We start from the raw sequence: 72089 nt of genomic DNA, 5'->3' as shown, positions 1-72089 counted from the left end.
GCCACAGTATTGCTTTAGCTTGAGCAGGAAAGAAAACAGTTCATCTATAAAAGACATAAATGGTTTAACAGTTGAGAGTATATGCTCTTGATAAAGAGAATTCTGGGATCAAACACCAACTGTCCTGCTGGCCAGTTCTGTAACCTTGGAAATGTTTTTAAAATACATGATGATCACGTATAGAGTTGTGGAAAGGATTAAGTGAGTTAAGATTAGGGCTTAGACTATTAACTGGTATATAGTTTGTTTCTCTATTAATATATGCATGCATGTATGCATGTATATATGTAATTTACATGTATTTTATATATTTATATTCATATATATATGTATAAATTTTCTAGTTGTACTAATAGTAGCAAGAATAGTAAAATATACTGCTATTTGTATAACTATCAGAAAGAGAAAATGCCTAATGTGTGTTCTTCAGGATATATGAAAGTATTTATTTCATATATATACTTCACTATGTTCCAAACTGTGATGGTGTTCTCATGTATACCTCCTTTTTTTAATTTTTATATTTTAATTGAAGTATAATTTACCAACAACCCTGTTATTTGCAGATAGACATCATAGGCATTTAATATTTCTATATATCACAAAATGATCACCGTTATAAGTCCAGTTATCATCTGCCACTGTACAAACTTATTACAATATTGTTGACTGTATTTACCATGCTTTATATTCCTTACATTGCTATGACATTTATTTTGTACCTGGAAGTTTGTTTCTCACCTGTTTTACTCATCCCACTACCCAGACATCTTCCCTCTGGCAAGCACCTGTTTGTTCTCTGTATCTATAAGTCTGTTTCTGTTTTCTGTTTTCTTTTTCTTTTTGGCTTTTTAGGGTTGCACCCGTGGCATATGGAGGTTCCCAGGCTAGGGGTTGAATTGGAGCTGTAGCCACTGACCTATGCCACAGCTATATGAGATCTGAACTGCGACTGTGACCTACACTACAGCTAATGGCAACATTGGATCCTTAACCCACTGAGCAAGTCAGGCACTGAAACTGCAGCCTTGTTGGATTTGTTTCTGCTGCACCATGATGGGAACTCCTGTTTCTGTTTTCTTTTGTTTGTTCATGTTTTATTAGATTTCACAATTAAGCAAGATCACATAGTATTTGTCTTTGTCTGACTTACCCTCTAGATCCATTCATGTTATTGCAAATAGTAGATTTTCATTATTTTTAATGGCCAAATAATATGGCATTGTTTCTATGTGTACCACATCTCCTTTATCCATTTATCTATTAGTGGACAGTAAGATTACTTCCATATCTTTGCTATTGTAAATAATACTGCATAAACAGTGGGGTGCATACCTTTTTGAATTAGTGTTTTTGAGATAATTACCCAAGAATATAATTGCTGGATCATATGGTAGTTCTATTTTTACTTTTTTGATAAACATTCATACTCTTTTCCATAGTGAGTGTACCAATGTACATTTCCACCAGTTAGTACACAAGAGCTCCCTTTTCTCCACATCTTTAGCCAAACTTGTTATTTGTTGTCTTTTTGATAATAGCCATTCTGAGAGTCTGAGCTGATATCTCATTGTGGTTTTGATTTACATTTCCAAGTGATTAATAATGTTGAATATCTTTTTATGTATCTGTTGGCCATCTGTATGTTTTCTTCGGAAAAATATCTACTCAGGTCCTCTGCTCATTTTATTTTCCTTTTCGGCTACACCCACATCGTATGGAAGTCCATGGGCCTGAGATTGAATCTGAGCTGGAGCTGAGACCTACATCGCAGCTATGGAAAACAATGATTCTTAACCCATTGCACCAGGCCAGGGATCGAACTGGTAACTCTACAGAGACAAGCTGGATCATAAACCCATTGTGCCACAGGGGGAGGACCACTCTGCTTTTTTTAAAAATTGGGTTGTTTGGAGGTTTTTTGATGTCGAATTGTATAAACTCTTTTATATTTGTGGATATTAATTACTTATCAGATATATTATTTGCAAGTATTCTCTTCCATTCAATAGATTGCCTTTTGGTTGGTAGTATCCTTCACTAGGCAAAATCCTTTTAGTTTGACGTCCCCCCCTCTTTATTTTTTTTGTCTTTTGAGGGCCACACCCGTGGAATATAGAGGGTCCCAGGCTAGGGGTCTAATCAGAGCTGTTGCCACTGGCCTGTGCTAGAACCACAGCAATGCTGTGACCTACACCTCACCTCATGGCAATGCTGGATCCTTAACCCACTGAGCAAGGCTAGGGATAGAACCCACAACCTCATGGTTCCTAGTTAGATTCATTTCTGCTGAACCACAACAAGAACTCCTGATGTCCCATTTTAAAATTTCTGTTTTCATTTCTTTTTTTCTGAAGAGATAGATCTTAAAATCTATTACTAAGACTTATGCCAAAGAGTATACTGCCTATGTTTCCTTCTAGAAATTTTCTGGTTTCAAGTCTTAAGTTTAGGTGTATTCCGTTTTTAGGGTTTTTTGTTGTTTGTTTTTGTTGTTGTTTTATATGGTAAAGAAAGTTGTCCAGATTGATTCTTTTGCTTGTACCCGTCTAGTTTTCCAAACACCATTTATTTCAGAGGCTGTCTTTCCTGACATGTATATTCTTGCTTATCTGTTGTATATTAATTGAACATGTAAGTGTGGGCATATTTTCTAGACTTTTTATGCTGTTCTGCTGATATATGTGTCTACTTTTGTGCCAGTATCATATAGTTTTGATTACCATTGCTGTCTGGTATAGTTTCTAATCAGGAAGCATGATAACTCCAGCTTTTCTCCAGTTTTCTTTCTCTAGGACCTTTTGGACACTTCAGGACCTTTTATATGTGTTTCCATATACATTTTAGAATTATTTGTTCTAGTCTTGTGAAAAATGCCATTGATACTTTGAGATTGAACTGAATCTGTAGATTACCTTGATTTGTATGGCCACTTGAACAATATTAATTTCTCCAGTCCATGAGCATAGCATATATTTCCATTTGTTTCCATTGTCTTCAATTTATTTTATCAACATCGTGTAGTTGTCTGAGTAAAGGTCTTTTGTAATTTCCTTGGTTAGATTTGTTCCTAGGTATTTTATTGTTTTTGATGCAATTGTAACTGGGACTATTTTCTTAAATTCTCTTTCTGATAATTTGTGTATAGAAACACAACAGATGTCTGTATATGCATTTATTTATTAGATTTAATAGTATTTTTTGGTGGAGTCTTTAGTGTTTTCTACATACAGTGTTTCTTATATCGTGAGAGTTTTACTTCTTCTCATCCAATTTGGATGCCTTTTATTTCTTTTTTTTTATAATTTTTTTTTATTTTCCCACTGTACAGCAAGGGGGTCAGGTTATCCTTACATGTATACATTACAATTACATTTTTTCCCCCACCCTTTCTTCTGTTGCATCATGAGTATCTACACAAAGTTCTCAATGCTATTCAGCAGGATCTCCTTGTAAATCTATTCTAAGTTGTGTCTGATAAGCCCAAGCTCCCCATCCCTCCCACTTTCTCCCCCTCCCATTAGGAAGCCACAAGTCTCTTCTCCAAGTCCATGATTTTCTTCTCTGAGGAGATGTTCATTTGTGCTGGATATTAGATTCCAGTTATAAGTGATATCATATGGTATTTGTGTTTGTCTTTCTGGCTCATTTCAATCAGTATGAGAGTCTCTAGTTCCATCCATGTTGCTGCAAATGGCTCTATGACATTCTTTTTTATGGCTGAGTAGTATTCCATTGTGTATATATACCACATCTTCCGAATCCAATCATCTGTCACCTTTTATTTCTTTTTCTTGTCTGATTGCTGAGACGAGGACTTCCAATATTATTTTAAAGTTAGGTGGCAAGACTGAGGATCTTTGTCTTGTTCCTGGTCATAGAGGAAAAACTTTACTATTTTTACCATTTAGTATCATGTTAACATATTGTTTAATTGTGGTTGCTAAAATTTTGTCGAAGAATTTTTGCATTTATGTTCACTGAGCATACAGGAGTGTATTTTTTTTTTTTTTTTTTTTTTTTTTTGGTGGTGTCTTTGGTTTTGGTAGCAGTGTGTTGCCGGCCTCTAATAATAAGCTTCAAAGTGTTCCCTCCTCTTCAATTTCAGGGAATAATTTGAGAAAGATAGATGTTACCTCTTTAAATATTTGGTAGAATTTCTCTGTGAAGCCATATGGCCCTGGACTTATTTCCTGTGAGTTTTTTGTTGCTGATTCAATTTCATTACCAATAATGAGTCTGTTCATATTTTCTATTCCTTCCTGACTTGATCTTGGAAGATTGCTTGTTTCTAGAAATGTATCCATTTCATGTAGATTTTCAAATTTGTTGGCATGTAACTGTTCACAGTATTCTTATGATTGCTTGTATTTCTGTGCTATAGGTTGTAATTTCTTTTGCACTTCAAATTTTACTTATTTCCTGATGAGTGTGGTTAAAAATTTCTCAATTTTGTTTATCTTTTCAAAGGAACAGTTTTTAGTTTCAGTAATTTTTTTCTATTGTCTTTTTTAGGCTTCACTTTTCTTATTTCTGCCCTGTTTTTTATTGTATCCTTCCTTCTACTCAGTTTGGGTTTGGTTTGTTCTTTTTCTAGTTTCTTTATGTGTATTGGCAAGTTGTTTATTTGAGATTTTAGCAACACAATGTCTTTTGAATTAATAATATACCCCATTTATATTTAAAGTAGGTATTCCTATGTATGTTCTCATTGCCATTTTATTAATTGCTATAGGATTGTTTTTTTAGTTGTCTTTTTTATTTCTCGCTTCTTCTTTTGCTCTCTTGTGATTTGATGACTATCTTTAGTTTTATGTTTTGATTCTCTTCTTTTTTTGTGTGTGTGAGTCTACTCTAGGTTTTGGTTTGTGATTACCACGAGGTTTATATATATTATGTATACATGATATATGTCATTAACTATTATTAATTGTTTTTAGTAGATAATCTCTTAAATTTGAATGTATTCTAATAACCCTACAGTTGTACCTCTTCACCCTTTCACATTTAATATTTTTGACATCATATTTTACAACTTTTGCTTGATATATTCCTTAGCCATTTACTGTGGCTAGAGATAATGATCTACTACCTTTATGCTATGTCTGCCTTTATTAATGAGTACCCTTTTAGTAGAATGTGCTCCCTAAAATGGATTCAGAAAATATGAGATTTTTCAGATGTCTTTTAGGATTGGAGTGTCTGTTATATACAGTCTTCCGGTTCTCCCAAATGTAAACCCACCTGGTTTTTGAAGCCAGATGTCCTGGGGGGACTTCATCTTTTCATGCAGGACCCCCAGCTTAGGGAGCACTATGTGGGACTTGGACCCCACGTTCCTTGAGGAGAAACTTTGCAATTTTGATTATCCTCCTCCTCATGGTCACCTACTTGAGGGTGTGTGTTTGACACTATCACATCGTTACCCTCCTATCCACCTCATAGTTATTTCTTCTTAAGATGCTCAGTTGTGGAAAATCTTTTCTTCTCATCTTGGTGCTATTCTAATCCATAGTTTTTCTGTCAATATTTATAATTTAGGTATGTGCATGGGAGGAGTTGAGCTCAGGGTTCTTCTACTCCACCACCTTGGTCATTCCCCAGCCATACTCAGAAGCTGACATCACCGGTTAAAGGCATTTTATCTTTTCTTCGTTGGTGGTAAGTGTTAGAAATTTCCCTGTAAAATGATGCTTTATTGTTTCCCACTAATTAATATGTTATATTTTTATTTTCATTCTCTCAATAGTTTCTAAGATTGCTTAATTTGTTTATTTAGCTTTTAGGTCCCTTCAGAAGATTATTATTTATTTGTCAAATATTTGGGAATTTTCCAGAGATCTTTCAATTACTGGGTTCTAATGTAATTACATTGAAGTCAGAGAATATACTTTCTGTGACTTGAAATATTTGAAATTTATTGAGACTTTTTACAGCTGCAAATATAGTCTGTTGGTGTTCAGATTGTTGTCATTGATACTTGCTCTGTAAATAGTAGCAATTTCAGTTGTAACTATGGGAGAAGGTAGGCTCAGTGTCTTCCATTTCTGCCATACTGGACACACCTCTCAAGTGTATTTTCTTTAATCTATCAGACAACCTGTAGGGGATCACGTTTTTTTCTCACCCATTTGGTAGGAATGAGGGTCTTTTGCTATATTAAGCAATTAATTGAAAGCTCTACAATCAACATGAGGTTCTAACTCCAAGTCCAGTGTTTCCCAAGTCTCAGTGAAGTTCTATCATTCTAGAGAGTAGGGACAAAAGTCCACAAGCCTCCTAGCAATTGCTGATTTAATTGTTGCTTAATTTCTTTCAATAAAACATTATTAAGAGATTTTTCCCCCCTCATATTTATTAGGCTTTCTACTCTGTGGACATGGAAGTTGGAAATCATACCATCCTGACAGAATTCATCCTAGTGGGCCTCTCTACAGATCCCAAGTGGAGGTTGATTCTGTTTGGAATATTTCTGATGTTCTATTTGCTCACCTTATCAGGGAATATGGCCCTTGTTATCTTAATCTATATTGATTCTTACCTACATACACCTATGTATTTTTTCATCGGCAATCTGTCTTTCCTAGATTTCTGGTACACCTCTGTGTACACCCCCAAAATCCTGGCCATTTGTGTCTCAGAAGATAAGCGCATGTCCCTGGCTGGATGTGGTGCCCAGTTTTTCTTTTCCTGTGCTGTAACCTACACTGAGTGCTATCTCCTAGCAGCCATGGCCTATGACCGCCACATGGCAATTTGCAACCCTTTACTTTATTCAAGTACCATGTCCAGTTCTCTCTGTACTAGACTTGTTGCTGGCTCCTACATAGGAGGGTTCTTGAATGCCATAGCCCATACTACCAACACTTTTCGCCTGAGTTTTTGTGGCAAAAATATCATTGACCACTATTTATGTGATGTTCCACCATTGGTAAAAATGTCTTGTACAGACACCCACATTTATGAAAAGGTCCTCCTAGGTCTGGTGGGTTTCACGGTCCTCTCCAATATTCTTGCCATTCTGATCTCCTATTTCAACATTCTTCTGGCTCTTCTGAGGATCCGTACAGCCTCAGGAAGATGCAAGGCGTTCTCCACCTGTGCTTCACACCTCATCTCAGTGATGCTCTTCTATGGGTCCTTGCTCTTCACATATTCAAGGCCAAGTTCTGCCTATTCCCTGGGGAGAGACAAAGTGGCATCTCTCTTCTACACTGTGGTCAACCCATTGCTCAACCCTCTCATCTATAGTGTGAGAAATAAAGATGTCAAAAAGGCCTTCTGGAAAACAACTCACACCATAAGACTTCAGAAATGAAGGCTATCTTTGTTGCAGAATGCTTTCATTGCATTTTCTGAATTAGTGGCTTATAACCATGTTTGTAACATTGCAACCTTTCAAGTAAACACAGCATATTGTACATAATGAAAACTTGATCAAACCATTTTTATTGTTAATCAATACTTTTTGGGATTAAACTATTTTAAACCTATAATATTGGGTTGTTTGATGTTATACAATATTGTATTTTACTACTTTGCAGTATGAGGTTTTCATAAAACTTATTTGCTTGTTTTTTGGGGAGGTCTTTAAAAGAAAAAGTGGATTTGGATGGCTTTCATGTACATCTTTGTCTCTTGCTGAGCAAACTTGATTAATTGAGAAATAAGATTTAGAATTGTTAAGCTCCTGGAAATCCACTCAAAACTTGACAGCTATTTATTTTTAGTAAGTCATTCTTTCAAACTCCTTCATAAAGCTCTAATTGAGTATATTATTTCTTTGGAAACCTTGTATCTTCTACAGTAATGTAATATTACACAAACTTTTATGTTTTTAGATTATGAAAAAAAAAACTTTTTAAATCTATAGTGAAATATGTGACTTCAGGATTGCATATCACCTTAAAAGAATGATCACTTAATGTAGAATGTAGAGTCTGCCATGCCAGCCCTTGGTCACACACCATTTATTTCTCAGATAGGAAAATATCATCAGGTGGGACAAAGTGACACAATCAAAGCAACAAACAAAAGTCCCATCATATTCATGTTTTACAGCTCCATGTGTAAAACATGGCAGGTTTAATTGATTTTTTTCATAACTTGTGTGTAATGTACAGTTCTTTTTGAAAATTGGATCTGCATGTCATTTATAGTACTTTAATCATTGTAAGGAATGACAAGCTTCATTACTTTTGGAAGAGTATGGATTCATCTATATTCATGACAAAGGTAGTGGACATTTAGCCTCCAGATATTTACTTTTATTGCTTAAAATCTGATGTTGACTCTCAAAAATACTTTCATGACTATAAACATAGTTTATAGAAACTGTAAACTATAAAATTGCAGATAATGTTGTTTCTGAAAACTACAAGTAATTTGTTGTAGAATATCCTTGAATGTCTGTTTTCATTTCCACTTATAGGCATAAATGATAGCTAGAGAAGTGCAAAGAAGAAACTGTGATTCCTATCTGGAGTTGTAATCATCGGACAAGTTATTAAATTACACACTTATCCTGACCTTTTTTTTTTCCAATTTTTGGTATTTGCATCAAGTAGTTTATGTTTTACCTTGAAAAAAGAGAGTAAGTTCAATCAGACTTCCACCCCCAATGTGAATTTGCCTGACAAGCAAAAGGTAATTTCTTGGTAGCATCCACCTCGGGATATTATCCTAAATTTGAGCATGCCCTGGTATTGGCTCAAACTTTCTGATTGATTGCTCTGCTCCCCTCCCCATACACAGTATAGTCACAAAAGTAGCTTTTAAAATATTTTGAAAGTGGTATATGTAGATCTATATTTATGGACTATACCATGAGATCATTAGCTAGTGGGAAATTTTCTTCAACAGTCAATAATTGGATGGAAAAAGAGAGAGGAAAACCAGAAGAAAGTGAGGCACTCTCTTTTTTCTTGTGAAAATAAGTTAATACACATCCCTTGATAAGTATTGCAAGTAAAATAGTTTGGAATGGCATTGAAAATGCACAGTGAATTTTTTTTCATTCTTTATTTCCTTTGTACCATCTAAACACTTATAAATGGTTAATGTTTGAAAACACTCTTTATAACAACACTACAAATTATAGAATATTAGCTACATGTGACAAATAAGTAGCTTGTACCTCATAAATTAGAATTTGTTATTGAACAATTGCAGCTATTGTTGTTACGAGCACTTTTATAAAATGGAGTTAAATAAAAATTGTAGAACCCATAGTTGTAGCCGGTTTACCATTTGTACTAGCTCTGTCATTTCCAATTTGATTTTTCATCTCGGTTTATATTCCAATGTCTCGACGCCCTCTCTTTTTCCATCACAAAATTCTTCACATTCCTCATTTTTCCATTACCATGTAAGAGTTTCTTCCCAATACTTTAATGCTTGTTGATAGGGAAAAAATATAGGGATCTATCTAAGGGAGATAGTGAAGTAAAATTTAATCATTTGGAATTCCAGAAGTGATATATACTGTTCATACTGCCTTAAAACCTTATATAGTTTTTTAAAAACTGTATTACTATTAATTTGAATCTATCTTGTAGAGCATATTATAGCACTTTCACTAAAGCAAAACAGACGAATGTAAGAAACATTATATTTCTCATTGGATTTCATTAAATAGAAAAACAGGTGTTTTAAAATACTTCTCCTCAAGCTTCCCCTGAAGTAGTCTGTTTTCACAGAGCATTGATTTGAGAGAGAGATGTCAATTTATCCTTCAGTTTGCATAATCCTGAAGAGTTTTTTCAGAGCTCCTTTCACGTCTTTATTCCTCAGACTGTAGATCATGGGGTTCAACATAGGGAAGAGCACAGTGTAAAATGTAGACACCATTTTGTCCCTCTCAAGAGAATAGCTGGAACTTGGGCGGGAGTAGATGTAGAGGATGGAGCCATAGTACAAGGTGACAGAGATGAGGTGGGAGGAGCAGGTGGAGAAGGCTTTGAGGCGGCCCTGGGTGGAGCGGATCCTCAAGATGGTAGTGATGATGAAGAGGTAGGAGGACAGGATGAGCATGGCAGGGGTGATGACATTGGAGGCCAGGAGGAAGTAGAGCATGTCCTGGTAGGTGTCTTTCACACCACATGCCAACTTGACCAGGGGTGGGACATCACAGAAAAAGTCGTCAATCATATTGTCGCCACAAAAATTCAACGTGAATGTGTTGCTGGTGAGTATTATTGCATTGACAAAACCTCCAATATAGGAATATGTAACCAGAGAGCAGCATAGTGTCCTTGACATGGCCTGAGCATAAAGCAGGGGGTTGGCAATGACCACATAGCGGTCATAAGCCATGGCAGCCAACAGGTAACATTCACTGTAGGCAAGCCCAGCAGAGAAGAAGAACTGGGCTACACAGCCAGCAAAGGAGATGCTTTTGTCTTCAGAGATGCAGGTCACTAGGATCTTGGGGGTGTAGACTGAGGAATACCAGAGATCCAGAAAAGACAGATTCCCAATGAAAAAATACATGGGTGTGTGTAACCTGGAGTCATTACAGATCAACAACATGAGGGTGGTATTTCCTACCAGGCTCACAGAATAGACACCAACGAAGGCCACAAACAGGACCAACTGCATCACGGGGTCTGTTGTGAAGCCCACCAGGATGAACTCAGTGACAGTGTGATTGCTTCTTTCCATGGTTTAAAGAGACCTCACCTGCCAATATAAGAGCGACATCTTTATTTATCTCAACCAATACCAAAGGGCATTCTCTTTTATAAGACTATGAGATATGGTCAAGGCTATGGTTATTAGAGTAAGAAAGATCTGGGCAGGAAACTTGGGTGATTTGGGCCAGTGATGGATATTTCTTGAGTCTGCATATTTATTTCAACGAAATACATTTAGTAGTAAGAAACCTTAATGCCGTTTGGGGTTTTAGTCATTTACGAAGTAAATTCTTCAGTCCTTGATGTCCAGGCATTGGGATATAGCAGTGAGGCTGACAGAGCTGACCCTTATTCTACAGAGCCTTTATTTAGAAAGGAAACCACATAATAAATAAAGGTATAAGTATAGAGATATTTTGAGTTCATGTTGGCTGATATTAAGAAATGAATATTAGATGAGGGAAAAATTGGGAAAGGAGCTAGTTAAATTTAGACAGAGGAAAAAAAATCCATTTACCATTTTCTAGCTACAAATGGAAAAGTTGTTCAGAGCCCATGAGCTGTGGGTAAGTCCCCACGGTTTGGAAGGTGGTGACATGTGAAAGGTCATAGAATAGGCCACCCTGGCATATGCTACTTTGGCATAAGAATTATTTTGAACTAAAAGCATAAAAAAACCAGCAGAATCCTAAAGGACACTCTGATACCCCCTTTGATTCTTGAAAATAGGAGATAAAATTCTTATGTGAGAGCTGTCTTCTCAAAACCTGGAAAAAGAAATACTTTTTCAATGACAGGAAAATGAGATCAAAATAATTCTACAAAATGAGACCTTGTTAAAACAATTATTTTTCCCTTTTTCATCTCCATTGCAGCATGTATCATTACTGTATTCCTTTTTATTGCCTATTAATATTCCTCTATATACTTGTGCCATTTTTGTTTACCCATTTATTCATCATTCATCAGTTGAAGGGTATTTTGTTTCATCTACTTTTTGGCAATTATGAACAGTACTGCAGTGAACATTCTTTTACAAGTTTTGTGTAGAGATGTGTTTTCATTTGCCCTGTGTAGACACTAGGAGTTGAATTGCTGAGTAATATGGTGAATCCCTATTTAACATTTTGAGGAACTGAAAACTACCACCCATGTCAGCTGTACTATTTTTCAATCCCACTAGCAAGACATGAGAATTCCAGTTTTCTCTTATTCTCCTTAAAACAAATTGTCTATCTTTTTGATTTTATTGATGTTTTTGTGTTAAAAATATCATAATATTGTGTTTTTGGTAGATTTTTAATGACTAATAATGTTAGGTGTCTTTTCATATATTTATTGACTATTTGTTTTCCTTCTTTGGAATAATATTAGATTAGAATGTGAACATTTTTGAAGGCATTAGCCTATGTACCAAAACCATGAACCTAAGAGTTTATTTTTGGATTGTCCATTAGGTCACTGATCTTTACATCTATCCTTATGCCAGTACCTTTCTGTCTTAATTACTGTAGCTTTGTAATAAATCTTGAAATTGGGATATGTGAGTCCTTCAACTTCGTCCTTAATTAATTAATTAATTAATTTTAATTTTTATTTATTTTTTCTTTTTAGAGTGCACCTGTGATGTATACAAGTTCGTGTGCTAAGTGCTGAATCAGAGTTGAAGCTGCAGGCCTATGCCACAGCCACAGCAACACCCTATTGGAGCCCCCATCTGTGACCTGGGCTGTAGCTTGCAGCAACTCCATATCCTTAATCCATTATGTGAGACCAGGAATCAAACCTGCATCCTCATGGACACCATGTTGGGTTCTTAACCCACTGAGCCACAATGGGACTCCCTTTCTTCTTTGTGAAATAATGTTATATTCCTTCTCTTCCTCCTGTACTTCTGCTATTTTTCCAACATTGCTTCTCCCTGTTCAACTTGTATAAAAGCGTTTTGATTTTTCCACTTTAGGTCTTTATTTCCTTATGACGGCTTCCATGCAATGTAAAACATCTATTAAATAAATTTGCATGCTTTTCTCCTGTGAATCTGTTTTATGTCAATTTCTCAGGCTCAGCCAAACACTCTAAGGTAAAATTTTGCCCCTCTTCACAGTTTTCTTCCACAATCACAGAAGAAATTCATCCCTTGGTTATTCTGCAGGAGTTTTCAACATAGGCTTTGGCATATTTACCACAAATTCCAGAGATAAAACCAAATTAAGAATCAGGGTGAAGTGTCAGAGTGAAGACCAACAAATTAAGACATCTGGTTATGTCGAATTAAAAAAGGAAGTAACTGTAGGTCTTTTGCTGTCTAAAAACCTGGGGCTTAGCATTATTTTCTGGTTTTAATAACTAGTCATGAACAGTTCTCAAAAAGACACATCATAATTTGAAGTCATCTATAGTAATAGTTGTGAATTCTATCACATTCAGAAACTTATGCTTTATAACAAATATTTTTAATGTCTCCTTTTTATTCCTAAAGTGAAATTTATAGTTAATACAACATTTTGGTGCTCTGGGACCCCAAATCTGATTTGAAGGGTTTTTTCCAAACATACAACAGGCAATACTCTGGACATCAGCAAGGTGTCCAAGAATTCACCTCAATCCTGATGCTCTCTACCCAAACATAGCGTCAGGTTCCACAGGAAAAGATTCAACCCCACATACAACTTCAGATACCACTTGCAAACCCAGTTTGTTACCTCTACTTCTGACCAACTTGCTTGTCAGAGGTTTCCAGTGTCTCTTCTTGGGTTTGATTAAATTGCCAGAGAAACTCACAAAACTCAGAGAAATGTTTTGCTTACTAGATAACCAGTTCACTATAAAAGGATAGCGCTCAGATACACCTGGATAGAAGAGATGAATGGGGCAAGGCGTGGGGAAAGGGCCCAAAGTTTTCATGCCATGTCCAGGAGTGCCACCCTTCCCACACCTCCTTTTGATCATGAACCCAGAAGCACTCTGAATCCTGTCCTTTTGGGTTTTTATGTAGACTTCATTACATAGGAAAGATTGTTCAAATCCCTGGCCCCTGGCGAGGAATTCAACCCTTTGCTTCTTTCCCCTCCCTGGAGGTCAGAGCCAGTCACAAGACTGGTTTCCTTGACAACCAGCCCCTATCTTTAAGTGATTTCAGAAGTCAACTCATTAACATAACAAAAGACACTTATTTTTTAAGATCACTGTCAACACTTAGATAGTTCCAAGAGTTTTAAGATCTATGAGCCAAGAACTCTGGAAAAAGACAAAATATATAGGAAAAATATATTTGGCCATCCAGATGACCAAAAATATTTTCATTTTAAATCACAATTTTGCAATTACCTACCTCACTAATACGTATGCAAATATATACATATATATATAAAATATATCTTAAATCTAATATAAAGGGGATAAAAGAGAAAGATAGCTTATAGTACCATTATTACATGGTAATAATGATATGATTACTATAAAATACCATGAATTTCAATATGTAAATTCTGGAACACAGTGCAATGTATATACATATACGTAAAATCATTGTGAATGTGTTAGTAACTCGTATACAAAGCATTGCATTTATATTAGTGATGAGATATTTCTGACAAGGTGACTAATTCTTGATAAAGGCCAAAACAAAACAAATGGCAATCATTACTCAATTTTGAATTTGTAGACTAGTAGATACAGAGCACAATCTTGCGAAACATAAATTGTGTATTTTTGTAAAGTGGTAAACACATAATTGTAAAGACCTTTTTTTCAATCATAAATGTCCATCTAGACCTTGGATTTAGAGGGTGGTACATTTTTATTTGGATGGGACTATCCATGGATGCAAAACATTTTCATCATTGTCTACTATGTACTACAGTCAGGAGGGTCCCTGATATTTGTGACTATTAAAAATCCAACTGTTTATTTAAAAAAAATGTTTCCTAAATGATATTATCTGGCATTCCCATCGTGCCTCAGTGGAAATGAATCAGACTGGAGTCCATGAGGACTTAGGTATGATCCCTGGCCTCTCTCAGTGGGTTAAGGATCCAGTATTGCTGTGTGCTGTGGTGTAGGCCAGCAGCTATAGCTGCAATTAAGGCCCTAGCCTGGGAACTTCCATATGCCATGGCTGTGGTCTTACAAAGTTTAAAAAAAAAAGAGATGTCATCACTTCTTTGATAAACCCCACAACTTTGTATTTTACTTTGTGACTCTTCATTAAATTCTTCTAGGAAATATGTGAAGAAATAAAAAATAAAATAACTGGAGAATACCCCTGAGTGGTAAGATTACCTGTGGTAATGTGGTCCTCCATTAAAGCTTTTTATGGCTTTATTGGGTCTCTAGGGTCACACAGAGATAGGAACCCACTAGGAAGTAAACCCCATGAGAGTAAGAATTTTTGTTCCATTCATTACTCTATACCCAGTGCCTAGAATATTACCTGGGATATGGTAGACACTCATACATATTTAATGAATGAAAGAATAAACAAGAATGAAAGAATGAGTTGGGAAGAGAAACAAGCCAATAATATCAATTTTTTAGGTGACTTTTAATGATGTCACTTTATCCTTAAATTGTTAGAATTGCCTAGTATCACATATGCTTTTCCTGACACTAGTAATCCCAGGTCATTTGTGTTCCCTGTAGATAGCAATAGGAAGGAACAAAGAAATCTGCCTACAAAATAGACTTACCAAATATTTACTCATCCAGAAGGAGTGCATCTGTGATGCCTGCTAAAAAATGTCACTCCCCATCTGGGTCTACAAGGATTGAGTCATCAGCCACTGCTATCACTATCCTTCAACACATGCTGAGGAGCTCAAGGTGATGATCAGGAGTGAGGCACTTTGTGCTCTGTGTTCTGGCAGAACAGGCCTTCTGATAGTGAGGTATTTTCAGGAGAAAATTTTATAATTTCTTCCAACTCATATTTAGAAGAGCACTAACATCATTAACTAAGAGATCTGTGCCTCATGAATAGCACTAACTTTCTGCCAAGCTATGTGTTTAATTGCACATACCACTTCTCCCAAATCACATATGTGCTGAGCCTCCTGTCCTTTACCTCTTCAGAGCAGTTCCTCAGAGCTAACTGATAGGGCATCTCCCAGGCTATAGGCCTAGTATGTACCACCTGATAAAAATGAAACTCATAGCTCTCATGTTGTGTGTTTTTATTTCTGTCAGCAGTAAAGAAGATGTTTTTCATGACAGCAACAGATTTTCTGGCATTATATGTTATGATGAATAGGAAGCATGCCTCAGAAATTGAACTGACTGCTCAAACCAAAGATGGTTGGGGTATCATGGAAAAAGCACTTAATTTTCAGGGAATTAACAAGAATTCAACTTCTCCACCACTAGTCCACATTGTAAAAGCTACACTTTAATTGTAAAACAAGGATAGCTCATCTCTCCTTAGTGTTGTTGTAAAGACTATAACTTAAGAAAAGACTAAGCACAGTGCCTGATACCTCATAAATTCTCAAATAACCACAGGTGCATAAAAGACTCAGCTGGATCAACTCAGAGTTCCTAATTCAGGAGACTAGATGTGGGATCCAGGAACCAGCTTTCATTAAAGCAGTCCAAGTAGTTGTTATGAAGGTTGTCTGAAGATCAAGTTTGAAAAATGCTACAATAAGTGTCTGTTGCGTCTTTACCCTTCCTTATCATAGGAGTCCTTCCCTGCATTGCAAGGTTGTGAAGACTCAAGAAGTTAATAAATGTAAATACGTGTTCAATAATGTTTGCATTTAAGGAATTCCTGTTGTGGCTCAGCAGTAACGAAACTGACTAGTAGCCATGAGGATGCGGGTTTGAATCCTGGCCCCACTCAGTGGGTCGAGGATCCAGTGTTGCCATGAGCTGCAGCATAGGCCAAAGATATTGCTCAGATCTGGCTTTGCTGTGGCTGTGGTACAGGCTGGCACCCTGCAGCGCCAATTAGACCCCTGGCCTGGGAAGTTCCATGTGCTGTGGGTGCAGCCCTAAAAAGGGAAAAAAAACTACAAAATAATGTTTGCATTTAAAAAGAGGAGCTATCTATAGTTCTATTTTAAAACGTAATGCCAATACTAAACAAGATGGCTCACACATTTCCTTGAGCAGAGATCCCCTTGAAGAATTGGGTTCTGTATTTTAATTTTTTTTAATTTTTTTTTAAAATTTTTTGTCTTTTTGCTATTTCTTTGGGCCGCTCCCATGGCATATGGAGGTTCCCAGGCTAGGGGTCGAATCGGAGCTGTAGCCACTGACCTACACCAGAGCCACAGCAACGCCAGATCCGAGCCGTGTCTGCAACCTACACCACAGCTCACAGCAACGCCAGATCCTTAACCCACTGAGCAAGGGCAGGGACCGAACCCGCAATCTCATGGTTCCTAGTCGGATTCGTTAAACACTGCGCCACGACGGGAACTCCGGGTTCTGTATTTTTAATCAGAAGCATAACACTATAAATTGGCTGTACTTAATAACCAGAAAACATGTTATTCTTCCTAAGGACTTACATATATATTTTAAATTAAATGAATTTTATTATATTTATAGTTGTACAACCATCATCACGCACTAATTTTACAACATTTCCATCCCAATCCCCAGCCTATCCCTCCACCACAACCTTTGGTTACCATGAGTTTTTCAAAATCTATAATCAGTATCTGTTCTGAAAATAAGTTCATTGCATCCTTTTTTAAGATTCCATATAAGTGATAGCATATGTCATTTGTGTCTCACTATTTGCCTAATTTCATTTAGCATGATAATTTCTAGATCCATCAATGTTGCTGCAAATGCCATTATTTCATTCCTTTTTATGGCTGAGTAATATCCCATTGGGTATATGTATCACATCTTTATCCAATCCTCTGTCAATGGACATTTCAGTTGCCTCCATGTCTTGGTTATTGTATATGGTGCTGCAACGAATATTGGGGTGCATGTATCTTTTTGAGTCATGTTTTTCTCTGGATGGATGCCCAGGACTGGTGATGCTGGAGCATATGGCAATCCTATTTTTAGTTTTTTAAGGAATCTCCATACTGTTTTCCATAGTGGTTGTACCAATTTACAGTCCCACCAACAGTGTCATAGGGTTCCTTTTTCTCCACACCCTTTCTAGCACTCATTGTTTGTAGACTTTTTGATGATGGCCATTCTGGCTGGTGTAAAGTGGCACCTCATAGTAGTTTTGATTTGCATTTCTCTAGTAATTATGGATGTTGAACATCAGGACATATATTTTTGTTTTAAGATAAATAATACATTTCCTACCAAAATTATTAAAATATAACATTTTGTGTTTAGAAGTAAGTTCCTCTTATCTGGAATTCTTCTCAAAAATACCATATGACTTTGTGCTTCTTAAGGCATATTAAACTGAAAGAAGTTAATACATTTTTTATGTCTTCTGGTCTTTAGAATAATAGTTTCTAGTAATCACTGCTACTTTATCCAGTTACTTTAGTTGCTCTTAGGATATCAACAATGCTGGTTTCTTTCATAAGTAAAATACTACCTGATAGTATCTTGCTTGTTTGTTATGTGTGTGCATATGTGCACATTCATGTGTATGTGTAAGTGCACATACATGTATGTGGGTGTGGGTGTGTGTGTGCCTGCATTTAGGGCTTCCCCCATCCCTTGTCCTTTTTGGTATATTAATTTTTCTTTTCTGTCTCTAATAGTGAGAAAAGTTATTTTTCATGTGAACTCTCTAGCAATTTCAGAAATTGCAATTGGAAAATGGAGAGATATTTCAAAAGAGGCCATTTTAATAGACATATTATATCTTAGTATTTAAATGACCTTAAGACTGATTTTGAGGAATAAATAAAATTTTCCATCTACACCTAACATCTTAATTAGGCAACTTACCTAAAATTCTCAGCAACACCATCACTTCAACAGAGTTCAAATTTTCCTGTCCCAGAATCTTTTTTTCTTTTAAATCAGTTTCTGAATCTCCAGAGTCTTAGATTCCTGCAGCCCCTTAGGATTTCATAGGCTTGGGAAATAACTAACAAGACAATTAAAAATTGGTATGTTGACCAATTAGTTACTATTCAATGATGGAGAATCTTTATTTTTTGAGACAATTCCCTGGTGAAATATAATCAGTCAGAATTCTAATTCTCACTCTCTCGAATTGGATAAAATTCAAAGTAAATCTAAGTGGACACATTTATTTTATATACTGCATATATTCATATGCACATATTTTCAGATTATGTGCACTTATGTTCGGTGATATTGATATCTTCACATCTATTGAATATCTTTCCTTTGTCCTTCCAAATCCAGTCTCCACAGTTTTAACATCTTTGCTTCTTCAGGATTCTCAGCTCTATCAATGGTATCAATGGGCTTCTTTGCACGCTACCTACTTAAGAGGTTTATTCAGTGGTTGCCAATGGCAGGAAAGGATGTGAGGTCAGAGTAGTTCTCCTTTTCCTCTTTCTTGAAAAGTTACTTCAGATGGCTGTATTCCTGCACCTAGACCATATCTCCCACCAGGTCACCCATTTCCAAGTCCCCTCTCCAGTGATCATAACCTCATTCTGTACTTACACCTTCAGGAATAGAGGAGATAACAGCTCTCAGAAGTTCTTAGTTCTAGACTTATGACACTGTTTCTTGGGATGCAAATAGATACTATAAACATCACATGATAAATTGGCTTTTGTTTACATTTAAACCTGGACTATCCAACTGAAAAAAACTAAACAAAACAAAGAAGCCAGAAAGCCAGATTTGTCTGTCTCAGAGACAAGATAGAAGCAATTTCCTAATATACCACAAACTCTAGACTGTAATGAAATATTTTGTTGTTCAGATGTTTGTGGCAATGTCTCATAGATTAGGTGGTTCTCATGGAATGATGTAGATGAGAAAACAACCAATTTGATATTTCTTTTGTAAAGAAAAAACATTCCATCCTTCCTCCATCTCTTCTTCACTTGTGGTCAGATTTGCATCATGTTGATGACACTGCCTTTTTTTTTTTTTTCCTTTCTTTTGTTTTTTTTTTTTCCTGGCTCCCTTTCCATTTTCTCTGATACAGGCAGATTATTTCCCCTAATAAAATTTTTTCACATTTAATTCCATTTTGGTGTCTGATTTTTGGAGAACTCTGAGTAACCCAGCTTGTTTAACTATTGTAACATGAAATAGCCCACAGCAATTTAATCTCCCTACCCATAACATAGTACTCAGTATATCTAGAAATTTAAGTGCACAAGGATGGCATGCCTTCCAAAGAAACACCACAATGTTCTGATTAATTGGAGTTTGGCACTGCACTGTGGCCATGTTAGACTCTTCATGCATTGATGTGACAGTGATCACTGTATTTGGACGGGCAATTGATCCTAGTGACCAGAAGGGAATGAATGGTACTCAAAGTGAGGTCAAGAAGAATGATCCTTGGAACTCAGGAGACTTAGCATCAACTTAGCCTTCACTTCATTTTTTTTTTTGAGAGTTTATCAATGTTTATATATTCATTATTTATTTAAATTTTATTTATTTATTTATTTATTTAAATTTTATTTTCCCACTGTACAGCAAGGGGATCAAGTTATATACATTACATTTTTTTTTCTTTCCCCACGCTTTGTTCTGTTGCAACATGAGTATCTAGACATAGTTCTCAATGCTACTCAGCAGGATCTCCTTGTAAATCTATTCTAAATTGTGTCTGATAAGCCAAGCTCCCGATCCCTCCCACTCCCTCCCCCTCCCATCAGGCAGCCACTAGTCTATTCTCCAAGTCCATGATTTTCTTTTCTGAGGAGATGTTCATTTGTGCTGGATATTACATTCCAGTTATAAGTGATATCATATGGTATTCGTCTTTATCTTTCTGGCTCATTTCACTCAGTATGAGAGTCTCTAGTTCCATCCATGTTGCTGCAAATGGCTGTATGTCATTCTTTTTTATGGCTGAGTAGCATTCCATTGTGTATATATACCACCTCTTCCGAATCCAATCATCTGTCGATGGACATTTGGGTTGTTTCCATGTCCTGGCTATTGTGAATAGGGCTGCAATGAACATGCAGGTGCATGTGTCTCTTTTAAGTAGAGTTTTGTCCGGATAGATACCCAAGAGTGGGATTGCGGGGTCATATGGAAGTTCTATGTATAGATTTCTAAAGTATCTCCAAACTGTTCTCCATAGTGGCTGTACCAGTTTACCTTCACAGCAACAGTGCAGGAGGGTTCCCTTTTCTCCAAAACCCCTCTAGCACTTGTTCTTTGTGGACTTATTAATGATGGCCATTCTGACTGGTGTGAGGTGGTGTCTCATGGTAGTTTTGATTTGCATTTCTCTTATGATCAGTGATGTTGAGCATTTTTTCATGTGTTTGCTGGCCATCTGTATATCTTCTTTGGAGAAATGTCTATTCAGGTCTTTTGCCCATTTTTCCATTGATTGATTGGCATTTTTGTTGTTGAGTTGTATAAGTTGCTTATATATTCTAGAGATTAAGCCCTTGTCCATTGCATCATTTGAAACTATTTTCTCCCATTCTGAAAGTTGTCTTTTTGTTTTCTTTTTGGTTTCCTTTGCTGTGCAAAAGCTTTTCAGTTTGATGATGTCCCATGATTTTCTTTTTGCTCTTATTTCTATTGCTTTGGGAAACTGGCCCGAGAAAATATTCATGATGTTGATGTCAGAGAGTGTTTTGCCTATGTTTTCTTCTAGGGGTTTGATGGTGTCCTGTCGTATATTTAAGTCTTTCAGCCATTGTGAGTTTATTTTTGTGCATGGTGTGAGGGTGTGTTCTCATTTCATTGCTTTGCATGCAGCTGTCCAGGTTTCCCAGCAATGCTTGCTGAATAGACTTTCTTTTTCCCATTTTATGTTCTTGCCTCCCTTGTCAAAGATTAATTGACCATAGGTGTCAGGGTTTATTTCCGAGTTCTCTATATTCTGATCCATTGGTCTGTCTGTCTGTTTTGATACCAGTACCACACTGTTTTGATGACTGTGGCTTTGTAGTGTTTCTTGAAGTCTGGGAGAGTGATGCCTCCTGCTTGGTTTTTGTTTCTCAGGATTGCTTTGGCGATTCTGGGTCTTTTGTGGTTCCATATAAATGTTTGGATTGTTTGTTCTAGTTCTGTGAAAAATGTCATGGGTAATTTGATAGGGATTGTATTGAATCTGTAGATTGTTTTGGGTAGTATGGCCATTTTTACAATATTGATTTTTCCAATCCAGGAACATGGAATATCTTTCCATTTATTTACATCTTCTTTGATTTCTTTGATTAAAGTTGTATAGTTCTCGGCATATAGGTCCTTTACCTCTTTGGTCAGGTGTATTCCGAGGTATTTGATTTTGTGAGGCGCAATTTTAAAAGGTATCGTATTTTTGTATTCCGTTTCTAATATTTCATTGCTGGTATACAGAAATGTGACTGACTTCTGAATGTTAATCTTATATCCTGCTACTTTGCTGAATTTATTAATCAGTTCAAGTAGTTTTGGGGTTGAGTCCTTAGGGTTTTCTAGGTATAGAATCATGTCATCTGCATACAGTGACAGTTTGATCTCTTCTCTTCTTATATGGATGCCTTTTATTTATTTTTTCAATTTACCAGTAAGTTTTATTCAACTGAGGTGCTGATAAAAGAGTGAATGGACCAGAGTCATGCAACAAGGGAGGTAGTGAAATGTTTGTTTTATAATTATAGCAGTAGGAAGTTACAGTAGTAGATAATTTTGTAAATGTCAGCTCTATAAATCCAGTTATCCACTTCTTTTTTTTTAATCCAGGTACAAGGCTGAATTGAAAACTATTATATTATGATTTTAAGGGTACCACAAGTCTTATTATTGGGAAGTGTCCACTGATATTGCCTATACTGTGAAAGACCACCAAGAGTTCATTTTTAAAAATCAATCATATAAGTTCAAGAGATTTTTATTGCATGGAAAACACAAACATTTGTACTTACAGAAATGTTTATTAAAACTCATATATCTAAAGGACACAATTTAGAAAATACTTTCTTATAGGACTTCAAATTTCACTTGTGATTTGAATTAAGAAAATTCCTTTAGAAATTTATACTGTAATTTCAAATTAATGTTGAAGATTCTTCTGAATCCTTTACATCTGCAAGCTATAGCAGGACTACTTCCAGCAAGTAGAAACTTCCTGCCAAACTCATACTGAAACCTATTAAAAACCAACAATTCCACATTCTTATGTATTTTTATGTCTTCCTAAGATCATTATTAGCCATACTTTCTGATCTTACTAGGGTAATGGTAATGTGATTTAGACTTGGTTTTGGAGTTGAGATACTTTTCTATATACAAAATATGACTATACACTTGGGTCAGAGAAGGTTATAGTATCTGGGTATATAGTGATAATTATTGGGAGAATGGGCTTTGCTTATTGCCTCTTCTAAAATGATTAAAATCAGAATTCTTGACCAGTAGTTTGAGTATTCTTTTTGCAGGTAAAATCAAGATTTATGATACTAAGATGTTTTAAGAATAGATTTATTATACCAGCTTAACTTTTTGTCACATATTTTCCTGTGGAATGATATATTTTATAGTTTCACTTAACAATATTAAATAATTATTTTTCTGCTACTGTAATACACTAATTAGATCTATTAACATTACTTAAAAAGAACCTATTTAATAGAAAAAATTATTAGTGAGTAATAAATAGCTTTCAGAAAATGAGAGTCTGAGTTGGCATAAATAAATTTTGTTTTTAGAATATTGTCTAAATCAGAACTTCCCATTGTGGCTCAGTGGAAATGAATCTGTCTAGTATCCATGAGGACACAGATTCGATCCCTGGCCTTTCTCATTGGGTTAAGGATCTGGTGTTGCAATGAGCTTCGGTGTAGTTTGAAGACATGACTCAGATCTGGCATTGCTGTGGCAGTGTTGTAGGCCAGTGTCTACAGTTTCATTTGACCCCTAGCCCAAGAACCTCCATAGGCTGTGAGTGTGGCCCTAAAAAGTCAAAAAAAAAAAAAAAGAATATTTTCTAAATCAAGCATCTTGGAATTTTACTGTTGGGCCTAGTCTTTGTTGGGTTACTTTGTGTTAAAACTAATAGTGATTATATTATATTGCATTTAATTTCCAGGTTAATATGTATCATTGATTTGCTGCTCCGTCTTTTTTGCTGAGTGGAACTGCTACATTTTGGGAAACTACTTGTGGGACTACTTGCTTACATTTTACTTTCTTGCCTTTTTTTACTGCTTATCTCTATAGAAATAAGGACATATTCAGGTTTATTGAAGTAAATTACATTAACATCTCACATTTAAAAATCAAAACTATATGTATCTGATTGCATTTCCTCTCCTGATTGATCACTACTTTTATGTACTCCTTTTATGAATTTTTCCCTTCAGGATAATGTGTACTCATAGACTTTTATTTCTCAAGTTGTTCATCTCACTATAGTTATCATTATTACCTATTACACCAACTGTGTTTCGATGCTTAAAACATCACAATTTGGAACTAAAAGTCTGTGTGGATTCACTATGTTGAAAAAGGAACCCAGGGAGTTTTACAGTGATTCCCCAAATCATATCTACAATCATATTGACTGATTTTTTTTCTTAATAGAGTAACATATGTAAAAGACATAGATTGAAGATGTTATGACTGCTGAACCTAGTCATACTGATTATTTCACAGATAACACTGGGTTTCGTGTTAATGCTTCTGGGGGAGAAAAAGTGAATAGAAAATGCTTAAGAAATTCTCTTATAGGAATGGAAAGCAATGATTTAAACTAGTTTATAGTCATAGTAAAATATTAAAAAAATAATTCAGCTTTTTTTCCAATTCTAGGAAAAACTATATAGATATCATTCTATGCTTATGATCCAACCAAAAGATTCCCATGCTAAAGGAGTGTGCTATTCTATCATTTTATGAAGGAAGAAGAGAGAGGTTGGTGTTATGTTCTTTGTTTTTAATCTAGAGTAAAATGAAATTTAATTCAAATCCTTATCATTTTACATTAAATTTTATCTCCTAAATTGCTGCAATTTTCTCATCTTAGGTCTCTTGAATGGACAGATATCAAGAATGAAAATTCTTTAATTTATGTTGTGAGATTTTTTTTTTATGGCCCAAGGGGCCTGCTATCCCAGTCTAGGGGTCCGATTGGAGCTGTGCCAGCACATGCCGCAGCCACAGTAACACCAGATCAGAGCCGTGTCTGTAACCTACACTGCAGTTTGCAGCAACACCAGATCCTTAATCCACTGAGCAAGGCCAGGAATTGAACCCATATCTTCATGGATACTAGTCAGGTTCTTGACCTGCCAAACAACAAAGGGAACTCCAAGAATTAATGACCCAAATGGAACACAATGGAGCTATTCTTGAGATATAATAACCTGATCAATAATTATCTTTGCCTATCCTGAGAAGGCAAGAATCTTGATTTATTTGAGGAGTTTATTCAGAGCTTCTTTCATATCCTTATTCCTTAGGCTGTAAATCATGGGATTCAACATGGGGAACACCACGGTGTAAAATGTAGAAACTATTTTATCTCTATCTAAAGAATAGCTTGATTGTGGACGAGAGTAGATGTAGAGGATGGAGCCATAGTACAAGGTGACAGAGATAAGGTGGGAGGAGCAGGTGGAGAAGGCTTTGAGGCGGCCCTGGGTGGAGCGGATCTTCAAGATAGTTGTGATGATGAAGAGGTAGGAAGCTATTATAAGTACAATGGGGGTGATGACATTGGAAGCCAGGACAAAGTAGAGCACAGTCTGGTAGCTATCCTTTCTTCCACAAGCCAACTTCACCAGAGGTGGGATATCACAGAAAAAGTCATCAATAATGTTGTTGCTACAGAAGTTCAAGGCAAAAGTCCCTTTGGTAACAATGAAAGCATTAATAAAGCCACCAAGATATGAGGGTGCTATGAAGAATGCACATAGTTTTATGGGCATGGCCTGAGAATATAGCAGTAGCTTTGAGATGGCCATGTAATGGTCATAGGCCATGGCAGCCGGCGGGTAGCACTCACTGTAGGTCAGCCCAGCAGAGAAGAAAAACTGGGCTACACAGCCAGCAAAGGAGATGCTTTTGTCTTCAGAGATACACGTCACTAGGATCTTTGGGGTGTAGACAGAAGAATACCAGAGATCCAGAAAAGACAAATTCCCAATGAAAAAATACATGGGTGTGTGCAGCCTGGAGTCTTTACAGATCAACACCATGAGGGTGGTATTTCCTAACACAGTCGCAGAATTGATACCAAGGAAGGTCACAAACAGGACCAGCTGCACCACAGGGTCTGTTGTGAAGCCCACCATTATGAAATCTGTCACTGTGTAATTGCTTCTCTCCATGGCTACAGGTAATCTCACCTAGGAGGAAAGAAAATGACTTGAGCTTGAATCTCTATGCTGAAAACATAGTGAAGGACATTTCATTACTGCCAGACCTTGAAGTCTAGGATGCAGCAATGTAAGTGTCCATTTTTGAAAGAATGTTCATTTTGCTACAAAACCACTCAGATTGTGCTATATGTTGTTAAAAGATAGAGTTTGCACATTATAATTTTCAGGTGTTTCTTTGATCAAACGTCAATTTGAATCAGGCAGCTCTTAACCAAATGTGATGAGGAGTTGTTTACAGACAGGAAGTAGGGCAGAGGACTTGGTAGAGAAGATATGGAGGCAAAACAAGGAAATTATCTGATTGGCCATAGCTTAAGTGGTTGTCTTATTAGGAAAACCTAGCAGGCTGTTTGTGATGGTTGTTCTTAGATTTCATTTTCTCAGGTTCAAGTAAATTGAGTCTTGTCTTCAGTTTTGTAAGATTCCTTACACAGTCTACCAAAAGGTAAAAACATCTGAGGCTGATTGTTTCCCTGTTTAGTGGCTTTAAAATTTTCAATTATAAATGTTTGTCTTTGGTTGATTTTTTTTCCTCTTAAGAATGATTGTTCAACTAAAGGAAAGATGCACTTAATATCCATCTTCTTGTACTTTGGTCTTCTTCATAATCACAATTTTCTTTTATGCTAAAGTCATGATTCCTTATTTGTGTCTGAAATACTGAATGTTACCTATTTTTAACATATGTTTTTAAAGAATTAGGTCTTTTCTTTTAGTGTTTCCACACATTAGGCCAAACTAGAGCCGTTATAAATTTATCTCATCACAGTATATACATGAGGAAGGAAATACAAGATTAAGTAAAAAGGGAATATACACAAACTTTTGGGGAAAAGTCTATATAGGATCAGCTTTTTCATACATGTTCTACCAAAAAAAAAAATAGCAACAATAATCTAAAGGGTCAATTTTAAGTGTAATTAATTCAGGAAGTTCTCATGTGGTGCAGTGGGTTAAGGATCTGGCATTGCTGTTGCTGTGGCACAGTCGGTACAGGTTCATCCCAGGCCTGGGATCGTCCATATGCCAGATGCAGCCCCCTCCCCCACAAAAAAAAAAGAAAAAAAGAAAAAAAAAAGAAAAAAGGTATAAGTAGTTCATGTATACTACATAAGAAATATAATACTAGATACTCTTGTATTATTTTAGATTTTTATTTTTTATAATATTTTATTCTTTATAATATTTTCCCTTAATGGTAATAATTAGGCAAAATATATGTCTTGGAATATGACAATGAGACTTAATATTGTATACAATGATATGGACATTTTCCTCTCTTCAGAGTTGCTGCATGGTGAACTACAAATGATCCATTGAAATGATGGACGAGAACATATCTAGTGACTGCACACCCATATAACACTTCAGGGACAATTCTGGTCACACTAACTTCCCATCAACCTAACTCCTTTTATAGTTCAATAAAAATCATGGACAACATGATTATTCATAACTCATTGTTTTGGAATCTATAAAAATATTAAATTTAACAAAACTATCAATATTAGCATCAAAAATGCTATTCTAATAAATTATTTTTGAGTAGAATATTGAACAATATAAGCTGTTCCACATAGGCTTTGATAGGATTACTCCACTAATGCTTCCCCCCAGTAGGGTCAATGTCTACACAAATGTCAAATCCCAAAATTCCTTAACTCCTCATCTGATTTGATCTATCAGCAGCATTTGAAATAGTTCATCAGTGGTTCCTGCTGGAAACCCTCTCTTCACTAGGTTTCCAGCTCATCAGACATGCCTGGTTTCCTCTCCTTCTACAGCTGTGTGTTGTCAGTGATACTGACCCCAGCTTTGATGTTTGGAAAGCCCAGACTCAACCTTTGAATCAATTCTCTTTTTCTCCCGCAATCACTTTCCAGTGGACCATACAGTCGAATGACTTTCTGTGCTCTCTATATGTGAGTCCTTATGTATGTGTATATGTATTTATGTATGTACATATCTATCATTATATCTATATACTCTCCATCCATCAGATATCTCTTGACCATTTCTCTTCTCTGAACTTGAGACTCATGGACCCAAGTGCCTACCTAATATCTCCTACAGAATATCTCCCGGGAAGTTCAGGAGATGTTCAATTCTTAACAATCCTTTCTAAGCCTACTTTGCTCTCAGACCTCTCCATTGCAGAAAATGCATTATCACCACTTAGGAAAAATCATGGGATTATTTTTGACTCCTTGTCTTTTACACTGTAACTGACTAATCAACAACATCTTAATTCTATCTTCAAATATATCCAGAACCTGCCCAATTTCTCCCAGCACCTGCGGGTCCGCCTACACTCAGCCTCTATCATCTCCCCCTTGCATTGCTGCAGAGCCTCTACTCATCTCCCTCTGTCCTCCCCACTTCCACCCTTACCCCACTTGAGCCTCTCAACAAGGCAGCCAGAGTGATCCTATTAAAATATCAGGTCAATCATATTAGTCCTCATCCTCAAACACTCCAGCGACATAACTTATTCAGAGGAAAAGCTCCAATGCTTCTAAAGAATTGTAAGCTAATTATCTTTTTCTTTTGATTCTTGCTCTTCTCCCCTTCACTGATCACACTGCCTCAGCCCTGCTGCCTTCCTTGCAATTCCTGGAATAAACTGTGTCTCCTAAAGGCTTGGCAGTTATTCCACCTATGGTGAAAATGCTCTTCTCTCTTTGTAGAGAGATGGTGTCTTTACAGAGAATTCCCTCACACTTTTCAGGTATCAAATTGCCACCAATACTACCTCTCCTTGGGTGACATTTCTCTGTAGCCCTTTTCTTCTGTACTATTCTCCCTGGAACAGCTTATTATCTAAGACTACATTACATCTCATTACTTTAGCTTATTCTCCTTTCCATTCACTGGAATATATTCTTTCCTGGATGCTCTGGATGGAAAATACATCTCAGTTGTATCTTTATGTCATCTTATTGGGAGGATTATTATGAGTTTTTGCGGGCTGCCTCTTTTAAGGGAATCACAGCACAACCTGAGAATAAGTTAGTGGCTTGGCCATATCTTCAAAAACATGGATCCCTGAGAAATAAAAGGGGCTTCCTGTGGGGAAATGGTGAAAACTCTTGGACTGAATCTCAATATTAGAGCCTTCTGACTCTATTGCTCTGATTCTTGCAAATATTCCAGAATTTTATCATTTATTAAAAAAAAGAGCTGACAAATTTGAAGACTTTCCTAGTGTTTTATAGACATTTGTACTTATTCCTACAGCATTCATCATAGACATGTTTAAAGGTTAATTAGCATTCCTTTTACAGACAACCTGTACTTCATACATGTGGCATCACATACGACTTTCCAAATACCTTTCAGGTCATCTTCTCTCAGAGCCTTTTATCTCTTGCATTTACAGCCAGTCCTGGTTATATGTACAGAAACATTCTATTCCCTTTGTCCAGGACCAAGAACAAAGGGAATAGAGTCATAGCCAAAAAGGTACCACGCTGTGGACCCAGCTAACTTTTACCTGCCAAGGCTCATAGTGAATTTGATTCCTTAAGTGCCTTGGGGCTTCATAGCATTGAAAATCTCTGAAAAAGCAATTAACTAGAAAGAGTATTAAATTCATCTAGAGAAGTCACTCAATGCAAAAGGAGGGCATCATTTTCAAAGTAGTGACACTAATTTTTTTATTTTGCAAAACCACTCATTGCAAAACACCTTCCTTGGAACTTTATTAAGTTGCCTAATGCTATATATGATATGTATCATAGTCCCCATTATATATAAGAAAGTAGATGGAGAGCAGTGAATTAACTTGCCCAGGTAATCTTAGATGTAAGGGCAGTCAGGGTTTAAACCCAAGGCAATCTTATTAGAAAAGTTGTAGTCTTTGCCCTAACACAAGTGTACACTGGGGAGACAATCTTTGAGTGTCTATTCGACTATGACACCGATGCTTCAAAAGTAGACTACACTTATCCTGAGTGTCTATACGGGAAGATAATACAACAAATATATTCTGTCTCACTTTTTATCCACTCATTACTCAATTTTAAGTGTCAAAATAGTTCCATTGCCAATGTCCCTAAAAGCACCTTGTTGAGATATATTATGATATATCATAATATTTATTGGGAATTTAACCTATGCCAGGAACTCCACTGAGTGCTTTAAAAAAGTCATCTCATTTTAACCTTCACAATAACCTTGTGAGACAAACATGATGATCATTCCCATTTTATGGAAAAGCTATTGCTGCACAGTACTGATTTTATGTAAATTGTTTGAGGCACCAAACTGGATGCTTTGAGAGCCAAAATTAAAAACCAGTTCTCTTAGTGCTCGTCACCTGTGTCCAAACCTGCATCTCTGTGTAACATTTCCTATGTTCCAGATCCTCTTCCAGGTACTGTGAAGAATGACAGAAGCCAGGAATGAGGCATGACCTCAAGAAGAGTGTCGTTTATCAGGTGACACCAACTCTTTATAAACAAAAAGGTGTAAGAAGTTATGACAGAATTACCTATTGTACATGACACTAGGAGGCAGGCCAGAATAGAGAGCTTTCTAGAAGCATTCTAGCAAGTGCTCTGTGTTTAGGAATGGTTTTATGCAGGAGGGAGAATCATGTTTCTGTGCTTGAAGATGCATGAACAATTACTCTGTGAGAGGAAGACATTTCTTAAAACTGAAACTATAGGCATGAAATGAGGGAATGGAGTGGAGTCAAATGTGTGTCAGATCTGTTGGAGTTCAGAATCTATTTGTTGGCATGGTGTTATGTTAGATGAGATTGCCAAGGGCTTTTTATACCCACTCATAAAATTCTGAAAGACAATGCCTTCACCTAAATCGGTATTAAAATACTTGACTTCAACTTAAAAGCTTTTGTATAGCAAAGGGAACCATAAACAAAACAAGAAAAGACAACCTGCAGAATGGGAGAAAACATCTACAAATGATGTGACTCAAGAGGACTCAATTTTCACAAGATACAAACAGCTCATCCAGCTCAATATCAAAAGAAGGAGCAGTTATAAACAGATCTCTTTTGCATCCTAATGCCAACTCAAAACCAGATGGGACACATATATTTCCTTGGGTAGAGACTGGCTTGAAGAATTGGGTTATGTATTTGTTAATCAGAACCAGAATACTATGGTAAGAGGCTGTTTGATAACTAGCAAACATGTCATTTTTTCCTAACTAAGTATATATTGTTGTGCTGTAAACTAAATCGTGAAAATTTATTTCCAAATTAATAAAATCATTTTTTTTGTGTGTTTTGAGATAAGTTTCTCCTGTCTGTGATTCTTTACAGAAATATCTTAGGCCTTTGAGCTTTCTTAAAGAATATCCAACTGAAAGAAATTTAACCTTTCTTAAAATTTATTTTGACCTTTAAGTTAACAATTTCTAGTAACCTCAGCTACTTCATCCCTTTTCCACATTTTCTTTTGAGATATTAATAGTGTTGTTTCTTTTATAAGTGGTTCCTGATAGTTGCTTCTTATTTGTGCATTTGTTGTTTCCGCTTTGCCCTTTTCTATAATATCAGTTGCTCTTTTTGATCTCTATTTGTGAGTAATGCTGCTTCTCCTTGTGACTCTTTGTATGGGTAGAAACGGCAATGGGAAATTGGTGAAGATATTTCAGATGAAATCATTTCCTTAGCACTTAACTTATCTCTGTAAGTTAATGACCATTGGACTCCTTGTGAGGAACAAGTAAAATTTTCTTCTAACATCGGAATTTGACAACTTACCTAAAGTTCTCAGCAACACCATCACCAGTAAAATTCAAGAGAATTCAAATCTCTCTGTATCAGAATGTTTTATATCAGCTTCTGGATTCCTAGTCTTTTTTTTTTTGTCTTTATTTTTTGCCATTGCTTGGGCCGTTCCCACGGCATATGGAGTTTCCCAGGCTAGGGGTCAAATCGGAGCTGTAACCACTGGCCTACACCAGAGCCACAGCAACGCCAGATCCGATCTGCGTCTGCAACCTACACCACAGCTCATGGCAATGCCGGATCATTAACCCACTGAGCAAGGGCAGGGACCGAACCCGCAACCTCATGACTCCTAGTCGGATTCGTTAACCACTATGCAACGGCGGGAACTCCTGGATTCCTAGTCTTATAGAGCCTTACAACCCCCTCAGGATTTCATGATCTTGGGAAATAACTAACGAGACAATTAAATCAAACTTTATGTTGACAATTGGGTATGATTTAGCATTAGAGAATTTTTTTTGAAGCTACAAATCCCAGGTGAAAATTAATGTCAGAATTTTTATTCTCATTCCCTCTAGGATTTTACAGGAGTTAAACAAAACATGAATGTGCACACATTATATATACCATATATATATATATATTCATATGTATGAATTTTTGTGTTGTTGACTTAAACGATATGCACAAGGGAGTTCCCATCATTGTTCAATGGTTAACAAACCCCTGACTAGTATCCGTGCAGATGCAGGTTTGATCTCTGACATCCTGCAGTGGGTTAAGGATTTATTTATTCACATTTCTGTGAGCTGTTATATAGGCCGAAAGTGCAGCTCAGATCCTGCCTTGCTGTGGCTGTGGCGTACGCTGGCATCAACAGCTCCAATTTGACCCCTGTCCTGGGAATCTCATTATGCCCTGTGTGTGGCCCTAAAGACAAAAAGACAAAAAAAAAAAAAAAAAATTAGCACAACCTAAAGGTTGAGAGTTAAGTTTTCTTTGAGGCAAAATGAGGACTACGGCCTGGAAGGCAACATTTTAGATAGCTCTGAAAACAGCACTCCAAAGCGGTAAGGGGGCAATATCAGTATATATGAGACTTTGATAAGGAGGAGGTACATGAAATCTAACATACGTTGTGCATAAGATTGCTGCTAGAGAAGCTTACTGCTAGTCACAGGAACAGATGTTGTTGTGAAGTATTTTAGTGCTTTTCTAGATATTAGGAGGTGAAAACACTCCAGTTTTTCCCAGTGCACAGAATGCCTCACTCGTGATCTCCACCCTGAGCTTTTTGAGGAGGTGTTGAAGGTTGGCAGCTGCCATGGCTCTGAATTCCATCCATGTAGAGGCAGATGGCAAATGCCAATCTCTAGTTCCCAGTATTAAAGCACAAATGCTCAGTGACACTGATATTTTTGTCATAAGTTGAATACCTTTCATTTGTCCTTCCAAAGCCATTCTCCACCCTTTTAACCTCCTCTTTGCTCCAGGATGCTCAGCTTTATTAACTGCATCTCGGGCTCCATTTGATCAACTTAATACGTTGTTTAGCCAGTGGCTGACACTGGCAGGGAAGAGAGTGAGGCCAGAGGGGTTTTTCCCTCTCCTCTCTTGCAGAGATGTCACGTCTCTGGACCAACACCTAGATACAGCTGGGTGACCCATTTCAAAGCTCTCCCTCCGGTGCTCATAACCTCTCCCTCTTCTTACACCTTCATGAAAGAGGAGGCAGCAGCTCTCAGAAGTTCTTAGTTCTAGAGTTACCACACTGTTCCTTGAGAATTCCCTAAGCTACACACATTCTTTTGTCATAACCCCTTTATTAAACCCTTCCTAAAGTTACCAGTTTAAGTAGCCTTCTGCTATCTGCCAGATTCATAAGGGATAATGGTCTTAGAAGTAGTCCCAGAGAGAAACACTGCAATGGAACTTAATTATTCTTATAAATGAAGATTAGGAATACAAACCCATCATTGTGGCAAATGGGACAGTGGTAACCTAATCATCCATGGCATCTGTTTTACTTTAATGGTCAATATGGGCATCACAACATGAAGGGCACGTGGAGAACAAAGAATTGAGTGGCATTATTTTTTTTTTTTGGCAGAGATTTGTGCTAATAGAGATTACAAACATCATGCCGTGAGTTGTCTTTTGCTGAATTTTAAACCTGGACTATTCAGCAGAATAAACATCAGGCAGTAAGAAAGACACATTATAGAACAGAACTCTCAGAGATTAGATGGAAGAAATTACCCATACACCAGACAACCTAAAAGGTAACATAATATTTTATTACTTATATATTGGCGGAAATGTCTCATGGATTATGTGATTTCTGAGGAACGAAGTAGATGAGAAAGCAACCAAGGTGATATGTTTCTTGTGAGGAAAAAATACCATTTTTAAAAATCATTTTTAACAATTTTTGGGGGGCAGATAAAAACTTGCTCACAGTGTTCTAGTAGGAGATTCCAACCTCTTATATAATTCTCTGATCTAAGCCAGTTTACAGCCCCTGAAACCACAGACTGGTGGTGGTTCAAGTGCCCTTTTAGGAAGGATCCTGAACCTCAGCCAGTGTTTACAGTGACTTTCTCTAAGGCTTCTTGTGGATGACTTAACAGCCAGTTATGAAGATAATCCCACTTTGAGAAAAGGGAAGTCCCCAGATCTTCTGTAGATTATTGGATCCTGGCTCTGACCTGACACTTCTCCAGAAATAGAAATACACCAGTGGTACACACTTGCCAGGGCTCTAATGGAAACCACATAAAAGATTATTTTCCCAGTGTGCATCTTTCAGTAGGACCAAAAGGACCAGTCATATAGCTGGTCACTCTTTCCCCAGACCCAGAAATCATATTGGGTATAGATATACAGAATAAAACTGAAGCCTCATTTTAGTCCCCTGTTCCTGCCACTTGGAATTAGGATTAGTGTTCAAAGGTGTGACCAGATATAAATTACTCTCCCCTGATATTCTCTGTTGAGACAGGAACAAAATGCAATATTGCATTCCTGGGGGAAGATGTAAGATTAGCATTTTCATTGAAACTTAAAGATGGTGGTGTATATGTGTGGCTGAATCACTTTGTTGTATAGCAGAAAGTATCATACCACTGTAAATGGATTACACTTCAATGTAACTTTAACAAAATGAAAAAAATAACAAAGTACATAAATTAAAAAATATGAGAATTCCAAAGCCACTACTAAATCACAGTTTTTAGTAGAGATTTCAATGTTCCTCAGTAATTGATAGAATGTATAGATAACAAGCATATAGAAGGCTTAATACCATCCACCAATGGGGATTAATGAATATTTAGAGAACACTCCCCTCAACAACTGCAGAGTACATATTTTTTTTTCAAGTGCACATAGTATGTTTACCAAGATAGACAATAACCAGCAACATAAATATATATCAATTAATTTAAAGTTTGATATTTCACAGGATGAAATTAATTAAATAAAATTATTTTGAAAATCAAAAAAAGAAAGATTCCAAATTGGGAATCCCAACTCATCAACTTTAATCTATCTCTTTGTTTGAGGGGAAAAGTTTGAGCTCTTCAAAGTGGAGGTCATGTGTGAAACTTATCAGGTAGAGATCTTGAAGAAAGTGTGCAGGATTAGGAACTTTTCTTGGGAAATAAAATAGAGTGAGTTTGGAATAAAAAAAAAAAACTTATATACCTGCAAAGGCTACTATTGAAGTAAGTGGCTCACACTAAAGTTAAGCAGTTTTAGCCTTTTAGGGATAAAAAAATGCATTTTGAGGTCGCTCAGCTAGCAGAGGAAGCTGAAAGATTCTCACATTTTATTGAAACTGCAAAGTCATAAACTAACCAGACAGTGTCATAAACCCTTTACATTCATGCATATGTACTCATTCTAGCCACACCTGCATACACTGGGAGGCTCTCAGTAGTTAGGTGGAGCAGAGGCATCAGGCTCTGTGAATGTCACTCAGCATCTTTCCCCACACACCACAGTTCATGTTCAGTGGGAACTTGTACAAAGTGGCCATAGCAGCTGGAATGGGATCATAAAGATTGTCTTCTTCTCACTAAGGCTTATTTGGCTAATGCTGCAGTTACGTATCCAATATGCAAATAACAGTGGCCATCACAATGCCTCTGAAATATAGTCACATTCTGGTAGGATTGGTAAGCCATTTGAGTAGCAGGGTGATTAGATTAGACAGCTTTCTACTAAGTCAGAATTGAAAAGGTAATGGCTTTCCTTCTAGGAATACTCAGGTACTGGAGGCTTTATTTGCTTAACATACTCTTTTTCTTACCAGGTTTTTCCTCCAGTACTTGTGGACGTAGACTTCATAATGCCCTTTTCTTATGACAATGGTGTTCACCAAATGTTACCTATACCAAGAAATACATTGGATAGAGAGGAATAGTAACAATCTTCTCCAGTCCACAGAAATAATTGGTTTTACTACTTATACTCCTATTCAGAAGTAACTGTCCTGATAAAATTGAGAGCAATTTACATTGTAATTACAAATCCATATGAAAGCTTCTTCTGAATGCTTCACGACCATAAACTGCACATAAAATATTCCCAACAGTGCTTTAAAAACTTACACTTAGTGCCAATATTACACTTAAACATTTTCAAAAACATTGTCTAAAACATCAGTGTCATATGTTTAATTGCAGTTTTATTATTCTTATATATTTTTATGCTTTCTTATGACTACCTTGCTGTAGTTTACCTTCTTACTAGGGTCTTGGTAGTGTTATTTAGACTTGACTTTGGAGTTGAAATCACTTCTTCATAAACAAAATATTGTGATTATACATTTAGACCAGTGAAAGTTACAGTATCTGGGTACATATTGATAATTATTTGGAGAACGAGACTTAAATGTTTCTCCTAAGAGGAGAACATTATTTTAGAAAAAGAATTTTTCACAGTAAGTTAAAGATCTTTTTTTGTAGTCAAATTTCAGGAGTAATAGAGCTGGGAAATAGATGTCTTTTATGTTTAAGAATAGGTTTACTACACCAATTTTATTTTTTCTGGCATGATGAAATTTCCAGTTTCAATTAACCCACATCAAAGAACTTATTTTCTGTGACTGCAATGCAGCAATTAAACCTGTTAACATAACTTAAAAAGAATATGGCTTATAGGAATTTTGTTAGTAGTGGTGGAAAATAGATATATTTTCGAAAATGAGAGTCTGAGTTGAAATTAATAGGTTTCCTTTTTGAAACGTAGTTTAAACCTGACAACTTGACCTTAGCATTGGTCAGTGTCTCACTTGGGTTACTATTTGTTACAACTAGTAGTGATTGTATACCTTGGATTTAATTTTCAGGTTATTATGTATCCCTCCCAGTACTGATTGGTTTTTCCTGCTCTGAGAGGAGGTCCTACAATTTGGAAGAATGTTTGCTTAAGTATCACTTGTTTTCATGTTTCTATTCCAAGAAAAACAAGGGCATCATTCAGGTTTTGCTTTTGTTTTGGCTGACTCAGATATGCAGAAGTTCCCAGGCCAGAGATGGAATCCACACCAACAGAGCTGTGACCTAAATTATAGCAGTGACAAATCTGGATCCTCAACCACTAGACCACCAGGGAATTCCCACTTTTTATTAATACACATTGCATTAACATTATATCACTTTTAAAAATAAAAATTATATGCATATCATATTTCCTTTTTTTTGATCACTACTTTTCTTTTGAGTAATTTGTGCTCATAAATTTATTTCTTAAGTTGTTTCCCCTCACTATAGTTATTACTATTTTTATTATTATAATTTTGACTTAATGCCCAGAATATTACAGTTTGAATGTTGAAGTTCTTGTTGGTTCATGCTTATAAAATAAAAGAGAAGACCAAAGAGTTACACAGTGATTAGCAAATGTCATATCTATGGTTACCTGACCAATCTTTCCTTATTAAGGAACATATATAAGAGACACATAGATTGAAGAGCTCATGCTTCTTAATTGTAGATTTACTGAGTTATTTGATGAGTACCCCTGGGCCTTTTTGCTAAAGCTTCCAGGAGAAAATGCTATAGCAATTCTGTTATGGGACTGGAAATTGATGATTTAATGAAATTAATAATCATTTGAAAATATTAAAACTTAATTTGGCATATGTATGACTTCTAGGAAATAACAGCTGGATATTATTTTATACATAGCAGTCAGCCAGAAATACTCATGCTAAAGAGCTGTCACTTTATGAAGGCAGAAGTTTTGGTTTTAAGTTTTTGGTAGTTCATGAAGTAATATGAAATTCAAAACAAATTATTACTTTTATATTTAAATATTATCTCAAATTATGCTATTCTTTTCATCCTAAGTCTCTTGAATTTTCATGTATCAAGGGTGCAAATTTTCCTACATGTATTGTAAGAATTCTTTACCCTAATGGAACATAATGACAGCTCTTCTTGAAAAATAATGAAATGATTAAATATTGCCTTTGCATCTCCCTAAAATGAGAGAATCTTGATTTATTTGAGGAGTTTATTCAGAGCTTCTTTCACATCCTTATTCCTCAGCCTGTAGATCATGGGATTCAACATGGGGAACACCACAGTATAAAATATAGAAACTATTTTGTCCCTATCTGAAGAACAGCTCGATCATGGATGGGAATTAGATATAGAGGATGGAGCCATAGTACAAGGTGACAGAGATAAGATGGGAGGAGCAGGTGGAGAAGGCTTTGAGGCGGCCCTGGGTAGAGCAGATTCTCAAGATGGTAGTGATGATGAAGACGTAGGAGGCCAGGATGAGCATGGCAGGGGTGATGACATTGGAGGCCAGGAGGAAGTACATCAAAGCCTGGTAACCTTTCTTCCTGCCACAAGCCAACTTCACCAGGGGAAGCAAATCACAAAAGAAGTCATCAATGACATTGTCATTACAGAAATTCATGGTAAAAATTCTTTTGGTGATGATGGAGCAGTTAATAAAGCCACCAAGATATGAGGGTGCTATGAAGAATGCACAGAGCTTTATGGACATGGCCTGAGAATAAAGCAGTGGCTTTGAGATGGCCATGTAGTGGTCATAAGCCATGGCAGCCAACAGCTAGCACTTACCGTAGGCCAGTCCGGCAGAGAAGAAGAACTGGGCTGCACAGCCAACAAAGGAGATGCTTTTGCCCTCAGATATACAAGTCACTAGGATCTTTGGGGTGTAGACAGAAGAATACCAGAGATCCAGAAAAGACAAATTCCCAATGAAAAAATACATGGGTGTGTGCAGCCTGGAGTCTTTACAGATCAACACCATGAGGGTGGTATTTCCTAACACAGTCCCAGAATAGACACCAAGGAAGACAACAAACAGGACCAGCTGCTCCACAGGGTCTGTTGTGAAGCCCATCAGGATGAATTCAGTCACTGTGTAATTGCTTTTTTCCATGGCTATAGGTAATGTCACGTAGGAGACGAGAAAATCAGTTGGGCTTGATTTACTATACTGAACACATAGCAAATATGCTAAATAAAGGGCATTATATTACTTTCAAGCCTTGATGTATAGGTATCAGCCATGTAAGTGCTCATTTTGCAACATAAACCACTTAAACTTTACACTTATACTCTGTTAAATGGTAAACTTAGGTACATAAAAATTTTCAGGTGTTTACTTGAGCAAACATCCATATGAATCAGGCAGTTGCCAAAGACGTTAAGTGCACTCCTTAGGTAGGAGCTAGGGGAAATGTCTTTATAGAGAGGACACTGAGCAAAAAGGATGTCATTTGATTTGCTATAGATTAAGTGGTTATCTATTCTTTTTCCCCTAAGTTTTGTTGAGATATAATTAACAGATAACGTATTAATTTAAGCTGCCCAATGTAATAATTTGATATTATGTACACACTGCAAAATGATTACAGTTGTCTAGTTAATATCCATCACCTCATATAGCTACATTTCTTCCTCTTTTTATGATTTTTATTTTTTCCACTATGATTGATTGGCAGTGTTCTGTCAATTTCTACTGTACAGCAAATTGACCCAGTCATTTCTTTATATCCCTTTTCTACTGTATTATTCTCCCTATAACAGTTCATTATCTAATATTACCTATATCTTATTAGTTTATTCTCTTTCCCTTCACTAGAATATATCCTTCCCTTATGTTTTGATGGAAAAAGATATGTCAGTCCACTGTCTATCACATCTTAATTAATAGGCTTTTTATGAGGTTTGGAGGCTGTTTTGGTGGCTGCGCAACATCTTTGAAAACATGGGTCTGTTGAAACTAAAAGTAATTTCCAGTGGAAAGAAGATCCAAATTCCTGGACTCAGTCTTAAACAATATCTTCTTATTCTTTTGTTTTCTGGTTCTCAAGATTGTATCAACATTTTATTTATAAAATGATAGCTATCAATTTTGAATACTTTACTGTGAGTCAAGCACTATGCTTGGTTTTTCATAGCATTGTTTATTTATTCACATAGCATCCATTATAGGTGTGTTTAAAGATTAATAGCATTTAAGATTAGAGATAATTTTGCAGGAGACCAAACTGAGTATTACTGAGGAACTTGTAATTACACAATTAGTTATGTGGTGTTATCTTAACCAAGAGACCTGGGACTTAGCCACAAAGTCACCTCCTTTCATATATGATATTAGGTTAACAGTTACTCGTGGCCTTCAAGGGTCCCTGTCTTTTCGGTTGTGACACCTTAACCCAAAACAATAGGATAATGCTGACACTCAGATGCTGTCACAGGGAACTCCTCATGCATGTGGTTTCAGATAAATACTTCCACATACTGCTCAAATCATCTTCTGGCAGAGTCCTGTGTCTTTTCTCTTTTCAGCAAACACTGACTGTGAGTATAGAAACATTCTACTCACTCCACCCAGATCCAGGACACTTACCTGTAACTCTAACAATCACAGACATCAAAAGACCACACTGTGAATTCAGATTACTTATACTTGCTCAGTATCCCCAGTGTATATGATTCTTTAAGCATCTGAGAGGTTCATAGCTTTGGCTTTGAAAGGCTCTAAAAAGCAATTAACCAAAAAGTGGGTTAACTTTATTTTGAGTCAATTGTTCCATGCAAAACAAGTGATCAATTTAAAAAGAAAGGATGTTAATGAATTATAGTTTGAGAAACTACTTTTTGCAAAATACCTTCCCCAGGATCATTTTTTTTAATTGTCAAACAACTTTAAGGAGTGTGGAGTGTAGTTCACATTAAAGACAAGAAAAGAGATTCAGAGCAGTTAATTAACATGTCAGGGCAACCTTAGAAGAGAGTGCATTCAGAATTTAAACCTAAGGCAATCTGATTAGGTAATTTATCACCTTTCCCCTACACCAAGAATGCACCAAAGACACATAATCATTGAGTATTCAGCTATGACACTGATGCTTTAAAAGTGGACTGCACTTATTCTGAGTGTTTATACAGGCAAATTTTGGAGAAAACATATTCAGTCTTTTAATTCATTCTTTTAACTTTTTAATCTACTCATTACCCACCTTTTATTTTTTGTCTTTTCTAGGGCTGCACCTGTGGCATGTGGGGGTTCCCAGGCTAGGGTCTAATTGGATCTGTAGTTGCCCACCTATGCCACAGCCACAGCAAGGCAGGATCTGAGCCGAGTCTTCAACCTATACCACAGTGCATGGCAAAGCTGGATCCTCAACCCACTGAGCAAGGCCAGGGATTGAACCCGAAACTTTGTGGTTCCTAGTCTGATTTGTTAGCCACTGAGCCATGAGGGGAACTCCTATTGGAGTGTTTAATCACAGTAGGTTGAGTCCTGTGGCTTCAGCTTTCCGAAATAACTTTCCTTCATGACACATGCTGCTCACAGAGACTGCATTCTCTGGAGCCCATCCAGAGTTTTACACAATTTATTTTTCCTCTTATTAATGCAAACATATTGGAATATGGTAAGTGTGTTTCTATATGGGAATATTCCTGAGTTGAATTGAATTATAATTATTTACAAAATAATTTAATATACTAGTATTGATTTATTTAATATAGCATTGTTGTAGGTCTTACAATCGGGGGCACTATAAGAGTTTCATGACATTTTTGTTGTAAACCATCAACTTTAAGATAAGTAAACTGGCACAGGATTTAGTGATCTAGCTTTTTTTTCCCCTTGGAAAATAGTGCTCTTATCCCATGTGGTGTATTTTCTACTTATAAATTGTGAATATTATTGCCTAATATTTCTTTTCCATAGGCATTATTTTGAGATTAAATTTTAATTATGAATAAAGGCATTTTACCATCTTTGTATACAATTTAAAGATGGAATTCTTACTATCATTATCTTGTGCATCTAATTCCAGAACTGGCACAGGAAACAACTTCTTTGAAGATGTAGTGTAGTTTTTACTTGGTGTGAAGTGCCAATATTATAATAGGATTCATAATGATTCCCTAGTGTACATCAGAAAATGATATTTAAATATTATGTTGAGCATGAATGGTAGGAAATTAAGAATAAAACATTGACATTCCTTTGGTGGCTCAGCAGGTTAAGAACACAACATAGTGTCTGTGAGGATCAGGTTTGAACCCTTGCCTCGCTTAGGGGGTTAAGGGTCTGGTGTTGCCATGGCTGTGGAATAGACCTGTAGCCACCGCTCTAATTCAAACCCTGGCCCAGAACTTCCATATGCTATAGGTGTGGCCATTAAAAGAAGAAAAAAAAAGTATAATGAAAAAAATTGAAATCGGATAGTTACCTACCTGTTTAATTTATATGTTAGTCAATATTTAGGCTCCATATTACACACATTTCTTATTTAAATACCAGATTTCAGATATGATTCATTTTCTGGTTTTTTTTTCCTCTTATTACTAAATTCTCATATAGACCTAAGGGATAATTTACAATTAAAGATACAAAGAATTATATGAAATAATTGGATTGTGTTCATGATCTGCTAATGATGGTGAAATAGCCCTGAGGTCCAATTAGCCACAGTTTAGAAACTTCACAGCATTTGCCTATGAGAAGAATATATGGTAGTACTTTTAAGACTCAAGAGAAAGGATTTATGCAAAGGCCTCATCAAAGACACTTAGTGTAACTGTGCTAGTTGGCATTTTTAATCCTACAGCCTCTTTCTTTGTGACCTAACAACTGCCAGATGCCCTTTCCATGGAACTATGTCAGACAAATTCATAGGTGAGGTTTTTTTTCCAGCAAATCATATTCATAAACATTTGGGTTTCAATGGATCTTACAAATTTATATAATTGCTTCTCATCCTCACCAATCTGTGCTTTAAATCCCTTATCCAGCATGCAAAACATGAAGATGGACTCAAGTACATTATTATGAATTTAGGAGTAAAATTATTTGGAGTAATTTTCTCAGTGATAAATATTTAAGTTATTAGAAAAAAATAAAGTGAGATTTAAATTATGTAGAATGATTATGCAATTCAAATTTGCATCCAAAATTGTCTCCAATTTACATTATAACTTAAGAATATTCCTAGATATTGCACACATTTTTGAAAAACACTTCTTTTTCAAAGTACACATTGATCAAGGAAATGTACTCTATTTTAATAATCCATTTCTCCAACATTAAACACCATGTCTTTCTAAATTTTCCATAGCTCTTAACAATTGTATCAACACACACATATACATAGTGATTTATATATTTACATATTGTATTGATACACACATATATAAAATTAATATATATATATATAATGATTTTTCCCCTTTAGAAATATTTTCCTTTAGTTTTTTTCCCTAGAAAGAATATTGTTGAAAAAAAGAAGCAGCAATTTTTACTTCTTTTTTTAGCTAGAAAGAATATTGTTGAGACAAAAAAGAAAAGAAGCAGTGATTTTTATTTCTTCACAGTTATTTCTAAATCACTTTCAGCAATTATATCTAATTCTAATTTTATTAACAGGATACACTTCTCTGAAATATTGGGGGAGTCCATCTCAGAATAAAGGAATGTGATGAAGTTGTTGCACTTTGTTTCCATGTATGTATAAATTTTCATCTCAGAAAAATAAAAAAATAAAGATCTTACTTCAATTATCTTTGAAAGGAAAAAAACCATGTTTTTTTCAGGAATACATTGATTATATTCATATTTTTCTTTCCTTCTCACTGGGAAATCCATATCCTCCAAATTTCACAATCTATTTTTAGCACAGTATCCTGTAACCAGGAGAGATGGAGGAAGGATGCTGTGGGAAGATGGGAGAAGAAGGCATGAGAATGCATGTATAAGAAATATAAAGGAGTGGGAAGGTCATTTATATCACGGATAGATGACTTTCTGTTATTTGGTAATGAAATTTCATGGAATTAAGAGCATTTAACAGGGAGATGCTTCATGGCTTTAGATGTGTTTGTGTATGCATGTACATATATATATATATATATATAGTGTAATACCTGTGATACCTAGTAATCTATTTCTTTTTGCTTTTCATGTTAAATTTCTATTTTTAGAACTTTGAAAATAAGGATTTCCTTTGCTTGCTAGATCCTTGCACATTGAACACCTATGCAAGAGTTTTGTTTTGTTTTTATCCTAATCTACAGAAGCAGTAAGTTTACTGAATATGACAATGTTAAGTTTTGTGTTGCACAGAATTAAAAAAATGTATTGATTACTAAATATAGTATCTTGTTAGTAAAAACATCCAGTAAGAGTCTCTCTCAAGAGTCAGCTAGTATTTTCACACTCACCATATAATATGGGTCAGAAAAAACTGGAATGCCTCTTCCTTTCAAATATTTATCTCCATTTTTCATAATATAGAGAGGAATGCCAAACAGAACAGAAGGATGGAAACACTTGAATTCCTCCTAAGTTTATGGTCTGGAGAAGCATGCATGTACTCACCCATAGAGAATGGCAGTTCATAAGCATTTATTTAATATCTAACAAGTTTCAGACACTGTAGACATTAGGCCAGGCACTATGGTAATTGAGGAAACCGTTGAATAGCATATGTGTTTTGGTAGGTACCAAGGAGGGTGTTGCCAACAACATATACATCTCCCTAACCTGGCTGTTTATGGCAGATAATTATTGACAATGTCTTTCTTTCCACATTTTAGAGTGGAGGATTCAGTTGTCAATTTTCATGGACGAGAAAATAACTCTTACCTCTATGAGGGCCTCTCAGCTTACACTATATATCTGAGAATAAAAGTGCGTAACTTAACAATCTCAGAAGAGGGCTCAGAAACATGAGACACTGAAGTGACATACAACATCACTTGGAGATGGAACCAAGAGGAAAACCCAGATCTCTCAAAGATAGCACAGTGTTTTCTCAGTAAATTACACATCCGGTGTTGCCCTATAGATGTTTCACAGGTGACAGGAACTAAGTGTCTGAAGATGTAAAAGTCATCATGGAGAAATCAAGAAACAATTAAAACAAGAACTGGGACAAGATGGCCAACAACATGCTCCTGACTGACAGTGACTATTTTATTTCTCAAAAATTGAGACTATGATTAGTTCCTGATTAATAGGTATCATTCTTTATTTTTTTGTAGATAATTCAGGTCTCAGGAAGGTGCTCCTTTGCTGAATGGATCTCCCCATGCCTCCCAACAATGTGACTGAATTCGTTCTCTTAGGACTCACACAGAATCCACACTTGAGTAAAATACTCTACATGGTCTTTTTGTTCATATACCTGGTTACCCTACTGTCAAATCTATTCATAGTCATTATCATTTCCCTCAGCCCCACACTTTCAACTCCATGTACTTCTTTCTCGCTCACTTGTCCTTCATAGATGCCTCCTTATCCTCTGTCACTACCCCCAAAGTTACCATTGACCTTCTCTATCAAAGGACAACCATCTCCTGGGGTGGCTGCCTGACTCAGCTGTTTTTAGAAAACTTCCTGGGAGGATCAAAAATCATCATTCTCATTGCCATGTCTTGCGACCGCTATGTGGCTATCTGCAAGCCTCTGCGCTACGCAACCACCATGCGACATGGGTTCTGCCAGCTCCTGGTGGGGATGGCCTGGGTTGGAGGGATACTCCATGCCATTGTGCAGATTCACTTAGTCCTTGACTTGTCCTTCTGTGGTCCCAAAGTCATTGACCACGTCATGTGTGATTTCTTCTCACTGTTGGAACTTGCCTGCATTGATACCTACTGGCGTGGAATAGTGGTATCAGCTAACAGTGGGGGCATGTGCTTGGTCTTTTTTTCATGCTAATCATCTCCTACATGGTCATTCTGAAATCTCTGAAGTCCCATGGCTCCGAAGGAAGACGCAAAGCCCTCTCTACCTGTGGCTCCCACTTTACAGTAATGGTACTCTTTTTCATCCCTTGTGTATTCAGCTACGTACGTCCCGTGGCTACATATCCTGTGGACAAGTTGGTGAGTTTGTTCTATGGAAGCTTAACTCCCATGTTAAATCCTATCATTTATACAGTGAGAAACACAGAGGTGAAAAATGCCGTGAAGATTCTGTTGAAGAGAAGAGTAACTTGGGTTGTGCATGATGCCTAGAAATTGATAAAATGCACAGGGAGTTGCAAATTGTAAAGGAAAACTGAGAAATCTTGTAGATTATTGACACAAAAAAGGCCAATTCTAATAAGTGTTGATTATTTAAATGTCTAGGCCTTTATTAGGCATTTTGATAACATTTAATATTTTCAGCAAGCCTTTAATGTTCATGTTCATCACTTCAGAATTGACAATGGGAAAAAAACCTATATAGCCCTAGTTTAATGAGTAGAGAGTATGTTTGACTTCAGAGTCTTACATGACTTTACTAAATTCTTTACTTGTGTTACTCAGATGGAATTGGATTTTCCAGAGCACCTTGGTCTCAGAACATCTTCCATTTTTGCTAAGCCTGTATTAAAGCAAAGAAGGGATAGCTGTTCTCGGTAGCTGCCTAGGAAAGGAACAGTTGCAAGAAGGAATCATAGCAGATTTTTTATAATGTGATTTTACAAAAATCAAAAACAGAGCCCTTCATGAAAGAATAATTCATAATCCATTTGTATACTTAGCATAAAATATAAGCCATAAAATTTAAAAATTCTTCTAAATTTGCTCTATATACCTAAATATCCTATGGCTCAGAGCTTTGAATATAAAAGAAATGTTTTCATTTTCCATACCATGACATGAGCCATTTGAAACAAGATTAAGTATCTTTTATCAAAGTTGAACATTAAAGACATATGAGTAGGATCTAAAGCGATTGCTCTTTATGTCTGATACGTATATTTACATTAATACTGTATTGACTATCAGGCATAATCCCATCACTTGATTTACCATATGAAAACCTGTAGTTCCATTGCAAGTATCTCCACTTTACAAAAAAGCAAAGTAAAGCCTAATGTGTTTTACCAATTTGCTTCCCTTTCGCATCACCCATGCTTCCTCCATAAGTTATGCTAGGAAATGTACACTGGAATGCAGCTTCCTTTCAAAGCTTTAGCCATAAGCTGCTAATCCAAGTCTTTAAAACTCAAACCTAGGAGTTCCCCATTGTGGTGCAGCGGAAACGAATCTGACTAGGAACCATGAGGTCATGGGTTCTATCCCTGGCCTCGCTCAGTGGGTTAAAGAACTGGCATGGCCGTGAACTCTGGTGTAGGTTGCAGATGCAGCTCAGATCTGCCATTGTTGTGGCTGTGGCATAGGCCAGCGGCAACAGCTCCAATCAGACCCTTAGCCTGGGAACCTCCATATACAGTGGGTATGGCCCTAGAAAGACAAAAACAAAACAAACAACAACAACAAAAAAAAAAAACCCTGAAACCTACTTTCTTTCCAATGAAGCGTGGTTATCTGTTAAGTCTATAAACAGCAAATCCATCTGCAGTCATAATAATTAATTCACTTTGAACTTCAAGGAGGTATCATCCATAAGATGTAGACTTTCTCACATGTAGCAATATATTTCATCACTGTAGTTATTTTTCTCTCTTTGAACATTCAAGCTATGCCACTTCACTTTCACAAAAGACCAGCACTGGAATGGTAACAGGTTTCTTTGTGTGTGTGCAAAAGCAAATATCCCCTCCAGATTTCTTTCACATAAGTTAAAAAATGCTCTAACATTGACCTTCATAAAATCAAAATGGCTGAGTTGAACCTTCAGAAAGTGGGAGATACTTGCAATGTGCTTCTACATTTCTGGAGAATACCAGGAAATTCCATATAATTACATCTCTGTTCATCCAAGCATCTCTGCCTCCAGCACTCAAATTCACCTTACTTCTCACAAAATCATTTTTTCCAAGTCAGTGGTTAACCTGAGCTCTTTCTTCCATCATCTGACCACATATTAATGCCCCAGAATGGTACTGGGGAGAATGTTTACTAAGTTGTGCATGGCGTTCTCCAAGGATGCAAGAATATACAACAGAGAAAAGAGAGTCTCTTCAACAAGTAGTGCTAGTATCAACCAAAAAATTGTATGACCTAAAATTTGAGAGTTATGCTTTATTTGGTGGGTATTCTGAGAACTTAAGCTTGTGAGAGTGCATCTCATATAATGCAGTGCATCTGTGATGAAGAGGCAAAGGGAGGAGCCAGGATATATGGGAGGTTTTGCAAAAAAGATCAGGAAGTCAGGACACCAAGATTACTATTAATAAAGGAAAACTTCATAAATCAAGTTAAGAACTTAGAGCTTTTCCATGTATAGGAAGATATGGGGCTATGGTCTCCCTGAGATCATTTCTTGGATAGGCACCTCAGCTCTCTGGGTCAGTGTCCTGTGATTTCTCATCCTAATTCTCCTCAGGGGGCACTCTCTGGGATCTCTGCAGCAGGTGGCTGCTAAATGGCCGGTACTACTTGTTTCCATCCTGAGTTCCCTCAAGGCTTACCTTCAAAGTGGCTGTAATGTGGTGGCTTGATGGCTGCCACATCCTTTGTTTACTCACATGGCCTGCAACATTTTCGTTCACAATCCCTCCCTTTGCTCCAAAAAATCAACCAATATTTGAACAATTTATTTCCTATGTCCCTAGGAATTTCATCCCAGATCAGGTGAGATATATACTGTTGATGTGCCACTCCTGGTGATAATTTATGGATTAGGCCCCATTGAGAAGTTAAAATTCTCAGGAACCTCTGTCTTACCACGCTAATATGATCCAGGAAATATTTTCCTTTATTCCTCCCTCTCATAGCTAGAATCACACTTTTAGAATTATTCTATGTCATAAATATGGTCTATTTATTCGTGATGTTCGGACATGTTCAGTTTTATTGGGGTCTTGGATACACATTGATTTATGTAAGAGAAAACATCTTATAAAAGAGATAGGATATAAGTCACACAGCTGCTAACATTGACAATGTCATAGCACATAGCAACAGGGAGATACAAAGCAAAACATTTTGAAAATAATAGAATTAAATTAATGTACTCAGTTTTAATCTTGTTACAAGAAACCAACAAATCCACAGGCGACCTAACATTCTAGAATGATCAGCTAGAGTGAATAGGATGGTTCATCTTTGTTCACATAGGTATAATTTATCAGTCTGTTTGGGGGCATAGCACAAAAGGAAACCTTTCCTGGAAAACAAAGATCAAAGTCCAGTGTATTTCCAAAAAATATTATAAAGTTATAAATGATGTTTATGACTTCCTTCAGTCCCCTGATTTAAGGAATGTTGATCTGGATGAACTCTTCAGGTTTTCCATTAGAGTTTTGCCATTTGTTACTCAGTTCAGTGATGTTCTCTAAATGAAGGCCACCAGAACCTTGAATTTGTCAAAATGTTCCTTTTACAAATTTTCTTGTAGATCTTCATTTTAAGAAAAACTTAATGTAAAGTAAAGATTGCCCATAAAGGCCAAAACATAAAATGACATTGTTAAATATTTGAATATGATAATTGGCAGGATAGAGGGAGATGTCTGTGATATACAACATTGTGAGAGAGTAACAAGGATTATGACTTTTTGGGGCATGTCAAATTTTAGGAATCTCATATACATGTTGGAATATCTATAATAAACACATTTATTTATACACTTAATCAAGAGTTTATCTCCAATCACATGACAATGTTTCTCATGCAATTTAACAAACCGAAAAAGCCTAATTAGTTCAAAGTTCTTCTCTGCAATGTTTCAGTGTTCCTTTGAAGAATCCCAGAGTTATCTGGAAGCTAAAAGAATGTCAGTTAGATTTTGCAATTTGAGAAATTTTAAAAATGTCAAAAAAATTCAAACAAACAAGTTCACACATCACTGTGAATTCAAAATTGAACCAAAATCCCAAGAATAAAATAAAAAAGCAGGAGTTCCCATTGTGGAACATCAGAAAGGAATCCAACCAGGAACCATGAGGTTGAGAGTTCAATCCCTGGCCTTGCTCACTGGGTTGAGGATTTGGCATTGCCATGAGCTCTGGTGTAAGTTGAAGATGTGGCTCGGATCTGAGGCCGCTATGGCTGTGGTGTAGGCCAGCAGCTGTAGCTGCCATTAGAACCCTAGCCAGGGAACCTCCATATGCTGTGGGTACAGCCCTATAAAGACAAATTAAGTAAATAAATAAATAAATAAATAAATAATAAAATAGAAAAGCAAATACAAATCATTTAAGGGCACAGAAATCCACATGATATCAATGGCAGTGATCAAAGAAAATTTTGTTCTCTTAATAGAGATAGAAAATTAAATCTAGTCTTATGTTAGCTTCTTTTTTAAATTTTTTTAAAAATAAAATTTATGGCCATTCCCAAAGGCATATAGAAATTCCCATAGAAGCCATTTGTTTGAGGTCAGAAGCCTCTAAAAATATTTTTAAGTCAGTGTTTTGATTTAACTGCCTACAACACGCCCCAAACAAAATCAGCCCCAGTTGGCCCTTTCATGCTGAGATCTCTTTCAATAAAATTTAGGTATTTCCTTCCCTTGATCGGACGGATCCTTGTCAATTTCTGGCTTCCTTGCTGTGGTCCAGACACCAGGGATCACTTCATGTGTGACATTTTCCCCTGATACAATTGCCTACAATGGCTCCTTGGTGGTCTCTTGGTCATTGCAATGGTGGGGTAATCCATGTGATTATTTTTACAATGTGTTAGTATTCAGTGTGTTCATCCTGTATGCCTTGAGGACTCAAAGCATTGCAGGAAAGAAAGAGTCCTCTCTACCTGTAGCTCACTCATTACAGTTTTAACTTATTTTTGTGCCTGTAATTTTGTGTATTTGTGAGAAGTAGCTACTTTCCCATGGAGAAAGCCATAGCAGACTTCACTATTATTCTTGCTCCCATGAAAAACCCTGTTCCTTACACAGTAAAAATACAGAGGTCCGAAATGCAACTAGGATGTTATTAAACAGGAATGAAGTACAGACAATAAATGACCAAAAATGAAAATTTTGATAAATAATGAAGAAACTTGATGAATCGATTTTAGGCACATTAGTTAATGACATTTTTGTCACTTAAAAACTGAGTAATGGGACTTCCCTGGTGGCCTAGGGGGTGAAGATTTGACATTGTGTTGTGATTACTATGGCTTAGGTCACTGCTGGCCTAAAAACGTCCCCAAGTCGCTGGAGTGGAAAAAAAAAAAAAAAAAGGAAGTAATGACTTGATGAAAAGTGAGGCCAAATATGATTGTTGCAAAATCTGACTATATAGAAACGCAGAATAAGTGCAGTTTGCTTTTAAAGCATTATAGTCATAGCAGAATACATAATTATTATATGCCTTTGAAATATGCTTACAATCCAAACATTTATATGGAACAACAAAAGACCGAGAATCACCAAAGTAATCCTGAGAAACAAAAACCAAGCAGGAGGCATAACTCTCCCAGACTTCAAGAAATACTACAAAGACACAGTCATCAAAACAGTGTGGTACTGGTATCAAAACAGACAGACAGACCAATGGATCAGAATATAGAGAACCCAGAAATAAAACCCTGACACCCATGGTCAATTAATCTTTGACAAGGGAGGCAAGAACATAAAATGGGGAAAAAGAAAGTCTATTCAGCAAGCATTGCTGGGAAACCTGGACAGCTGCATGCAAAGCAATGAAATGAGAACACACCCTCACACCATGCACAAAAATAAACTCCAAATGGCTGAAAGACTTAAATATACGACAGGACACCATCAAACCCCTAGAAGAAAACATAGGCAAAACACTCTCTGACATCAACCTCATGAATATTTTCTCAGGTTATTCTCCCAAAGCAATAGAAACTAGAGCAAAAATAAACCCATGGGACCTCATCAAACTGAAAAGCTTTTGCACAGCAAAGGAAACCAAAAAGAAAACAAAAAGACAACTTTCAGAATGGGAGAAAATAGTTTCAAATGATGCAACTGATAAGGGCTTAATCTCTAGAATATATAAGCAACTTATACAATTCAACAGCAAAAAAAACAATCAATCAATGGAAAAATGGGCAAAAGACCTGAATAGACATTTCTCCAAAGAAGATATACAGATGGCCAACAAACACATGAAAAACTGCTCAACATCGCTGAATATAAGAGAAATGCAAATCAAAACTACCATGAGATACCACCTCACACCAGTCAGAATGGCCATCAATTATAAGGCCACAAATAACAAGTGCTGGAGGGGCTGTGGAGAAAAGGGAACCCTCCTGCACTGTTAGTGGGAATGTCAACTGGTACAGCCACTATGGAGAACAGTTTGGAGATACCTTAGAAATCTATACATAGAACTTCCATATGACCCCGCAATCCCACTCTTGGGCATCTATCCGGACAAAACTCTACTTAAAAGATTCACATGCACCCGCATGTTCATTGCAGCCCTATTCACAATAGCCAGGACATGGAAACAACCCAAATGTCCATCGACAGATGATTGGATTCAGAAGAGGCGGTATATATACACAATGGAATGCTACTCAGCCATAAAAAAAGAATGACATAAAGCCATTTGCAGCAACATGGATGGAACTAGAGAATCTCATACTGAGTGAAATGAGCCAGAAAGACAAAGACAAATACCATATGATATCACTTATAACTGGAATCTAATATCCAGCACAAATGAACATCTCCTCAGAAAAGAAAATCATGGGGAGAAGAGACTTGTGGCTGCCTGATGGGAGGGGGAGGGAGTGGGAGGGATCGGGAGCTTGGGCTTATCAGACACAACTTAGAATAGATTTACAAGGAGATCCTGCTGAGGAGCATTGAGAACTATGTCTAGATACTCATGTTGCAACAGAACAAAGGGTGGGGGAAGAAAATGTAATTGTCATGTGTACATGTAAAGGTAACTTGATCCCCTTGCTGTACAGTGGGAAAATAAAAAAAAAAATAAAAAAAGAAATATGCTTGGCATAGAAAAGAGTATAAATTTCCTAATCAGATCAGTTTAAATCCTGACTTTACTTATTTATCATTTTACCTGGAAAATTGATTACCTGCCCTGGATCTATTTTTTATGATTTTTATTTTTTCTATTATAGCCAATTTACACTGTTCTGTCAATTTCTACTGTACAGAATATATATATATATATTATATATATATATACATATATATATATTATATATATACATATATATATCATATATATATATACATATATATATATTATATATATATATACATATATATATCATATATATATATATTATATATATATACATATATATTATATATATATATACATATATATATTATATATATATACATAATATATATATATTATATATATATATAATATATATATCATATATATATATTATGTATATATATATATATATACTTTTCATCACATTATCCTCTATCATGTTCCTTCACAATTGACTAGATATATCTAGTCCTGTGCTATACAGCAGGATCCCATTGCTTATCCATTCCAAATGCAATAGTTTGAATCTATTAACCCTAGACTCCCAGTCCATCCCACTCCTTCCCCCAACCTCTTGGAAACCACAAGTCTGTTCTCCAAGTTCATGAGTTTCTTTTGTATGGAAAGGTTAATTTTGTTTCTATCATGATCTTCGCATTTTCATATTTTATTACTCAAAATTTCTTCCTTACATCTTACTTGACTCTAAAAACACTTAAAAGATATCATGATTATTCCCATCCCACACATGAAGAACATGAACTTCAAAGAAGTTAAATAACCCACCCAATATCAGGGACAGGGCTAGTATTCAGATGTCCATTCTTCTGAAACCAAATTTGATTCTCTTTCAATAGTTTCAATGCTGTCAGAGAAGAGACCATTCCCTCAGAACCTCTCTTATTTTGTAGTAATTGAAGATTTTCCTCTCAGGGAGTTCCCATTATGGGTCAGTGTGTTACAGACCAGACTTGGATACATGAGTTTGCAGGTTCCATCCCTGGCTTGCCGTGAATGCTATGTAGGTTGTCGATGTGGCTTTGATCCTGCCTTGCTGTGGCTGTGGCATAGGCTGGCAGCTGCAGCTCCAATTTTTTTTCTACTGTATAGCATGGTGACCCAGTTACACATACATGTATACACTTTTTTCTCACATTATCCTGTTCCATCCTAAGTGACTAGACATAGTTCCCAGTGCTACACAGCAGGATGTCATTGCTGATCCATTCTGAAGGCAGTAGTCTGCATCTATTAGATTAATAGTTATTAGTAGCAATTATGTTTGGGTAACTTTCAAAAGAACACAGTAAAACATGTCAGTAAAATAATATCACTATTAGCCATTTGGCTTTCCACTTAGTTCCTTGAATCTGGAATCCTCTTAGAAAACTGAGGAGAGGAGTTATAACAAATATGCATATTAAAAAAAAAACAGGAATCATTACTCCACAGTGGACCAAATAAAGAATTTCTCAACTGAACAAGTACCTAACTTACAAATATTTTTTGTGAATTAATTGCGGCTCTTTTCATAAATGAAGTCTGCTTCTAAAATAAAAATGAGTACAAATGTGTGTATATGTCATAGATGTGTTCAAATTTCCTCTTTTGACATGAAGATGCAGCTCCCATTTCCTGGCCTCTATATGCTGTATTGAAGAAATCAATGGACTCTGGATGGAGCAATGTTTAGCAAGCATAAGGTGGTTAGGAGAACATGATGAAGAACAGTAGCTTCAGGATCAGGAGACAGGGAACTTATTTCACACTATGCCATCACCTCCTGTTTTAGCCTTAAACAACTTGCCCTATTTCTACAAGTAATTTACTTAGGTAAATTAGGAGTCGCTAAGTTCTGAGATTTTTCACAGGCCATTGTGTTTATTGGGATAAATATTGTTCTATTTTCTTTTATTTCAATACTAAGCAAAATTTGAAGAGTTCTGAGACCTCATTCCACCCCTCCTTCCTGGTAAACAGTTTAGGGGATGTCCTAATGGGATGAAAGACTTTTAGAATGGATTAAAACAATATGAGCTCAGCACTTGAGCACTTTGTTATTATGAGATTGATTCTCTACCTATTGAGAAATGTATGAAACTAAGAACAATGTAGGAGGTACCTGATTTTTGAGAATTAGTCTCTAAACCTACCAAATATCATACCTTACCTCAATTAGTTTCTGATAAACAGTTCTGTGATCCATATACAATTTCTCCTGCTTTCTTTCTGGTTTACCCTTCAAGTTTGAGATCCTGTGTTGCTGTCTCTCTAAGGTAATAAACCATTCTATCCCTGGATTTATATTCTGGAAACACTCTTTTCTGGTATTGCCCCAGGAACTCCTCTTGTGAAAATTTCCACACCAGCCAGTTCATGTAAATGAGTCCTTACACAAAGTTGCGATGGCAGCTGGAATGTGCTCAAAAAGATGGTCTTCTCACAGTGGCCCTGAGCTATATCTTCGTTTACAGGAAGGAGTAATGAACAATTTGTGTGGCAGGATGATAAGTTTTCACTTCATACTAATGCAAACTTTCAGACTTAATGACTTTAATTTCAGGAATAATCACATTTTGGGTGGATTTACATATAAGCTTCACCCTGTCTCCTATCAGCTTTCACCTGCAAGCATTGGTCAAGAAACCAGCTGTTTTCAAAAACATGGTATTCCATTACACTTTATATCTACCAATAAATACCAAAGGAAAGGTAGAGTAACCATCCCCTCCAATTCACAGAAACAGTTGGTTTTATTCTTTGTCCCAACATTTGGAAGTAACTGGCCTGATAAAATAATGGAGTGGCTATTTGAAAATGTAGTCATGGGAGTTTCCGTGGTGGCACAGTCATTAATGAATCTGAATAGGAACCATGATGTTGCAGGTTTGATCCCTGGTCTTGCTCAGTGGGTTGAGGATCCAGCATTGCTGTGAGCTGTGGTGTAGGTTACAGACGTGGCTTGGATCCAGCATTGCTGTGGCTCTGGCATAGGCTGGTGGCTATGGCTGCAATTAGACCCCTAGCCTGGGAATCCCCATTTGCCATGGGAGAGGCCCTAGAAAAGTCAAAAAGACAAAAAACCAACCATCCAAACAAACAAAAAACAAACAAAAAAACAAAGCATAGTCATGGTTGACGAGGTGTCCTCTAGGTGTGCAACATCCTTTAAAAGAGCAGCCAATACATGGCTCTATCTTCTCTTTATTAAGAATGTGCATACTTGTATGGCCCCTGTGGTGGCCAGGAATACAAGTTTTCCAAAGGTCCAAGTACAGAGACTCTTCTTGTCCAAAGGCACTAACTCATGATTTCTAAAATATGTCTCTCCATGTGTGTCAAGGTCATGCTTCCAAAAGTCTGCCCACATCTAATAACTGAATGAAGATACCAATGAATGTCATTCTGTTAGACACAGGACTCCCTCGATGAGTAATTTTAATTCTAAGGCCACCCACTGACCCTACTGAACTAATCACAGACTGAGCAATGCTTGAAGAGGCTTTTGTCCATCCCTCTTTCCCTCTCTCCTTCACCTGAGGCAGGCAGCCTTTTGTTGATTCTTTCCACTTTTTCGGGCTCTTTCTCTGTTTTATCTTCCATAGGCAGAGCAAATACCACTAATAACAGTTTTTGCAGGTAATTTCACCTTGTTGCCTGCTTTCTATAGGACCCTGACTCACATAACATCTTTTGTTATTATGTGAACTGTTCTTCCAGATTTACTTCCCTACTTATGACCTTGTACTCAGCATATTTGGAAGTCTACGTGCCCAAGGGTGGAAGGTGTCCCCAAGGCAACCCTCTCAGTGTTCCGAGCAGTTGGAATCCAGGACTGCACCCTGGCCACGTTGTGGATGGATCTGACTCGGGTCATTCTACTGGGCACAGCAATTGATCCTAAACACCAGAGAGAAGTGAGTGGGATGACAAAATATGGTCAAAAAGAATTCTGTTTGGAACTCAGAGTATTTAGCAGTCTATTTTTGGACACACTGGATGTAATTTTCAGGTTAATATGTATCACTATCTGTGTTGATCAGCCTTCACATCTCTGAGGGGAGTTCCTACATTTTGGGGGAAATTCTTGCTGAAATTTCATTTTCTGCCACTGTTTATTTCATTACTGCATATACATACAGAAACAAAGACACATTCATGTTTTATCGACATAAATCACATTAACATTGCCTCACTGTTAGAAATCAAAATTATGTGCAACTCATATTCCTCTTTTGTCTGTCACCTACAGAAATTTTTCTCTTTTGATTAGTGTGTACTTACTGAACTTTATTTTCTGAATGAGTTCCACCTTCCTAGAGTTTTCATTATTTTTATTGTAATAATTGTGTTTTAGTGCTCAGAACATCACAAGTTGAAAGTAGACATGCCTATAGATTCACTCATTTAAAATAAAAGAGGAGCCTGGAGAGTTATATAGTAATTTTCAAAAATCATATTTATAGGAATTTGATCAATGTTTCATTAATTGATTAATTATATATAAGAAACATTATGGAAGAGGTTATGCTTCTTGAACTTAGTTTTAATGATTTATTTCTGGTTGCCTCTAGGTCTTTATGGTAATTCTTCTTGGCAGAAAAAGTACATAGTACATGCTTAAGAAATTCTGTTTAAGGGAATGAAAAGTGATGATTTTAGCTAGTTAATGGTCTTACAAAATGCCAAACATTGATTCAGCTTATTTGTTTTTCTATAAGAAAAAACTACTTAAATATTTTTTATGTATATGAGATAACCAGAATTATTCTTATGCTAAACAAGTGGGATGTCTGTCACTTTATAAAAGAAGGAGAAATATTTTGGTTTTCTTTTTGTTAATATAATGATTTTAATTTTTTTCCATTAACACTTTGGGTTTAAGGTTTCTGTTTGTTTTTAATCTAGTTGAACATGAAATTTAATTGAAAAACCAATGGAGCACTTCTTGGAATATAATAACCTGATTGATAACTATCTTTGCATCCTCTCAGAAGGAAGGAAAGAATGTTCATTTATTTGAAGAGTTTGTTCAGAGCCTCTTTCACATCCTTATTCCTCAGGCTGTAGATCATGGGATTCAACATGGGGAATACCACAGTATAAAATGTAGAAACTATTTTGTCCCTATCTGAAGAATAGCTCGATCGTGGACGGGAATAGATATAGAGGATCGAGCCATAGTACAAGGTGACAGAGATAAGGTGGGAGGAGCAGGTGGAGAAGGCTTTGAGGCGGCCCTGGGTGGAGCGGATTCTCAAGATGGTAGTGATGATGAAGAGGTAGGAGGCCAGGATGAGCATGGCAGGGGTGATGACATTGGAGGCCAGGAGGAAGTACATCAAAGCCTGGTAACCTTCCTTCCTGCCACAAGCCAACTTCACCAGGGGAAGCAAATCACAAAAGAAGTCATCAATGACATTGTCATTACAGAAATTCATGGTAAAAATTCTTTTGGTGATGATGGAGCAGTTAATAAAGCCACCAAGATATGAGGCTGCAACAAAGAATGCACAGAGCTTTATGGACATGGCCTGAGAATAAAGCAGTGGCTTTGAGATGGCCATGTAGCGGTCATAAGCCATGGCAGCCAACAGGTAACACTCACTGTACCCTAGCCCACCAGAGAAGAAAAATTGGGCTGCACAGCCAGCAAAGGAGATGGTTTTCTCTTCAGAGACACAGGTCAGTAGGATCTTTGGGGTGTAGACAGAAGAATACCAGAGATCCAGAAAAGACAGATTCCCAATGAAAAAATACATGGGTGTGTGCAGCCTGGAGTCTTTACAGATCAACACCATGAGGGTGGTATTTCCTATCACAGTCCCAGAATAGACACCAAGGAAGACAACAAACAGGACCAGCTGCATCACAGGGTCTGTTGTGAAGCCCACCAGGATGAACTCAGTGATCGTGTGATTGTTTTTCTCCATGGTTATAGGGACTCTGACCTACAAAGAGAGAAAATGAATTCAGCTTGAATCACTATGGTGAATACACATGCTATGTAAACATGCTAAATAAACTGCACCATATCACTTTTTAACCTACAAATCTATGATCCAACAGTATAAGTTCTTATTTTAGAAACAGTTTTTATTTTGTTAACAAACCACTTAGGCTTTATAGTTATATATTGTTAAATGATACACTGGGTACATTAAATTTTTCAATAATTTGTCTGAGCAAACATCCATTTGAATCAGGCATCTGCCAAATGTGTTACGAGCACTAACGGACAGGAGCTTGGTTAATGTTTTTATAGAGAAGATACAGGGCAAAAAAAGGAAATTATTTTATTGGCTATAGAGTAAGTGGTCATTCAATTGGAAAAAAATTCTAGATGGCTGTTTGTGATTGATTGTTCTTATGTTTTATTTTCTTGAATTCAATTGCACTTATTTGGGCTTAGGTTTTATTTTTGCTTACAAGGTATAAATCAGAGCCAACTCAGTCTAATGGTTTCATTACTTAATGATTTCAACAATATTTCACACCAAATCTCTAATGTTGGTTATTTACTTTTTTTCTTAAAATAATTATCCAACTAAAGAAAGGATGAACTTATAATTTTTATTGTCTTGTTCTTAGGTCTCCATCATATAAATTTGCTATTGCCAACTGTGTGATTTCTTTGCTCAAATTGCTAATTGTTGGTATCTGAAATATTGCATTTCATTTATTTTTATTATATTTTGGAAGCATTAACTACTTTTCTGTCAGCACTTCCATGTATTGGACACCCCACAGCCAATTAAATTCATATTTTACAGTGATATCTAATATCTATAACACATATTATAAGAATAAAAAGAATATAGACAAAGTTTTGGGTACATAAGATGATGATATACAATGATAGGATCATAAAGTACACAGGATAACCAGTGTTTTATGCATATTATAACAATAAAAATATATATTATATATACATAAATAAATAATATAAAGAGCCAGTTTAGATATAATTCACATATACCACATAAATAACACAGTATAGAAATCTATACATTATTTTATATTTTTATTTAAGCGTCTTTCCTTAATAACTATTAGGAAAAAAATGCATGTTTCAGAATATGACTGTGAGACTCATTATTCCATCTTATGATACAGAAATTTGCTCACTGTCTTCAGGAATCTCTGCATGTAGGCTATAAATGATCTGTTGAAATAGATAGATAGGAATATATCTAGCTACAGTGCATCTATATGGCACTTTCAGACAATTCCAATCACACTAACTTTCCACCAACATAGATCATTTTATAGCCAAATAAACAAAATCCCGTGCATATGACTGTTATTTGTGTGTTGGAACTTAGAGTCAACACTAGACTATCAATTAGTGTCACTAACACGTACTTCTGAGTAAAATTTCAAATAATGTAAGATTTTCTTCTTAGGCTTTTGTTACTACTGGTTCTCTAAATGTGTTCTTGTCTAGGTTCAAAGACCCCACAAAACTGAACCAAGTGATCATGTATTGTTTCTCCTCTGATGATCTGTTTGTAGCATTGGACATTGCTCATCGGTTCTTCTTACGGAAAATGGTCACTTCACTAGGTTTCCAGGCCATCATGCTTGCTAGGTTTTTCTTCTATTTCTATGGCTGTGTGTTCTCAGGTGTTACTGCCCCAAGCTTTGAATTTCAGAATGCTCCCCAAATCAACCCTTGAATGCTTTCTCTTTATCTTTTCCATCTATAGTCACTTCCCACTGAATCATCCAATCTAATTACTCTAAATGTTCTCTATACCTGAGTCTTTATCTATCTATCCAACTATTATCTATCTATCTATCAAATCATCTATTATCTATCAAATCATCTATTATCTATCTAATCATCTATTATCTATTATCTATCTAATCAAATATCTTTTATCTATCTATTATCTATCTAATCATCTATCTATCTCTCATCTGTCAATCTATCTTATGTCTTTCTAATCTACCTGTTGCTTGTCCTCTGACTATTTCTCTTCCCTGAATTTTAGACTCTTGGATCCCAATGTCTACTTAACATTTCTATGGGGATGTCCCCTGGGAAGATTAGGAAGAACTGAGTTCTTAACAGTCCTTCCTAAGCCTGCTTTGCTCTCAGATTTCTCCATTTCAGTAAAAGGATTGCATTTTCTCAGTTTAGGGAAAATCATGAGATATTTTTGACTCCTCGTCTTTTGCACTGTAGGTGACTAATCAGAAACACCGTGATTCAACCCTCAAAATATTTCCAGAACCTGCCCATTTTCTCCCAGCCCCAGTGGGTCCACCACACTCAGCCTCTATCTTCTCCCATTTGCTTTAGCACAGAGCTTCTTACTAGTCTCCCTGTTTCCTCCCCACTTCCATCCTTATCCCCCTGAGCCTTTCAACAAAGACAGCAGGTGTGATCCTGTTAAAATACTAGAAAGGTCATGTTATTCCTCTTCAAATTCTCCAATAAATTCATGACTTTTTCAGAGTAAAATCCCCAATCCTTCTAAAGACATGCAAGCTTATTACCTTTCTGCTTCTGGTTCTTACTTTATCCCCTTCACCATCTACTCCACTCCTGCCCAGCTGCCCTCCCTTCTCTTTTTTTTTCTCTTTCTCTTTATTTTTTTTCTTTTTAGGCCATATGGAATTTCCCAGGCTGGGGATCAAGTTGGAACTGAAGCTGCCACAGCCACAGCAACATGGGGTCGCAGGCACATCTGCACCTTACACCACAGCTTTCAGCAGCACAGGTTCCTGAACCCACTGAGTGAGGCCAGGGATTGAAGCCATATCCTCACGGATACTAGTTGTGTTCATAACTCTCTGAGCCACAATGGGAACTTCATTTTTTATTTTCGTCCTTTCACTTCCTGGGACAAACTGTGCTTATTCAGAGTCTTCGCATTGCTCCCTCCTATAGTTAGAATGCTCCTCCTCAGATATCTCTGTAATAAACACTTACCTTTTTCCCAGTTGTCAATTGTCACTAATGTTACCATTTTTCAGGTGTTCTCTAATCACCTTACTGCAGTCCACCTCCTTGACATTTCTTTATGTCCCTTTTCTGCTTTATTATTCTCTCTAGAATAGCTCATTATGTGCTATAACTTATATCCAATTAATTTAACTTTTCATTTTTAAAAATAGAATATAATCTTTCTTATCTGCTTTTGATGGGAAATGTACATCAGTTCAGTGTTTATTTCATTTTAATCTTGAGGCTTACTGTGAAGTTTTGTGGGCCGTTTATTCTAAATGAATACAAACAATGCAAACTGAAAACAATTTTTTTGCTAGTCAAAATCTTTGAAAACATGAATCTATGAAAACTACAAAGGGTTTCCTGTGGGAAAAGTTGAAAAGCCCTAGATAAAACCTTAAACTTAACTACTTTCTGTTTCTATATGCCTGTGATTCTCCTAATTTGATTCTAGAACTTTAACATATATAAAAATAGTAGATAAGTATTTTGCATAATTTACTCTGACAAGCAATGTGCTTAGTACTTCACGAGCATTACTTTACCTATTTCCACAATATCCATCATAGCTATGCTTAATGGTTAATAGAAATAATTTTCATAGGTGACCTAATTGAGTTCTCATGAGAAGCAAGTAGTACAATGAGTAAGTGTTGTCTTTCTCTAGAGACCTGGTGCTTAACCATGAAGTGTCTTCCTTTCTTTCCTGATATTAGATTAATGTTGCTTGTGTGATCCATGGGTCCCTCTCTTTTTGGTTACAATATCCTAACTTAAATTTAATATGATCATGCTGAGATGCTATCCCAGCTAAGTACCACCATACATATGGTGTCTGATAAATGTTTCCAACTAGCTTCCAAATCATCTTTGGGCAGAGTCCTATGTCCCTTGCCTTGACAGCCAATACTGATTCTCATCCTAGAAACATTCTGCTCACTTTACTCAGGACCAGGCCACTTACCTGCAGCTCTCACAGTCACAAGCAACAAATGACGATGCCATGGGTCCAGACAACTTATACTTGCTCTAGGTCCCCAGTGTATTTGATGCATTATGTATCTCAGGGGTTCATAGCTTTGAAAGTCTCTAAAAAGCAATTAACCAAAGTGTGTTAACTTTATTTAGGAGACTCTCACTCAATGCAAAAGTTAATGATTTTAAAAATAACATACAATTACTATATTTTGAGTAATTAAATATTGTAAAACACTTTCTTGAGAATTTTATTTGATTGTCAAAAACCTCTATGGAATAAAGATTGCTTTTCCAACTCTCAACAAGAAAATACTTAGTATGAGAGTTTCTAGACTCATACTTAAGTGAAGTAAGTCAGAAAGAGAAAGACAAATACCATATGATATTGCATCTGGAATCTAATATACAGCACAAATTAACCTTTCCATATAAAAGAAACTCATGAACTTGGAGAACAGACTTGTGGTTTCCAAGAGGTTGGGGGAAGGAGTGGGATGGACTGGGAGTCTAGGGTTAATAGATTCAAACTATTGCATTTGGAATGGATAAGCAATGAGATCCTGCTGTATAGCACAGGACTAGATATATCTAGTCAATTGTGATGGAACGTGATAGAGGATAATGTGATGAAAAGTATATATATATATATATATATATATATATATATATATATTCTGTACAGTAGAAATTGACAGAACACTGTAAATTGGCTATAATAGAAAAAATAAAAATCATAAAAAATAGATCCAGGGCAGGTAATCAATTTTCCAGGTAAAATGATAAATAAGTAAAGTCAGGATTTAAACTGATCTGATTAGGAAAAGTAAAGTCTTTTCTATGCCAAGCATATTTCAAAAGCATATAATAATTATCTATTCTGCTATGACTATAATGCTTTAAAAGCAAACTGCACTTATTCTGAGGTTCTATATAGTCAGATTTTGCAACAATCATATTTGGCCTCACTTTTCATCAAGTCATTACTGCCTTTTTTTTTTTTTCCACACCAGCGACTTGGGGACGTTTTTAGGCCAGCAGTGACCTAAGCCATAGTAATCACAACACAATGTCAAATCCATCACCCCCTAGGCCACCAGGAAAGTCCCGTTACTCAGTTTTTAAGTGGCAAAATGTGTCATATTAACTAATGTGCCTAAAATTGATTCATCAAGTTTCTTCATTATTTATCACAGTGATATTTATTGAGAACTTAATATGTGTCAGACACTACACTGACAGCTTTAAAAGAGTCTCTTACTTTAACCTTCACAGTAATCTTGTGAGATAAATATGATTTTTATGCCCATTGTATGGATGATCTGAGACATAGAAATGATCATACAGGCGTTCCCATCTTAGCACAGCAGAAGTGAATCTGAGGAACCATGAGGTTTGGGGTATCATCTCTGGCCTCGCTCAGTGGGTTAAAGATCTGGAGTTGGTGTTCACTGTGGTGTAGGTTGCAGACATAGCACAGATCTGGCATTGCTGTGGCTCTGGTGTAGGCCGGCAGCAACAGCTCTGATTAGACCCCTATCCTGGGGACCTCCACATGCCACAGGTGCAGCGCTAAAAAGACAAAAGACAAAAAAAAATGATTATACATACATTGTTCAAGGTCACAAAATTTGAGGCTTGTACAGGGAAGATTTAAGGCTTTTTCTCTCAGGGCTCATCATCTGTTCCCACGTCACGGCCCTCTAGTACTTCCTATGTTCTAGATGCTCTTTTAGGACCTATGGAAATTGATGGAACTAAGGTATGGGTCCTGACATCAACAAGGGTCCAGTTTATGGGAGAAACCAAATCTTTGTAAACAAATAACTGCAACAAGTTATGTTGCAATTACCTATCATGGTTGACAGAGGGAGGCAGGCCAGAATGGAGAGTTTGCTTGAGTCCATAAGGGAAGTGTTGTGTGTGTGTGAGAAGTGAGAGAAATGTGTGTGAGCTTAAAGAAGCATGGACAGTTACCCAGTGGGAATATGGCATTTCTGGAAAAGGAGAAGAAACTAAAACTATCAAGGCACTGAGTCAGGAAATAGAATGGATGAAGGAACCATTGACGATTTGTCATAGCCATCTACAGTGTAGAGTGTGTTTGTTGGCCTAATGTTAGGCAAGATTGCAGAGGGCTTTCTATGCTACACTCAGAAAACTCTCAAAGGCAGTGGCTTCACTTGGACCAATAATAAGATGTCTGAAGTGTCAGGGGCTGTGCAAAAAGCCTGATGGTGATATGGAGGCAAATATCACTGCCCAAATCAATATGTGTGGAACAAGACTGATTGATGGATAGGTAAACACTCTACACCCATGTCTACTTTAGGATCCAAAAAGTGAGGAAAGAGACATTTCACTAAAGACTCAAAGTGGCCACAAGTGGTTATAAAGCAAGTCAGTGGACACGGCTGACTCCAAAACTCAGTGCTTCTGACTCCACATTCTACGCTTTTTTTTTATCACAGCAAATTCTTCCTAAACCTTCTGGCACGACATAAATATTCCTTCTTTGTAGGCATTTTTTTTCTTTCTACATCCACACTGGACATTCCCAGGATAGGGGGCAGTCAGAGCCTTATCTGTGACCTACATTGCAGCCTGAAGCAATGCTGGATCCTTAACCCATCGAGTGAGGCCAAGAATTGAACCCAGATCCTCACAGAGACAAGTCCTTAACCTGCTGATCCATAATGGGAACTCCTCATGTAGGCATTTTTGCTCTTAGTCACATCTTGAAGAGAAGGAGCAAATAGCACTTGACTTCCTGACCTCACTCCCTAATACATCCTGTCCTCTTATAAGAGTGGTTGAGAATCTCGTGAGAGAGAACCACAGGTAGACATGAGACAGCTTTGCAGTACAGGGGGAGATTTATATCTCAGGGAATCTTTTTGCTAGGAATGTCTGCATTCTCCCACCTAACCTGTGCACACTCATATGTACACATATTTCATTCATATCCCAAACACATTTGCATTCCAAATTGTTTGTGCTTAGGTTTCATTCATCTTAGAACCTTCTTTTACTCCTTTTAGTTGTTCAAAAATATGTTATCTTTTCCCTGTGCTATACAGCAAGTCCACATTGACCATCTATTCCATATAAAATAATGTGCATATGCCAATTCCTACAGTTACCACAGCAGTTCTTCAAAGTAATACAAGTGGAAGTTAACAACATGGAACTTGCTAAGAGAATGCATATTTGGGGCTGAGCTTTGTCTAAATCCACAATTGTATTCTTTTCCCAATAAAAATGTTGGAAAAATAGGAATTTTTAATAACTTTTTTTGGTCTTTTTATTTTTGTCTTTTCCAGGGCCGCACCCTGGCATTTGGAGGTTCCCAGGCTAGGGGTCTAATCGGAGCTGTAGCTGCTGGCCCACCCCAGAGCAATACTGGATCCAAGCCGCGTCTGAGACCTACACCACAGCTCATGGCAATGCAGGATCCTGAACCCACTGAGTGAGGCCAGGGATCAAACCCTCAACCTCATGGTTCCTAGTCAGATTTGTTAACCACTGAGCCACAAGGGGATCTCCAGTAACATCTTCATCTAAGTCCCATCTGTAGTGTTTCCAATTCAGGATATGTCCTGAACATTGATATTAAAATCAACCAACAACAGCCAATTACAATGCATTCAGAATTTGAGGATCATGAGAGTTAAGTTATATTATTATGTGGAAACGTTATTTGACTCAGCTGGCTTTCTGTATTTTGAAAGGACTTAATCAGTATTAAATTTTTACTCCTTTCCTCCTCCCTCCCTTTCTTCCTTTTTTGTTTTCTTTTTTCTTCCCTTTAGTTATATGAAACAGAGCAATATAATGATCTAGATATTTTAATGTCCATTTTGAAAATGAATAAATCAAGGCTTATGAAATTGAAATGGTATATTTGACCTCACAAAACTAGTAACTTCCTATGATGGACTTATTCTTTTCTTATAAACAGTTTCCATTTCCTAGCCCTGCAATTGTAAATGGTTCCAGAGTTTGCTATGATCAGGAAGGAGAGTACTGAGGGTTCAGATTGGCTATGTGGACAATTGAGAGTGTAATTAGGAATAAAACCATCTCTAAATTCCAGGTGATTCCAAGACATGACTCTGTGTATGGTCTCTGAAACCCACCTTTCAGGTTCTGCTGTTTTTGCATTGAATGTGTCTGTTTTTGTGGTTGCCAGTATTAGGCAATACAGAAAGATGAGGACACCTTGGTCACGTGGAAGGCAGGTTGCACTTAACCATGGTAAAGTTTTACATGCATGGGAGGGAGAAGAGAGGGACAACAAACACACACATCAGGGAGGAATCCCTCAGAACAAATAATTAAATTTTAAATTTTCATTACTGCTCTGGGACATCATCCCTCAAGAATCTAAAATTCAGCATAAAGCCCTAAAATGAGAAGACTCAAATGACTTGGGAGTTTCACTGTGTATGACTTCCTTGTCTTTATTTTTAATATATAAAAGGGCAGTGTTGGATTATAGCACTATTGCATTTGTGGTCATGATAGAAAAAGCTTTATTACATCTCCATTGAACTGTAATTTTTGCACCTGGATATCGTGTCTCTTTTGGCTTTTATGATATTTTTCTTGCATGAATATGTGGTGAGCACAGGTATGAAGCAGATTATTTGTACACATCATTTATGGGGTTAGGGTATTTTTTAATCTGATGTGCTTATGGTTGCTTGCTTATTGAGATATCAAAGATAATAGTAAAATTTTTAAAAATTAAAAATAATAGTAATAGTAAAATGAAACTATCAGGTATTTAACTAAAGGACATTTTGGAATTAAGTAAACTCAAGTACAAATTACGGTTTTGCTAAATATCCTGACTTTGCAATAGCTGTATAACCTCTCTGATCTTCAGGATTTTTTCATATTTGAAATGGATATAAATATAGTGGAGTTGTTGTGAAGATATGATTTACCATCAGCAAAGTACATAAACATGTTTGTCATGTAATGGAGAATTATAATAAGTAACATTTAGGGTGTGTGTGTGTGGGGGTGTGTTTCCTTTCCATAGGGAAAGATTTTTTCTAGGGGTGGACAAGTGATTTAATTGCCTCTACTGAGCATCAAAAATTGTTAACTTTTGTTATGTTTTCCAGCACAGCATTCTTGCTGATGTTAGGGGCTGGCCCTCTTTTAGAACACAACATTCCGGGAACCCCTAATTTCATTATCTTTCTCTTTCTACCTCGTGCATGATCAAAACCAGATCCCAATTTTTTGTTCAAAACGATTTGTGAAGTTAATTCACAGTAAATGGTAGATTATCATCTATGGTGCAATTTATAAACTCTATAAGTGATATTTTTATCATTTCTTTACTGGTATATTTCTATGAATCAGTGATGGATTCTTTAGAAAAATATTTATGGTCTTCCTGTTAGGCTTTTCTAATACTCTTTCTTAATTAGTAAAAGACACACAATTATGATGCTATCTTTATTCTTAATCCTTCAATTCTAGTCTTTATGTTGATTTTTTAATAGTAAGTTTCATTGATTGAGGAACTGATGACCAAAGAAATCACAAATTTTGGCAACACTAAACACACGCAGGGATTATATGAGTTTGCGAAGGCTCTAAATGGCTTTACAGAGATATATCAAGTACTTCCAATTATTAGTTATGTCTACTAATCCTTCTCTTAAAACACAAGTGGACCTCTAGAAAATTAAACAACCAAGTTTAAATGCTCTTTTTAGCTATAATTTTTCTCTATGTGTCAGATATTACGATGAAATTGCTAGATATGCTTTCTAATGTAATCAAAATAATTTTATGGATTAAGTATTAATATAGTTCCCACTTAGCACAGGAGAAAATGAGAAGTTTGGAAATTTATCAAGTGACGTAGCAGAAAAATGCTGGAGTCAGAATCATATTTTGGCTGTTCTTGTCCAGAGTTGATGTTTTATCTCCATGCGCTAGTTCCTTAAAAATTATCCCGTGAAAGTAAGTTATTATCAAAGAATAACAATATCCTGGTATCTATCAAATCCATCTTCTAAATTTAATAAACAATTTAATCACACATTGGAGAAAATGATGTATTCACTTATACAAGTTTAATTTACACAAAGATTAAATAGTTAGCCTTCGAAAATCCTGAATTTTGAGGGAATATTAGACTTTTCTAATTTGGTGTAAAATATATTTTAGATTTCTTCCTGAGACTTGCAGAATGGGAAAGATGAGTCAGTTATCCATGTAATACGGAAAATGCCTACTATTATCCTTTGTCTATGTAATGCTCAAATAGCCTGAACTTGAGTAAAGTATAATTTAGCACATATTGTACCTTTTGGCATCATGCCATATCAACAATTTTTATTCCTCTATTCCTTCAAACTGAATTTTTTTTTCTTTTTTTCTCCAAAATGAATTTGTTGAGCAAATTGAGTGTTTTTCAGAAAAAAAAAATTAAGTATTAGGAAGTAAATTACTTTGCTTGACTATATTCTTTGACTTAAATCATGGCTACTCTGAGGGTGAATTTATTCTTAATCTGAGCTCGACTTCAGAAAAACAGGAAATAAGAAGGGCTTATTTGAGTTCTATGAACATCTAATAGTGCATAATATATGTTAGAGAACGGGAAAGCGTAAACAAACATGACAGGATTCCTAGAAGCCCAAAGCCAATTGGAGAGATAAACTAATAAATTTTTACTTGCAAAGATGCACACATACACATGAGGAAACACATTCAAAGGATGGAACTGTTCATTCGCAGAGGGGACTTTGATTAACTGCCTGGGAGAATTAAATTAGGGAGAGTTTCAAACAGGATGTCATGAGTGCCTAGTGTTTAAAAGACTAAACAGGAGTTTTCCAGGCAGACAAGTTGCAAGAAGGCATTTGGCAACAGTAACTTTCTCCTAGTGAGGTCTAGTGGAGGTTGCAGAGTTTATTCCATGTTTGCTTGCTTGCTTGAAATGCTTACATAGAATCAAGAGGTAATTACAAATCATCCATGGCTTTTTCAACCCAAATTTACTTTGGCGAGTTTGCTTTATATTATGGGATTTTTTTTAAACAAAACTATTTTTATTCTTTTTATCCTTAGAAGGGAGATGTATATAGCTCCATATATTCTCATTGCAACAAAAGGAGATTTATATCTAGCTGGTTTTCTGTAACTTGAGTTGTAAAGTGACTAGAAATGCTCTTTTGAGGTAACCATGCATTTAGAAGAACTAAGAACTATCTTATTTTACTGTCTTTAAAATATAGACAACATTTAAATGTTGAATCAATATATTTATGTCCCTTTACATGAGCACAATTCTACAGATGCATGCACGCCTTGTACGGACCCAGACGTTAATTTTTGGCACGGGTTTATTACTATAGATATATGTATATTTGTTGTAGGTGCTTTCATATGTATTCAGTAATTCCTCCAGTAATTTTGGACAAGCTGTTTACTATCTTAAAAATAGTCTTGGGGAGTTCCCGTCGTGGCGCAGTGGTTAACGAATCTGACTAGGAACCATGAGGTTTCGGGTTCGGTCCCTGCCCTTGCTCAGTGGGTTAACGATCCGGCGTTGCCATGAGCTGTGATGTAGGTTGCAGACACGGCTCGGATCCCGCGTTGCTGTGGCCCTGGCGTAGGTCAGTGGCTACAGCTCCAATTCGACCCCTAGCCTGGGAACCTCCATATGCCGCAGGAGCAGCCCAAGAAATAGCAAAAAGACAAAAAAAAAAAAAAATAGTCTTGGAGTTCCCCTGCGGTGCAGTGGGTTAAGGATCTGGAGTTGTCACTGCAGTGACTCTGGTTGCTGCTGTGGCTAGGAACTGCCATATGCTGTAGGTCTGACTGAAAAAAAAAAGACTTAGTCTCTCTGTCATTTGGAGGGGGGATGAGGCGTGCCAACAATTCTTGCCCTGAACACATAACAATGATTCCTTGAAGAGGATCACATATATTAAAATGGCAATAGTTCACATATATCGAGCCCTTACTGTATATGCCTAACTCTGTTTTAGATGCTTTTATGTATTATCTCTTTACCTCATTTACCACTTCTTTGAGGATGCTACTGTTGCCCCTGAGCTGCAGATGAGGAAAGGTAAACACAGACGGGTGGTGTGAATTGTCCAGGCAAGACCTCCCAGGGGACAGGCACCTGACAGGGACAAGGATGTGGTTTTCACTACTAGTCTTGCAATCTCCTGAGGGCGTGCCATCTTGTCAACCCAGAAACTCACCATGGATGTCTTTTGCTTTCATCATAGGCACTGGTAAACATCACTGGAATGATTCTATTTTTAGCAGGACTTATTGACTGTTGTTTGGAGGGCCTGGAAAGGGACTCTGCAGCCTCCCTTTCTTTCTCCTCGTGATGAAAACAGGACTGTGACTAAAATTTTCTCTCCTATTTCCAGACCCATCCCCCCTTTATCCTTGGACTTCATATTTTATTTTATTTTATTTATTTTTATTTTCCCACTGTACAGCAAGGGGATCAAGTTATCCTTACATGTATACATTACAATTACATTTTCCCCACCCTTTCTTCTGTTGCAACATGAGTATCTAGACAGAGTTATCAATGCTACTCAGCAGGTTCTCCTTGTAAATCTATTCTAAGTTGTCTCTGATAACCCCAAGCTCCTGATCCCTCCCACTCCCTCCCCCTCCCATCAGACAGCCACACTTCATATTTTAGATCATTTCACTTACCAGTTCACTGAGTTATTTTATTTGAAAAGCCCCAATTTAAAGCAAAATAAAATAGTGCTCTCTAAAATGTATTGCTTGCACATTAATTCTATTTGAAAAATGATGTTTTACATAAAGTATCTTTTTCTTAACCTGCAGCAACTTGGTTCTTAAATGTCTTCTGGATAGGATTCCTCATCCCTTAGGAGTCAGTTTGTTCCCTTCACCTCAGCTTTCCATTGGACTAGGAGTTCCCGTTGTGGCTCAGTGGATTAGGAACCCAATTTTTATCCATGAGGATGCGGGTTTCATCCCTGACCTT

The 72089-nt window shown here is 36.5% G+C and overlaps 4 protein-coding genes and 2 pseudogenes across 4 annotated transcripts; 2 read left to right on the top strand and 4 right to left on the bottom strand.

Moving 5' to 3' along the window:
* Positions 1 to 6367: 6367 nt before the first annotated feature.
* LOC100519942 (olfactory receptor 9G4-like) lies at positions 6368 to 7318 on the top strand. Its single transcript, XM_005660903.1, has one exon. The coding sequence runs from the start codon at positions 6380 to 6382 to the stop codon at positions 7316 to 7318; it is 939 nt and encodes a 312-aa protein (XP_005660960.1). The 5' UTR covers positions 6368 to 6379.
* A 2408-nt stretch (positions 7319 to 9726) lies between these two features.
* LOC100519759 (olfactory receptor 1013-like) lies at positions 9727 to 10662 on the bottom strand. The gene has a single exon (XM_003122780.1). It carries the CDS (start codon positions 10660 to 10662, stop codon positions 9727 to 9729), a length of 936 nt encoding a protein of 311 aa, XP_003122828.1.
* A 14428-nt stretch (positions 10663 to 25090) lies between these two features.
* LOC100519587 (olfactory receptor 1013-like) lies at positions 25091 to 26008 on the bottom strand. Its single transcript, XM_013994320.1, has one exon. It carries the CDS (start codon positions 26006 to 26008, stop codon positions 25091 to 25093), a length of 918 nt encoding a protein of 305 aa, XP_013849774.1.
* Positions 26009 to 38272: 12264 nt separating this feature from the next.
* LOC110258898 lies at positions 38273 to 39191 on the bottom strand (annotated as a pseudogene).
* Positions 39192 to 45351: 6160 nt separating this feature from the next.
* LOC106509351 lies at positions 45352 to 46294 on the top strand (annotated as a pseudogene).
* Positions 46295 to 58148: 11854 nt separating this feature from the next.
* On the bottom strand, positions 58149 to 59066 carry LOC100518535 (olfactory receptor 9G1-like). Its single transcript, XM_003122778.3, has one exon. The coding sequence runs from the start codon at positions 59064 to 59066 to the stop codon at positions 58149 to 58151; it is 918 nt and encodes a 305-aa protein (XP_003122826.1).
* Between the last annotated feature and the right edge of the window lie 13023 nt (positions 59067 to 72089).

This window comes from Sus scrofa, unplaced genomic scaffold (assembly GCF_000003025.6).
Source record: "Sus scrofa isolate TJ Tabasco breed Duroc unplaced genomic scaffold, Sscrofa11.1 Contig53, whole genome shotgun sequence".
In the NCBI taxonomy this organism is placed as follows: Eukaryota; Metazoa; Chordata; class Mammalia; order Artiodactyla; family Suidae; genus Sus; species Sus scrofa.
The sequence above is the reverse complement of the archived record's forward strand: the minus strand, read 5'-3'. Positions and strand labels throughout refer to the sequence as shown.

What these genes read in the sequence shown, in the direction of transcription:
- LOC100519942 (XM_005660903.1), top strand. Translation starts at nt 6,380, where the DNA reads ATGGAAGTTGGAAATCATACCATCCTGACAGAATTCATCCTAGTGGGC.
- LOC100519759 (XM_003122780.1), bottom strand. Translation starts at nt 10,662, where the DNA reads ATGGAAAGAAGCAATCACACTGTCACTGAGTTCATCCTGGTGGGCTTC.
- LOC100519587 (XM_013994320.1), bottom strand. Translation starts at nt 26,008, where the DNA reads ATGGAGAGAAGCAATTACACAGTGACAGATTTCATAATGGTGGGCTTC.
- LOC100518535 (XM_003122778.3), bottom strand. Translation starts at nt 59,066, where the DNA reads ATGGAGAAAAACAATCACACGATCACTGAGTTCATCCTGGTGGGCTTC.